This window comes from Lampetra fluviatilis, chromosome 65, assembly GCF_964198595.1.
Source record: "Lampetra fluviatilis chromosome 65, kcLamFluv1.1, whole genome shotgun sequence".
NCBI classification, from domain to species: Eukaryota; Metazoa; Chordata; class Hyperoartia; order Petromyzontiformes; family Petromyzontidae; genus Lampetra; species Lampetra fluviatilis.
Window position 1 is genome coordinate 5,708,369 of NC_136339.1, and position 63,829 is coordinate 5,772,197.

General features: G+C 46.3%; 2 long non-coding RNA genes across 2 annotated transcripts; both read left to right on the plus strand.

The window, feature by feature from the left end:
* Window positions 1-18,192: 18,192 nt before the first annotated feature.
* On the plus strand, window positions 18,193-26,516 carry LOC144952087 (uncharacterized). The gene is made up of 3 exons (XR_013640573.1): window positions 18,193-18,335; window positions 22,232-22,579; window positions 26,487-26,516. It is a non-coding gene; the product is annotated as an uncharacterized LOC144952087 (long non-coding RNA).
* Window positions 26,517-33,928: 7,412 nt separating this feature from the next.
* LOC144952090 (uncharacterized) lies at window positions 33,929-45,798 on the plus strand. Its single transcript, XR_013640574.1, has 5 exons — window positions 33,929-33,993; window positions 34,644-34,692; window positions 40,542-40,675; window positions 44,379-44,414; window positions 45,222-45,798. It is a non-coding gene; the product is annotated as an uncharacterized LOC144952090 (long non-coding RNA).
* The last annotated feature ends 18,031 nt before the right edge of the window (window positions 45,799-63,829 follow it).

Genomic DNA, 63,829 nt, shown 5'->3' on the forward strand with positions numbered 1-63,829 from the left:
CTGTTCGTATCATAGGCCTTGACCAGGTCAATAAAGCAGAGATGTAGGTCTTGTTGGAATTCCCTACACCTCTGCTGTAGCAGACGGACAGAAAATATGGCATCTGTGCAGGACTGCCTTTTTTATAATCACATTGGGCCTCTGCAAGCCTCTCCTCAGCGTGCCTGGCAAGGCGATGTTGAATAACCTTGTCAATAATTTTTCTGGTACACTGAGGAGTGAGATGCCCCTGTAGTTGTTACAGTCTGTGCGGTCCCCTTCTTAAAGAGGGGGACCACCAGATTGTTAGTATGATGTCATGTAGGACAGCGTGCGCACAAACGCCACCCTCCCTCAGCATTTGGCCTGAGAGATCATCTCAACCCGGTGCTTTATCTGGCATCAGACTCTGGATCGTCTTCTATACTTCCAAAAGAAATAGCACCTCAACCAGCCACTCACAGGGGGCGACTACTTCAATATTTGAGGCACCGCAGCCTCAGCAGGGTCATCCCCACTTTGCCCCATGATGTATTCCAGGCTGAGGGATTTCCCCTCCCCCAAGACCTCAGAAATGCTCATCAAATTTGCAAACCTGTTCCTGGGGGTAGGAAATTAGATAACCGTTCTTTCCCCTAATAGTAGTGATAGGTGTGGCGATACAAGTTACTGTTTTGATGGAGTTACAGAGTGATTTGTGATCACGAGCTACTCAGGAAAACTCTCATCTCCTCAGGAACCGCGACCACCACCCATCCTTCCAGCGTCTCACGGCTCTCTGAACCTCCGAGCGAAGGCTGCGGTAAGCCTCCTCATTCTCCGACGTGGGATGCTGTGGCCGATGAGAGTGGGCCTGTCGCTTTTTCTCAGCCAGCCTGAACACCTCCTCTGTCAGCCATGGGTCTCTGGGGAGGTCTGGACCATGTACCCATAGCAGCCATTTCAGCTGCATGAGCCACAGTGCTAAACCTCGCCCATTTACCCTTGGCATCAGGAGGAGTGGGGGACGTTATAACGGTGCGCTCGTTCCGCGTTATAACAGTGTGCGCGTTCCGCGTTATTAACGGTGTGCGCATTGTAATGGTGTACGCGTTCCGCGTTATAACGGTGCGGGCGTTCCACATAACGGCGTGCGCGTTCAGCGTTATAACTGTGTGCGCTTTCCCCGTTATAACAGCGCACGTTCCTCGTCGTGCCAAAAGTGTTTCCTAATGGAAGAACGGCGCGATATAGTGAAGACGCATTGGGAACACGCATGCCTCACACCTAGAAGCCAACCGTGCTCATTGGAGGTGCGGTTATTCTTATCATTACTACATGGTGGGGGGTTATCCGTCTTTGTTCCTTACAGAGAGATTCTGGAGCAGATTCTACCACTGGACTCTCACACCCTGGCCACCGGGCGTCTCTTTGTATCGGTGACTCGACTTCCTGATGGACAGAACCGCATCATATCGGACTTCGACACGAGAGAGGAGCTCATACAGGTACGTAAGTGTGTACGTACATTGGAACTTCTTTCGCACCATACGTACCCAACCGTGCTAATCAGAGGTGCAGGGGGGAAGGTCAACAAACTAAACACAAAAAGCAGTTTTAAAGAAATTAGTTTTCAATCTAGAAAATGTACAAGTGCATAGCTCCAGTGGCTTCCTAATATCGGAAGGAAGAGCATTCCAGACGGCCACAGAAGCGCATCCGAAAGCGCCACACCATGCGGTGACGACAGTCTTTGTTCGATGGCCAGCCAAAAGCCACTGCTGCTGCGAGGATGACTGGAGTTCACGCGATGATGATGGTTTATATTCCTCGACGAGATCAGCGAGGTATTCTGGCTCGGCTATGATGAGCAAACATCATTATCAGCATCACCATATCAGCTGCAGAAAACTACTATAAAAACTATGAACATTTATTTATTTATTTTACCAGGTGTAAGGCCCACTGCTACTGCATGTAGCTCATGTTCAGAATTTACCTGGCCACAATTGATAGCTCAACGAAAGTGGCTTTTCATCATCACGTGGAAATGTATAGCAGCCAAACACTCGAAACTTAAACGCGTGACGTCGATTCTAAATGTGGAGGTAAAAACCGGAGGACCCGGAGAAAATCCACGCGACCATGGGGAGAACATGCAAACTCTAAATATACAGCAAGCGTTCAAGGTCGGGATGGAACACACGACCTCCTCCATACCAGGCAAGGTAGTTAATATCTCCTTGCCACTACTTTAAAAACAAGTTGAAATGTTTTGCACAAGTACGTAAATTCCTGCTGAGGCCCAGTGTGGCTAGGCTAGGCCCCACCGGTGAAAGAGAAAAATAGATGAAACAACTTATATTCGCACATTTATTTTGCTAACTTATGGTGTACAAAATGCACATTGGCGTTTTGCGTATATTGTTAATTTAAAATTTTCTTTAAAGCTTTCGTGACTGCAGGGATTCATCTTCTTGGTTCTTTCGGTAAAGTCACGTAGAATGGAAATAATAAAATAATAATAATAAAACATAATAAAATCATTCTCACGACGTTTCGGCCACAACGCAAGCAGCCGTCCTCAGGTGAAGAACAGGTCTGTCGAGAAGACAAAGTCTGAATGACAACCCCTACTTGTGAAATGCGTAGGGGGTTTGGCGAGGGGTTTAAAGTCATTATGCCCGTGCATTATGCAGGATTAGCAGCATCAAAGGGAGGGAGTAGGGGTAGCATTAATAAAGAGAAGGAATGTTAATAGTATGTATCTGCAGTAACTAAACCACCACGTAAACAACTAAAGTAAAGTTTAATTGTCACACTCGTTAAATGCTCACCTATCAGCACTGCATTTGCATCTGCCCTCCTCCTCCAGGTTCTGCTGGCAAGCTGCCTCTTTCCGTTTTATTCGGGAATCTCTGGGATATGCTATAGAGGAGAGGTAAATGTGATTTCGTTTCTTCCTCGCCCTCTCCCTTGCCCACCGAACACCCCCCAGAAATATTCCCGCTGTGATATTCCACTCAGACAGTCCCAAAAATTAATTGCTAGCTTGGAAACAACGGCCACCTGCTCTTTAATAGTCTTTTTTAAAAACAGATTCGCCTGCGTGCCTTTAAAAGACACGCTTGAAATGTGTGTAAACTCTGGACAGATCGTCAGGACACGGGCCTTAAAATAATAAAATAATACAAATCTTACCAGATCAAATAAATTAAGTCTTTATTTCTATCGCACTATTTCGTGCAAAGGATGCCATTCAAAGAGCTGTATAGATATTAAAAAAACATTATTAATAGACTCAATCACACGAAGAATAAAAGCAAATTCCATACAAAACAAAATTGCATTATAATAAATTACTTTCGAATGCATATTAAAAAAATAACACTATAAAAGTAAAAGGTGAGTTTTTAGATGTAACTTAATACTTCTTAATGATTGTGAAGATCATTTTGCTCGAGAGCTGTGGAAAGAAGTGGGTTCGGAGTAAGACAAATAGTTTGAGGAATTTAAATAATAAAAGCGGGGAACAGAGGGTCACTGATGTTGGCGTCAAACAGAGGTCGCAAACGGGTTTTGATTCCTTACCCGTACCCGTACTCGGCCGCACCAGGGTCGCAAACGGGTACCCGTACCCGGCCGTACCCGTACCCTACCCGTACTCGGCCGGGTACCCGTACCCGGTCGGGTACGGGTAGGGTACGGGTATCGGGTACCTGATTGCGACCTCTGGCCGATGAAGCCATGTTGCAGGCGCGGGTGGGTTGATTCTAGGAACTTGAATTGTGAGAAGAGACAAGACGTTGGGAAATGAGTCACAAACGGTTACTCACCAGTGACTCACGGCCTACCCGTTCCCGTACCCGGCCGCACCAGGGTCGCAAACGGGTACCTGTACCCGTACCCGGCCGGGTACGGGTAGCCGGGTATCGGGTAGGGTACGGGTATCGGGTACCCGGTTGCGACCTCTGGCGTCAAAGCAAAATAAATCGAGCGGGAATGGGAAATGGCAGGATGCGTCCTGGTGGCAAGATGTTACCCACCTCGCCTGGTATACAAGGAGGCGGTGGGTTTTGTTATTGTTTGCCGTTTTAACTTGCTGACCTGCCCCTGCTGGAAAGCTGTGAAAGAGAGCTTCATAGCTCATCCTCCAGTATAAATAAAGATTCTGATTCGGAACATTACAAGTAATTGACGAATATTAAACTAATTTATTTACCAGGTAACACCCACTGAGCTATATGGCTTTTTTTTCCATAAGTGACCTGGCCACAAATGATAGCTAAACAAAGCGGCTTATCTCGTGGAAATATATAGTCACAGCCAAATAATCAAAACACACGTGGCCACGGCGAGAGGAAGAAACACTGCAAACTCCAAATATACAACAGGCATCGTCAGGGTCATAGATCAAACCCCAGACCTCCTACATACCAGGCGAGGGAGATAACATCTGGCGGCCCGTTTCTTCTAACCACTGCTGTTTGCCGTCACCTTCCCAGATGTACTGCGACGGAGGGTTAACCGACAATCAACCCTTCCCCAAGTTGGCCCAGCCCTGCGGAGTCTCCGCCTCGCAAGGCCTCATCAGCGTGTCGCCTTTTGAGGGCACGCAGGCCATCTGTCCGCGCGGCATCTGTCCGACGGACGGGCGCATCCTGCGGTACGCCGGCCTCGATTTCAAGGTGAATATCAGTCACGAGTTATAACTCGTCCATATCTGTATGGGACCTGTTGTTTTTTCTCAGTATCAAAATGATGGGAAAAATAGAAAAAAAAACAAGATCTTAAGACCTGTTTTATTGCCAGAAAGGGTGAAGCCTTTTCTTATACTCATCCATCCATGTTTGTTTTTGGGTTACTTCGTAAGGTGCCGCATGTGGCGAGATGTTAACTACCTCACCTGGTATACAGGAGGTCGTGAGTTCGATCCCGATCCCCACACCTGTTGTATATTTGGAGTCTGCGTGTTTCTCTCTCTCCCCGTGGTTGCGTTCATTTGTCTCCAGGTCCTCCGTTTTTTTCCCCTCCAAATTTAGAATCGACGTTACGCCTTTCGAGTTATTTGGCTGCTGCTATATATTTCCACGTCATGACGACGATAATCTGCCCACTTCATTTAGCTATCATGTGTAATAGTAAGGGTCGCTTCTGAAAAGAAGCGCTACATAGCCTCAGTGCGGGCCTTACCTGGTAAAATAATAAAAACGGGTATCCATTACCAGTTCCGTTTAAAAATGTGTCACGTGATAAAAACGAGTTGCTACAAATCGTCGGGCAGATCGCTGGAGAGTAAGAGTCTGCCTCTACTGTGAGCAACTGGTTGCAGAGACGTCCGTGTATTTCAGTTGCACACAACCAATTGCGGGAACTGATCGCCCAGGTGGTGATCCGATTGAATCTTGCGTTGTTTTGTTGCTGTGTGACTGCGAATGCAGATGGGAATGGCCAACCTGCAGCGCCTTTGGCACGCGCTCTTTCCGCCGTCGCGCGAGAAACTGGAGCTCTACTTCGAGGATGGCTATAGAGATGCGATGGATTTTCTGGAGCAGATCAAGGCTCACTGACACAACGGCTTCACAGTGTGAGTGTGCAGCGATAAAATAAATGTAGATATAGTCCATTTTTGTTGTTGTAATAGTTCTCAAACCCCCCCCTCCCGGAGTCCGCAACCTGCGTGATCAGTTGCTGCAATCGGTTGTGTGCAATCGGTTGAGTGCAACTGAAATGCACGGACGTCTCTGCAACCAGTTGCTCACAGTAGAGACAGACTCTTACTGACCAGCGATCTGCTGGACGATTTGTAGCAACGCGTTTCTTATCACGTGACACATTTGCAAACTACTTAAGTGATCAGGTAACGATCGTTTGTGTTGCGATCTAAACGTTATAGTTTTTTGTAATTGATGATCGTTTGTGTTGTGATCGAAACGTCGTTGTTTTTTGTCTTTTTTTTATCTACATGACTTTACCGAAAGACCCAAAGAATATGAATACCTGCAGTCACGAAAGCTTTAAGTCAAGATTTATATGACTACATTAACCCCCCCCCCCTTCTGGTGTTTGCATATGATTGGCTCACAAGTGATGACATCACATCAATCCCCTCTATTTAAGACCGAACCAGGAAGAGGATTTCTCCACAATTCTCTGGCTGTCACCTGATGAGGCTGCTTGTAGTTACTCGCAAAATGTCGTACTCGAATTGCAAAAGTTCTGGGTTTACTCTCCAACACACCGGTGTGCTGTACTAATAACGAATTGCCATGTTTTTTTTTAAGTGAAAACCTTACTAATTGGCTGTCGAGTGGTGGCGGGTTTAACGTCATTAATATTTGCGCGTTATAACCCAAAATAACCTCTTATAAACAATATTGGTTGCGAAAACCTACTGTGGTTGGTTTAAATTTACCACACATGTACTTTTAGTATCCCCATTGCCTTGTTGCGTCAGTGCATTTGTTGCCTTGTTGCGTCATTGCATGTGTAGTGACATCACGGATGTCACTGTGCAATGCCGGGCTCAGAGAGGCACTGCGTGCGGTGTATTGACATCACGGGCACCACTAGAATGTGGGTGCAGTACCGGCCTTCGAGGGGCTCGGTGAGCGCTGATCTATAGTGCTGGATGGCACCACGCTTGGCGTGCAGTGCCGACCCCTACAGCATAGGGTGTGAGACTGCCGGCCATGGGAATGGGGTTACTATAGGCCGTGGCACTCTGGTTGACCCCAGAAGACACGTGACCGGTTGAGTCTACACAGGGGCCCCAAGTGGGGGCTCGGGATGGTCACGTGTCAGGGTCGAGATCCTGCTCGAGGATTCTAGAAGGTGGTCGTGGTCAAGGGCGGATCCAGCCACACCACAGAGGATATAAGCCGGGTCCCCCAGAGGGACTAGCTGCTGTTGTTCATCCTGAATAAATCTACGTTCTACGTCCTACAGAGTCTCCAACACGTGGACCTGGACCCAAGCTGTGGTCCGGTCCATTGTAGTTAGTTACGGTGTAATTAGTGCAGTTATCCTGGTGGTCCACCACCATAGGTTGTTATTCTGTTAAGGGGCAGTTACCCCGTCTGTTGGTATTAATAAATGTGTTGCCTCCAAAGAGTACGTCTGCGAGTCAGTTGAACTCACTACACATTTACTCAATTTACTCATGGTGACAAGACAAGATGACCAAAATTTTTAACTTCTTTTGCACGACCATACATAGCCAAACACGGAGGAAGGACAACAAACTAAAGGCAAAAAACTTCTAAAAACATGAGTTTGTCAATCTAGATGATTTAAAAGTGCATAGCTCCCAGTAGCTTCCTAATATTGGAAGGTAGCACAGTTCCAGACAGCCGCAGAAGCGCATTTGAAAGCGCCACGCCAAGTGGTGACCATCTTTGTTCGAGGGCTTAGCCAAAAGCCGACACTGCAAGGATGACCTTAGTTCGCGTGATGATGGTGGCTTATGCTCCTTGGCGAGATCAGCGAGCTAAGTGGTTCAATGCAGTTCTTCAGGAACTGGTGGATTGGCAAAATTCTTCAAGCCGAGGGATTTTTGTTGTCATTGCAATTGGTTTATCTCGCCATTTACAGATTCGAATTATGACCTTGCCGCCATTCCGTCAGCATTCTCATCCGTCAGCCATTTTTCTCTGTGGCCACAAAACTTCCTGTGGCCACAAAACCTCCTGCTTGTTCTGATGAAGGGCCATTGCCCAAGACGTCGCCTTTTAAAATGTATTTCCTTTTAAGTCCATGCATTGTTATTGACAAATGTGTTGAATTTGCCGTTGTTAATTACGCACCACGGTAGCGAGATGTTCACCGTGACCCTCGCTTCAGGTGTGTTGCGTTGTGTGGGGTTGCAGCTGCACAGGGATTTGTCGACCACACCAGACGGCCTATTCGCAGAACTACGTACCTTAACTACTTACCTACGTAGTTGTCTAGCTACCTACCGAATCACTTGTGTGCCTGCCTCAGAGGTCGCAACCGGGTACCCGATACCCGTACTCTACCCGATACCCGGCTACCCGTACCCGGTCGGGTACCCGTTTGCGACCCTGGTGCGGCCGGGTACGGGTAGGCCGTGAGTCACTGGTGAGTAACCGTTTGTCACTCATTTCCCAACGTCTTGTCTCTTCTCACAATTCAAGTTCCTAGAATCAACCCACCCGCGCCTGCAACATGGCTTCATCCCAGAGGTCGCAATCAGGTACCCGATACCCGTACCCTACCCGTACCCCGTCGGGTACGGGTAGGGTACGGGCTATCTATGGGCCTTAACTGGTAAAATAAAAAATAGTTCAGTTTTTTTCATAGTATCTTTGAGTTTTGGCTTGTAAAGTATATCGATCAAATGTATAATTAACAATTAACCTTCTTTCCTCAAAGATGAAATGATCGGTCCAGACATGCTTGGACACATTTTTTTCAGTGTGCAGTTGTTTAATGATTTTTGAGGCGCATCAGTGTCTGTGGTGTTGATTTGTGTTATTTATGGGTGTGCCTTTCATGGAAACTTACAGTCTCACGTGGAACGCTTTGCTTGGTAACAGAAAATAGTTCACAGTTTTCGTTCATTGCCAATGCTGCAGCAGCAGTAGTGGCATCACCGTAAAATGTCATATTTCTGTCTAAGTCCATGGGAAGTTACAAATTTACGATGTCGCCGTCGCTCAGAAATCTATGCGTTGCCACAATGACGTTCTTCCTGCACGTTAGCCTGATTTCCTATCGCACCAATCTGTGTGCTGGTCATTCTCTCGAGGGCACAATCAATCAATCTCTCTCTTTTTCTCTTTAGCTGTCCATTCCACCACTGACTCGTCCTCCACCATCATCTTGATTCTTCCAGCCAGACGTCCCCTACGCATGATGTGCAGTCACATACCATCGAACATTGTATATTCGTCAAGGTGGTGTCTTAGATTGTATGAGTTCCCCCTCTATTGCATGGTTCCTCTTTCCGTTCGTAGCAATTTAAAGCTTCCCCTAATTTTTTTTATTGGGTTTGTTCCTAATTTGTTTTTCAGCGTAATGTCGTTTAAAATGTAACAACAAAAAATAGTTGTTATTTTACTTTGGCTCGCAAAAGCAACGTGTAATAGAGCTTATAGAAAGTAATCATGTATGTACAGTGTAGGTGTACCCTCCTCCCACGCCCCCCGGTATACGTAAATTCGATTTACAATGATTCTTTGGTACGTTCCTCTTTTAAAAAATCAGTTCACGCCTTGTTTGTTTTTGTTGTTATATTAAAAAATATAAATTACAAAAATTTTGGTGGGAAAAACAGTGTCACGTCGTTTGTCCGCGCATGCATTTCGTCACCTAACCCACTCGTTGACATGCCAATTCAAACGACTGTACATTTACCCCAGTATGGGCTTAATGTAATAAATCGCACACGTATAATTGTGAATGGAGATAATGTTGACCATGGATGTGACCCATAGACTCGTGTGACGACGCAGTCGGCCACGTCCACCAGTGGAGTAATCAATTCAGGGTACAGGGCTCCTATTCAGATTCGAGTGGACACTGCAGTGGAGGGATTGAGCAGTGAGGTGCTTGTGTAACGTGGAGTCGATTGGTGTTGCATCTGGTCGTAATTACAGATGCACGAATGCTCCTCAGAAGAACACTTTAAAATAAAGAGTTCCCGTTCAACAACCCTCCGGTGTTCCTCGGTGGTATGGGATCACTCGATCCTCAAGAGGGCAGAACACAACACAGATTATTCACTCATTGCGTGCGAACTCGTCTAGGATTTAACACGTAGTAGGCTTTCACGACCAATATCCATATACACCAGTGTGCTGCAATAGTAATGAATTGTTATGTTCTGTTTATGTGACAACCCTTACTAATTGGCTGTGTCGAGTGGTGGCGGGTTTAACGGCATTTATATTTGCGCGTTATAACCCAAAATAACCTCTTATAAATAATATTTGTTGCGAAAGCCTACGTGTTAAACTGTGGTTGGTTGTTTAAATTAACCACACATGTACTTTTAGTCTCCCTGTTGCCTTGTTGCGTCATTGCATGTGTAGTGACATAGCGGATGTCACTGTGTAATGCCGGGCCCGGAGAGGCACGGCGTGCGGTGTATTGACATCACGGGCACCACTAGAATGTGGGTGCAGTACCGGCCCTAGAGGGGCTCAGTGAGCGTTGATCGATAGCGCTGGATGGCACCACGCTTGGCGTGCAGTGCCGACCCATACAGGATAGGGTGTGAGAGTGCCGGCTATTGGAATGGGGTTACTAAAGGCCGTGGCACTGGTTGACCCCAGAGGACACGTGACCAGTTGAGTCTACACAGGGGCCCCAAGTGGGGGCTAGGGGTGGTCACGTGTCAGGGTCGAGATCCTGCTCGAGGATTCTATAAGGTGGTCGTGGCCAAGGGTAGAGTCAGCCAAGCCGCAGAGGATATAAGCCGGGTCCCCCAGAGGGACTGGCTGCTTTTGTTCATCCTGAAGAAATCTACGAAATACTGTACGCCCCAACACGCTTTGGACTGTACATATTGTACAGCCCACCACGCTTTGGGCTGTGCATATTGTACGGCCCAACACGATTTGGACTGTACATACTGTACGGCCCACTAAGATTTGGACTGTACATACTGTACGGCCCACCACGCTTTGGACTGTACATACTGTATGGTCCAACACGCGTTGGACTGTACATACAGTACACGCCACCACATGGGAAGGCAGATGCTCCTACTGTCCCTCACCCTCCCAGTCACCCCTCACCGCCTCACATGGTGTCCCTCACCCTCCCAGTTTAGTAAGTTAGAGTGTACGTTATATATATTAAATTACCTGTCTAGTAAAAATGTGCATATTTACATGTCAAATATATCTTATTTGTGTTGAGAAGCGTTATTTTAATAGGTTTAGGGTGAGAATATATATTAGGAACGTATCTTCTAGGATATATAATCCGACCTTTTGGGAGAATGTTTCGATTCATGATGTTGCAATTAACGTTCAAGTTTTCTAGAATGCAACCCATATATATTGAGGCATTACTGGGAATACACGCGATAGTTATTATAAGATGTGTATTAAAACACAAACGCCTCTTAAGAGTTCAGATACAAAAACAGGTACGGAAAAGGTTATTGATTTATGTTCAAGACTCATTCATATTTATGGGATTCATAATGGTCATGTCAGAGACTCTGAGCCAAGCCTTACAGACTTTCTGTTTTCGAACCCCACATCCTTCCATGTATTAATGTTGAACTTCTTTCGCACCGTACGTAGAAAACCACACTAATCGGACGGACGGACGGGGGAAGGACAACAAACTAAACAGAAAAAGCTGTTATCAAGAAATTAGTTTTCAATCTTGATGATTTAAAAGTGCTTAGCTCCAGTGGCTTCCTAATATCAGAAGGAAGAGCGTTCCAGACGGCCGCGGAAGCGCATCTGGAAGCGCCGCACGATGCGGTGACCCTCTTTGTTCGATGGCCATCCTAAAGCCGCCAGTTCACGTGATGGTTTCCCATGGTGCCGAACGGCAAATATGAATCAAAACAAAAACAGTGTACAGTGTTCCCGTGTTATTCACGAACCTGCCATGCGCGATTGTGGCTATCCGCGAAATGTATCCGGAACCCTACCCGACTGCATCAAGAGAGAGAAAGTGATGAGAGATAAAGTAATAAGATTAAGTGATGAGAGAGAACGTGACGAGATAAAGTGACAAGAGATCAAGTGATGAGAGATTGCATAAAGCTTTTAGTAGGCCAATATGATTATCCACGACATTTTCCAGTCACGAGCATCTCCGGAATATATATCTTGTCACAAATCACGAGGGAAGACCTCTCAACAAAATACAGAAGTACATGGAGAAATCACATTCGGGCGGCCAACCCCGTGTATAGCAGTAAGTATTGGGACCTTTTGGCTGCAAAGAAGACGTCAAAGCCCATGGACCAGATCCGTAACGATCTCCACTATTAACTACCGCCCACGCTCGCGTGAAAATGTCAGAACAATTTCCCCAATGCAAGTGACCTCAAACCCGAGAGATCGCACAATGATGGGGCGCGTTGTGAAACCGGAGCGAAGGAAGCGCACGTGCCTGACCGAACAAACATCCTCTTCTTCGAATTTTGACTTCAAACTTTAGTTACTGCAGGAATTCATATTCTTGGTTCTTTCGGTTAAAGCCACGTAGATATAAAAAATAAAAGTAAATAATTTTGTTTGATTATTTTTCCTTTTATTTTTTCTATCTACGTGACTTTACCAAAAGAACCAAGAATATCCTACCGTTCGGCACACTGCGCGAATGCGGTTCCCAGCCAAAAACAACGTTTTATTTTTTACATTTTCATCATGCAACATTTTGGCACCAAACATCCCCCTTGGTAGGCAGCCCTCGCAGGTGGTGAGAGAGGGCGACACGAGTCGTGAGCCGTCGGAGTGGACTCAACCGCGGTAAACGAGATGACGACGAAGTACAACAATCTGAACAAAACCTCTCTCGCCTACTTCAGCATTTTTTATTGCTGTGGTTGTTCCACCTGATGAAGATTGCTTGTGTTGCGATCGAAACGTCATGATTCGTTTTATTTTATTTCGACCTACGTGACTTTACCGAAAGAACCAAAGAGTATGGATTCCTGCAGTCACAAAAGCTTCAAATCAAGATTAAAACCTCTGGAGTTGGTTCTCACAAGGCTGATGAATTTGTAGCCAGAGGCACGAGGTTTGATGAATTTCGTTTCAACCGAGTAACCGACATCCCCCTTCCCTTTGCCTGACCCAACATGGTTCTGAGAAATAAATGTTACGAACGATGAACATCGATATTTTAATAGACCAATTGTCCGTTTTGTGAGGAATATCCCTAACTGGCGGGTAACTTGCAAGCGAATACAAAAACAAAGTTAAACGGACAACTATGCATGCGTGAGGTCATTTTTTTAATTCTAGGTAACCGCATTGTTATAACCGTAATCGCATCATCACCATTAACATCAACATTATTATCATCACTACCATTCCTGTCACTATTAGAGGAACAGAAAATCATTATTTCCTCCCCGTTACGTATATATATAGCTATATCGGCTTCACTTTTCATTACCCCTGCATAGAAAGTGTGTGGCAGAGGCGAGTGTCTTCTGTGTGCTGGCTATAGCATTAGAGAGATATACAAAAACGTACGTGCAAGCATGGAAACATTCTGCTTTGTACAGCGCGTGATGATTGGCATTCATCTGTTGCTTCTGTCTAAAGCTCAAGGTGAGTAAAGTCGGTTCAACAAATGGCTTATACCTCCTCTCTCTTAAGGTTTGCTTTGGGGTTGTAGCTGTGAAGGTGTATGAGTATCTATAACCCACACTAAGCAATTGATTCACTTGTCCGCATACTTATCTACCTGCCTACGCATTATCACTCATTCACCTCGAGTACCTTCCAACTCACCTACCTATTCACTGGCCAACACCCCATCCCTTTGTCAGGGGTTAATAATGGTCATGATAGATACACTGAGTCAGCACAACTGAGGTTCTGGGTTAAATTCTTTGGTCTGAGCATCTCTGAATTTCTTACAAGGAATGTATAATGGCTGTGTGAGGGAAGTAATCAATCTTTAAGACTTGGTTTCAAGTCAGCAATCCGGAATGACCATACCACTCTCCTAATGCGCCATGCTTTCCTTCGTAGGCGCTCGCTCACTCACAACACTTAACCAAAACAATTCACTAAGTCTACGCGCTGGATCTCTGTCTTTGTCTCTTTGCCGATACAGGTGTCCAGAATATTAAATCGGAGATCGACCATAACAGTGAAGCATCCGGTCGGGTAGGAGGAGATGTTAGACTGGGCTGCGTCTACAAGGGAAGTGCGACCGTCTCCCAGATAATATGGGCAAAGGAAACAAACCATGGGCTTGTGAACTTAGCTACTCGCCAGAATGATGATACTAGTTTTGTCTTTGATGGTGAGTTCAAACAGCGTGTGACTTTCGTTGGCTACGGAATTAAAGATGGCTCCATCACAATCAATAATCTGAGCACCTCCGACAGCAGTACCTACATCTGCAGATTCATGACGACGTCAGGGAATAAGGAGGTGAAGATCAACCTCATCGTGCGCGGTGAGTTTAATAAATAAGCAGTGTTCATTTCCTTAATGAGGCTAATACAATTATTCATCAATGAAGTGGTTTATTTTATTTTCGTCGGAGATAGCTTGAATATCCATTGAGCGTGAATGACCACCAGAGACTGCGACGAGACGACACATGACCAGGTCTGTATGAAGATGCACACTGAGACAATTCAGTCACGTCATGAGATGCTGCGGAGCACTGAGGCAGACCAGAGATTACTAAGTCAAAGCAATCTCCTTCTGCTCAAATGAGCATTGAGAGGTGATGCACATTTCCTAGTTACAGCCTTTGAGAGCCAGTGGTCAAAATGACAGATTCCTATTGCAGGGGTGAATCTATGGGACAATCTCTGTTTGTCTTCTTGGTTCTTTCGGTAAAGTCACGTGAGGACGGCTGCTTGTGTTATGGCCGAAACGTCGTGAGAATTGTATTTTATGTTTAATTTTTATTATTTTATTATTTCCCTTCTACGTGACTTTACCGAAAGAACCAAGAAGATGAATCCCTGCAGTCACGAAAGCTTTAAATCGAAATTTAATCTCTGTTTGGTTACTTTAATGTCTGAGTGGGTCATGACGCTGGCCCTTGGGCTGGAGTGATTGGAAAGCATGGGCCATATCAGCTCAGTAAGAATGGTAGAAGGCTGCTAGATTTCTGTGCAGCCCATGGGCTTGTAATTACTAATTACTAATCCACGCTTCCACAACACATCATGGATCTACGCCAGATGCAAGAAAGAACATCTGCTGGACTACATAGTGACGGACCAGCAGATGCGAGCCCATGTTCTTGACACCAGGACCTACCGTGGAGCTGATCTGCTCTCTGACCATCGACTAGTCATCTGTAAGAAGCTGCTGCCATTCTTCCACTCCGGTGGTGGGTGTACACCCAGGACCCCATTCCAACCTAAAGTGGCCTGGTCTCAGTTAGCTGATGAAAGTTGCAAGCGAGAATTTCATCATCGCTTGCGGCTGGGGTTGGCATCGTCCCCCACTCCTCCTGATTTCGAGGGTAAATGGGCGAGGTATAGGACTGTGACTCATGCAGCTGCAATGGCTGCTTTGGGTACGCGGTCCAGACCTCCCCAGAGACCCTGGCTGACAGACGAGGTGTTCAGGATAGTTGAGAAAAAGCGACAGGCCCACTCTCATCGGCTACAGTATCCCATGTCAGAGAATAAGGAGGCTTACCGCAGCCTTCGCTCGGAGGTTCGGAGAGCCGTAAGGCGCTGCAAGGATGGGTGGTGGTCTCGGGTTGCTGAGGAGATGGAGTCTGCCTCAGTGGCCCGCGATCACAAACCACTATTTAACTCCATCAAAAAAGTAACCTGCAGCGCCACACCTATTACCATAATTAGGGGAAAAACGGTGATCCAATCTCCGACCCCCAGGAACAGGTTTGCAGATTTGCTGAGCATTTCTGTGAGGTCATGGGGGAGGGGAAATATCTCAGCCAGGAAAACATCACGGCACAAAGTGGGTATGACCCTGCTGAGGCTGCGGTGCCTCAAATATTGGAAGAAGTCACCCCCTGTGAGTGGCTGGCTGAGGTGCCATCTGTTGAGGAAGTACTGAAGGCGATCCAGAGTCTGAGACCGGGAAAGGCACCGGGCAGAGATGATCTCCCAAGCAAAATGCTGAGGGAGGGTGGCGTTTGTGCACAGACTGCCCTATATGACATCATAACAACAGTCTGGACGACTGGACGGGTTCCGCAGGATTGGAAGGATGCCCTGGTGGCTCCCCTCTTGAAGAAGGGGGACCTCACAGACTATAATAACTACAGGGGCATCTCACTCCTCAGTGTGCCGGGAAAGGTCCTGGCAAGGATTATTCAACATCGCCTTGCTAGGCACGCTGAGGAGAGGCTTGCGGAGCCCCAATGCAGTTTCAGGAAAGGGCGTTCTTGCACAGATGCCATATTTTCTGTCCGCCTGCTACAGCAGAGGTGTAGGGAATCCCAACAAGACCTACATCTCTGCTTTATTGAACTGGTCAAGGCATATGATACCATCAGTAGGCCTGGGCTCTGAGTTGTTCTTCATGCTTTCGGAGTACCTGACCCTCTGCTCACAATCATTAAGGACCTTCATGATGGTGAGAGGGCCCGGGTAAAACTACGTGGCCGGGAGTCAGAGCCATTCCCTGTACACCTTGGAGTGCGACAGGGATGTCCTCTGGCTCCCACATTATTGAACATCTATTTTGACCTCGTAGTTCGTGAAGCCTTCAATAGCTGTACCGGGAGAATTTCCACTTGGTACAGATAAAATGGGAGGCTGTTCGATGCCCGGGTACGATCAAGGGATGGCTCCCTATTAGTCAACCACGTTATGTATGCCGATAATTTGGTAATAGCTGCTCATTCAGAGAAGGAGTTGGAGACGCTGCTGCTGCTGCTGAGACTGGTGCGTGCCACTAAGAGGTGGGGCCTAACCATCAGCTGCACCAAAACTAAGCACCTGCCTGGGTATTTTGTACCATCGGATACTCCACCCCCACAACTCCCAATCGGTGATGGGGCAGTTGTGGATAGAGTGGAGAGTTTCCCATACCTGGTCTGTGTGCTTATGACCGGCTCCTGTTTAACAGCAGAGGTCTTACTCCGAATCAGTCGAGCGGCAATATCTTTCATTGGTTGCGTAATGCTGTGTGGAAGCTAACTGGTCTGTCGCTCCGCACGAAGCTTCACGTCTTCTCGGCCACAGTCATTTCCTCCCGTCTCTACGCTTGCGAAACGTGGACCCCCCTAATGGAGCATCTTCGCCGGTTAGAAACATTTAGGCTGGCCTGTCTACGATCCATCCTGGGTTTAACCAGGCTGGATTGTGTGAGGAGCTCACAAATCATTGAAAGATCTGGGCAAAGTCCCATCGGTGAGCTCCTCCGGCAGGCAAGGCTGCGTTGGCTGGGTCATGTAGCCCGCATGCCCAGCCACCGCATGCCTAAAGAGCTTTTGTCCGACCGGATCGAGGGGGCTAAACGGGCACAGTACCAGCTAGAGAAGAGATGGAGTGATGTGGTACAGGAGGACGTGGAGCTACAGTAAGTGGACTTGCCGATGACTGGTACCAGCGGTGTCAAGACCGGCCTCTGTGGAGGAGGCTCGTGAAAGACGCTACTGGGCAGTTCAAGGCAGTCGCCCTCCAACAACAACGGAGGGCGGAGGAGCGACGCTCACAACAACGAGCAGAGCGCCGGGTGGCTAAAGCACAGCAAGTTGGCACAGTAGGGGGCACAGGTGGTGCATTAGCCAGTCATCTCGGTCATCTCAGTCAGTCGACCCGTGGCACCTGGGTCTGCCCAGTGACCTCCTGCCAGCGGGCATTTGACACTTCACGTGGCCTCAAGGTGCACATGGCCTGGCACAAGCGTCGTGGTGATGTCCCTGCCACTTAGTGGCGAATGGCGGTTGTTGTAGGTGAGATGGCGAGGGGTGGAGGGGTAACTAGGTGGGTTTGGTTTGCTGCAGATTGAGGAATGGGAGTTGTCGGGATCCAAGGACTGGCTTGGAATTGAACTCAGGTTGCTGGATTTATAGCACAGCATACTAACCACGATACCACTACCACCCCATCCCTTTGTAAGGGGTTAATAATGGCCATGGTAGATACACTGAGTCAGCACAGATGAGGTTCTGGGTTCAATTCTTTGGTTTGAGCATCTCTGAATTTCTTACAAGGAATTTATAATGGATGTGTCAGGGCAGTAATCAATATTTAAGCCTTGATTTTCAAGTCAGCAATCCGGAATGACCATACCACTCTCCTAATGCGCCATGCTGTCCTTCGTAGGCGCTCGCTCACTCACAACACTTAACCAAAACAATTCACTAAGTCTACGCGTTGGATCTCTGTCTTTGTCTCTTTGCCGATACAGGTGTCCAGAATATTAAATCGGAGATCGACCATAACAGTGAAGCATCCGGTCGGGTAGGAGGAGACGTTAGACTGGGCTGCGTCTACAAGGGAAGTGCGACCGTCTCCCAGATAATATGGGCAAAGGAAACAAACCATGGGCTTGTGAACTTAGCTACTCGCCAGAATGATGATACTAGTTTTGTCTTTGATGGTGAGTTCAAACAGCGTGTGACTTTCGTTGGCTATGGAATTAAAGATGGCTCCATCACAATCAATAATCTGAGCACCTCCGACAGCGGTACCTACATCTGCAGATTCATGACGACGTCAGGGAATAAGGAGGTGAAGATCAACCTCATTGTGCGCGGTGAGTTTAATAAATAAGCGGTGTTCATTTCCTTAATGAGGCTAATACAATTATTCATCAATGAAGTGGTTTATTTTATTTTCGTCGGAGATAGCTTGAATATCCATTGAGCGTGAATGACCACCAGAGACTGCGACGAGACGACACATGACCAGGTCTGTATGAAGATGCACACTGAGACAATTCAGTCACGTCATGAGATGCTGCGGAGCACTGAGGCAGACCAGAGATTACTAAGTCAAAGCGATCTCCTTCTGCTCAAATGAGCATTGAGAGGTGATGCACATTTCCTAGTTACAGCCTTTGAGAGCCAGTGGTCAAAATGACAGATTCCTATTGCAGGGGTGAATCTATAGGACAATCTCTGTTTGTCTTCTTGGTTCTTTCGGTAAAGTCACGTGAGGATGGCTGCTTGTGTTATGGCCGAAACGTCGTGAGAATTGTATTTTATGTTGAATTTTTATTATTTTATTATTTCCCTTCTACGTGACTTTACCGAAAGAACCAAGAAGATGAATCCCTGCAGTCACGAAAGCTTTAAATTCGAAATTTAATCTCTGTTTGGTTACTTTAATGTCTGAGTGAGTCATGACGATGGCCCTTGGGCTGGAGTGATTGGAAAGCATGGGCCATATCAGCTCAGTAACAATGGTAGAAGGCTGCTAGATTTCTGTGCAGCCCATGTGCTTGTAATTACTAATTACTAATCCACGCTTCCACAACACATCATGGATCTACGCCAGATGCAAGAAAGAACATCTGCTGGACTACATAGTGACGGACCAGCAGATGCGAGCCCATGTTCTTGACACCAGGACCTACCGTAGAGCTGATCTGCTCTCTGACCATCGACTAGTCATCTGTAAGATGCTGCTGCCATTCTTCCACTCCGGTGGTGGGTGTACACCCAGGACCCCATTCCAACCTAAAGTGGCCTGGTCTCAGTTAGCTGATGAAAGTTGCAAGCGAGAATTTCATCATCGCTTGCGGCTGGGGTTGGCATCGTCCCCCACTCCTCCTGATTTCGAGGGTAAATGGGCGAGGTATAGGACTGTGACTCATGCAGCTGCAATGGCTGCTTTGGGTACGCGGTCCAGACCTCCCCAGAGACCCTGGCTGACAGACGAGGTGTTCAGGATAGTTGAGAAAAGCGACAGGCCCACTCTCATCGGCTACAGTATCCCATGTCAGAGAATAAGGAGGCTTACCGCAGCCTTCGCTCGGAGGTTCGGAGAGCCGTAAGGCGCTGCAAGGATGGGTGGTGGTCTCGGGTTGCTGAGGAGATGGAGTCTGCCTCAGTGGCCCGCGATCACAAACCACTATTTAACTCCATCAAAAAAGTAACCTGCAGCGCCACACCTATTACCATAATTAGGGGAAAAACGGTGATCCAATCTCCGACCCCCAGGAACAGGTTTGCAGATTTGCTGAGCATTTCTGTGAGGTCATGGGGGAGGGGAAATATCTCAGCCAGGAAAACATCACGGCACAAAGTGGGTATGACCCTGCTGAGGCTGCGGTGCCTCAAATATTGGAAGAAGTCACCCCCTGTGAGTGGCTGGCTGAGGTGCCATCTGTTGAGGAAGTACTGAAGGCGATCCAGAGTCTGAGACCGGGAAAGGCACCGGGCAGAGATGATCTCCCAAGCGAAATGCTGAGGGAGGGTGGCGTTTGTGCACAGACTGCCCTATATGACATCATAACAACAGTCTGGACGACTGGACGGGTTCCGCAGGATTGGAAGGATGCCCTGGTGGCTCTCCTCTTGAAGAAGGGGGACCTCACAGACTATAATAACTACAGGGGCATCTCACTCCTCAGTGTGCCGGGAAAGGTCCTGGCAAGGATTATTCAACATCGCCTTGCTAGGCACGCTGAGGAGAGGCTTGCGGAGCCCCAATGCAGTTTCAGGAAAGGGCGTTCTTGCACAGATGCCATATTTTCTGTCCGCCTGCTACAGCAGAGGTGTAGGGAATCCCAACAAGACCTACATCTCTGCTTTATTGAACTGGTCAAGGCCTATGATACCATCAGTAGGCCTGGGCTCTGAGTTGTTCTTCATGCTTTCGGAGTCCCTGACCCTCTGCTCACAATCATTAAGGACCTTCATGATGGTGAGCGGGCCCGGGTAAAACTACGTGGCCGGGAGTCAGATCCATTCCCTGTACACCTTGGAGTGCGACAGGGATGTCCTCTGGCTCCCACATTATTGAACATCTATTTTGACCTCGTAGTTCGTGAAGCCTTCAATAGCTGTACCGGGGGAATTTCCACTTGGTACACATAAAATGGGAGGCTGTTCGATGCCCGGGTACGATCAAGGGATGGCTCCCTATTAGTCAACCAAGTTATGTATGCCGATAATTTGGTAATAGCTGCTCATTCAGAGAAGGAGTTGGAGACGCTGCTGCTGCTGCTGAGACTGGTGCGTGCCACTAAGAGGTGGGGCCTAACCATCAGCTGCACCAAAACTAAGCACCTGCCTGGGTATTTTGTACCATCGGATACTCCACCCCCACAACTCCCAATCGGTGATGGGGCAGTTGTGGATAGAGTGGAGAGTTTCCCATACCTGGTCTGTGTGCTTATGACCGGCTCCTGTTTAACAGCAGAGGTCTTACTCCGAATCAGTCGAGCGGCAATATCTTTCATTGGTTGCGTAATGCTGTGTAGAAGCTAACTGGTCTGTCGCTCCGCACGAAGCTTCACGTCTTCTCGGCCACAGTCATTTCCTCCCGTCTCTACGCTTGCGAAACGTGGACCCCCCTAATGGCGCATCTTCGCCGGTTAGAAACATTTAGGCTGGCCTGCCTACGATCCATCCTGGGTTTAACCAGGCTGGATTGTGTGAGGAGCTCACAAATCATTGAAAGATCTGGGCAAAGTCCCATCGGTGAGCTCCTCCGGCAGGCAAGGCTGCGTTGGCTGGGTCATGTAGCCCGCATGCCCAGCCACCGCATGCCTAAAGAGCTTTTGTCCGACCGGATCGAGGGGGCTAAACGGGCACAGTACCAGCTAGAGAAGAGATGGAGTGATGTGGTACAGGAGGACGTGGAGCTACAGTAAGTGGACTTGCCGATGACTGGTACCAGCGGTGTCAAGACCGGCCTCTGTGGAGGAGGCTCGTGAAAGACGCTACTGGGCAGTTCAAGGCAGTCGCCCTCCAACAACAACGGAGGGCGGAGGAGCGACGCTCACAACAACGAGCAGAGCGCCGGGTGGCTAAAGCACAGCAAGTTGGCACAGTAGGGGGCACAGGTGGTGCATTAGCCAGTCATCTCGGTCATCTCAGTCAGTCGACCCGTGGCACCTGGGTCTGCCCAGTGACCTCCTGCCAGCGGGCATTTGACACTTCACGTGGCCTCAAGGTGCACATGGCCTGGCACAAGCGTCGTGGTGATGTCCCTGCCACTTAGTGGCGAATGGCGGTTGTTGTAGGTGAGATGGTGAGGGGTGGAGGGGTAACTAGGTGGGTTTGGTTTGCTGCAGATTGAGGAATGGGAGTTGTCGGGATCCAAGGACTGGCTTGGAATTGAACTCAGGTTGCTGGATTTATAGCACAGCATACTAACCACGATACCACTACCACCCCATCCCTTTGTAAGGGGTTAATAATGGCCATGGTAGATACACTGAGTCAGCACAGATGAGGTTCTGGGTTCAATTCTTTGGTTTGAGCATCTCTGAATTTCTTACAAGGAATTTATAATGGATGTGTCAGGGCAGTAATCAATATTTAAGCCTTGATTTTCAAGTCAGCAATCCGGAATGACCATACCACTCTCCTAATGCGCCATGCTGCCCTTCGTAGGCGCTCGCTCACTCACAACACTTAACCAAAACAATTCACTAAGTCTACGCGTTGGATCTCTGTCTTTGTCTCTTTGCTGATACAGGTATCCAGAATATTAAATCGGAGATCGACCATAACAGTGAAGCATCCGGTCGGGTAGGAGGAGACGTTAGACTGGGCTGCGTCTACAAGGGAAGTGCGACCGTCTCCCAGATAATATGGGCAAAGGAAACAAACCATGGGCTTGTGAACTTAGCTACTCGCCAGAATGATGATACTAGTTTTGTCTTTGATGGTGAGTTCAAACAGCGTGTGACTTTCGTTGGCTACGGAATTAAAGATGGCTCCATCACAATCAATAATCTGAGCACCTCCGACAGCGGTACCTACATCTGCAGATTCATGACGACGTCAGGGAATAAGGAGGTGAAGATCAACCTCATTGTGCGCGGTGAGTTTAATAAATAAGCGGTGTTCATTTCCTTAATGAGGCTAATACAATTATTCATCAATGAAGTGGTTTATTTTATTTTCGTCGGAGATAGCTTGAATATCCATTGAGCGTGAATGACCACCAGAGACTGCGACGAGACGACACATGACCAGGTCTGTAATGAAGATGCACACTGAGACAATTCAGTCACGTCATGAGATGCTGCGGAGCACTGAGGCAGACCAGAGATTACTAAGTCAAAGCGGTCTCCTTCTGCTCAAATGAGCATTGAGAGGTGATGCACATTTCCTAGTTACAGCCTTTGAGAGCCAGTGGTCAAAATGACAGATTCCTATTGCAGGGGTGAATCTATAGGACAATCTCTGTTTGTCTTCTTGGTTCTTTCGGTAAAGTCACGTGAGGACGGCTGCTTGTGTTATGGCCGAAACGTCGTGAGAATTGTATTTTATGTTGAATTTTTATTATTTTATTATTTCCCTTCTAGGTGACTTTACCGACAGAACCAAGAAGATGAATCCCTGCAGTCACGAAAGCTTTAAATTCGAAATTTAATCTCTGTTTGGTTACTTTAATGTCTGAGTGGGTCATGACGCTGGCCCTTGGGCTGGAGTGATTGAAAAGCATGGGCCATATCAGCTCAGTAACAATGGTAGAAGGCTGCTAGATTTCTGTGCAGCCCATGTGCTTGTAATTACTAATTACTAATCCACGCTTCCACAACACATCATGGATCTACGCCAGATGCAAGAAAGAACATCTGCTGGACTACATAGTGACGGATCAGCAGATGCGAGCCCATGTCCTTGACACCAGGACCTACCGTGGAGTTGATCTGCTCTCTGACCATCGAAAAGTCATCTGTAAGATGCGGCTGCCATTCTTCCACTCCGGTGGTGGGTGTACACCCAGGACCCCATTCCAACCTAAAGTGGCCTGGTCTCAGTTAGCTGATGAAAGTTGCAAGCGAGAATTTCATCATCGCTTGCGGCTGGGGTTGGCATCGTCCCCCACTCCTCCTGATTTCGAGGGTAAATGGGCAAGGTATAGGACTGTGACTCATGCGGCTGCAATGGCTGCTTTGGGTACGCGGTCCAGACCTCCCCAGAGACTCTGGCTGACAGACGAGGTGTTCAGGATAGTTGAGAAAAAGCGACAGGCCCACTCTCATCGGCTACAGTATCCCATGTCAGAGAATAAGGAGGCTTACCGCAGCCTTCGCTCGGAGGTTCGGAGAGCCGTAAGGCGCTGCAAGGATGGGTGGTGGTCGCGGGTTGCTGAGGAGATGGAGTCTGCCTCAGTGGCCCGCGATCACAAACCACTATTTATCTCCATCAAAAAAGTAACCTGCAACGCCACACCTATTACCATAATTAGGGGAAAAACGGTGATCCAATCTCCGACCCCCAGGAACAGGTTTGCAGATTTGCTGAGCATTTCTGTGAGGTCATGGGGGAGGGGAAATATCTCAGCCAGGAAAACATCACGGCACAAAGTGGGTATGACCCTGCTGAGGCTGCGGTGCCTCAAATATTGGAAGAAGTCACCCCCTGTGAGTGGCTGGCTGAGGTGCCATCTGTTGAGGAAGTACTGAAGGCGATCCAGAGTCTGAGACCGGGAAAGGCACCGGGCAGAGATGATCTCCCAAGCGAAATGCTGAGGGAGGGTGGTGTTTGTGCACAGACTGCCCTATATGACATCATAACAACAGTCTGGACGACTGGACGGGTTCCGCAGGATTGGAAGGATGCCCTGGTGGCTCCCCTCTTGAAGAAGGGGGACCTCACAGACTATAATAACTACAGGGGCATCTCACTCCTCAGTGTGCCGGGAAAGGTCCTGGCAAGGATTATTCAACATCGCCTTGCTAGGCACGTTGAGGAGAGGCTTGCGGAGCCCCAATGCAGTTTCAGGAAAGGGCGTTCTTGCACAGATGCCATTTTTTCTGTCCGCCTGCTACAGCAGAGGTGTAGGGAATCCCAACAAGACCTACATCTCTGCTTTATTGACCTGGTCAAGGCCTATGATACCATCAGTAGGCCTGGGCTCTGAGTTGTTCTTCATGCTTTCGGAGTCCGTGACCCTCTGCTCACAATCATTAAGGACCTTCATGATGGTGAGCAGGCCCGGGTAAAACTACGTGGCCGGGAGTCAGAGCCATTCCCTGTACACCTTGGAGTGCGACAGGGATGTCCTCTGGTTCCCACATTATTGAACCTCTATTTTGACCTCGTAGTTCGTGAAGCCTTCAATAGCTGTACCGGGGGAATTTCCACTTGGTACAGATAAAATGGGAGGCTGTTCGATGCCCGGGTACGATCAAGGGATGGCTCCCTATTAGTCAACCACGTTATGTATGCCGATAATTTGGTAATAGCTGCTCATTCAGAGAAGGAGTTGGAGACGCTGCTGCTGCTGCTGCTGCTGCTGAGACTGGAGCGTGCCACTAAGAGGTGGGGCCTAACCATCAGCTGCACCAAAACTAAGCACCTGCCTGGGTATTTTGTACCATCGGATACTCCACCCCCACAACTCCTAATCGGTGATGGGGCAGTTGTGGATAGAGTGGAGAGTTTCCCATACCTGGTCTGTGTGCTTATGACCGGCTCCTGTTTAACAGCAGAGGTCTCACTCCGAATCAGTCGAGCGGCAATATCTTTCATTGGTTGCGTAATGCTGTGTGGAAGCTAACTGGTCTGTCGCTCCACATGAAGCTTCACGTCTTCTCGGCAACAGTCATTTCCTCCCGTCTCTACGCTTGTGAAACGTGGACCCCCCTAATGGAGCATCTTCGCCGGTTAGAAACATTTAGGCTGGCCTGCCTACGAACCATCCTGGGTTTAACCAGGCTGGATTGTGTGAGGAGCTCACAAATCATTGAAAGATCTGGGCAAAGTCCCATCGGTGAGCTCCTCCGGCAGGCAAGGCTGCGTTGGCTGGGTCATGTAGCCCGCATGCCCAGCCACCGCATGCCTAAAGAGCTTTTGTCCGACCGGATCGAGGGGGCTAAACGGGCACAGTACCAGCTAGAGAAGAGATGGAGTGATGTGGTACAGGAGGACGTGGAGCTACAGTAAGTGGACTTGCCGATGACTGGTACCAGCGGTGTCAAGACCGGCCTCTGTGGAGGAGGCTCGTGAAAGACGCTACTGGGCAGTTCAAGGCAGTCGCCCTCCAACAACAACGGAGGGCGGAGGAGCGACGCTCACAACAACGAGCAGAGCGCCGGGTGGCTAAAGCACAGCAAGTTGGCACAGTAGGGGGCACAGGTGGTGCATTAGCCAGTCATCTCGGTCATCTCAGTCAGTCGACCCGTGGCACCTGGGTCTGCCCAGTGACCTCCTGCCAGCGGGCATTTGACACTTCACGTGGCCTCAAGGTGCACATGGCCTGGCACAAGCGTCGTGGTGATGTCCCTGCCACTTAGTGGCGAATGGCGGTTGTTGTAGGTGAGATGGTGAGGGGTGGAGGGGTAACTAGGTGGGTTTGGTTTGCTGCAGATTGAGGAATGGGAGTTGTCGGGATCCAAGGACTGGCTTGGAATTGAACTCAGGTTGCTGGATTTATAGCCCAGCATACTAACCACGATACCACTACCACCCCATCCCTTTGTAAGGGGTTAATAATGGCCATGGTAGATACACTGAGTCAGCACAGATGAGGTTCTGGGTTCAATTCTTTGGTTTGAGCATCTCTGAATTTCTTACAAGGAATGTATAATGGATGTGTGAGGGCAGTAATCAATATTTAAGCCTTGATTTTTAAGTCAGCAATCCGGAATGACCATACCACTCTCCTAATGCGCCATGCTGTCCTTCGTAGGCGCTCGCTCACTCACAACACTTAACCAAAACAATTCACTAAGTCTACGCGCTGGATCTCTGTCTTTGTCTCTTTGCCGATACAGGTGTCCAGAATATTAAATCGGAGATCGACCATAACAGTGAAGCATCCGGTCGGGGTGGAGGAGACGTTAGACTGGGCTGCGTCTACAAGGGAAGTGCGAACGTCTCCCAGATATTATGGGCAAAGGAAACAAACCATGGGCTTATGAACTTAGCAACTCGCCAGAATGATGATACTAGTTTTCACTTTGATAGTGAGTTCTCATGGCGACTGACTTTCGTTCGATACGGAATTAAAGATGCCTCCATTACAATCAGTAAATTGAGCACCTCCGACAGCGGTACCTACATCTGCAGATTCATGACAACGTCAGGGAATAAGGAGGTGAAGATCAACCTCATCGTGCTCGGTGAGTTTAATAAATAAGCAGTGTTCATTTCCTTAATGAGGCTAATACAATTATTCATCAATGAAGTGGTTCATTTTATTTTCATCGGAGATAGCTTGAATATCCATTGAGCGTGAATGACCACCAGAGACTGCGACGAGACGACACATGACCAGGTCTGTATGAAGATGCACACTGAGACTATTCAGTCACGTCATGAGATGCTGCGGTGCACTGAGGCAGACCAGAGATTACCAAGTCAAAGCGATCTCCTGCTGCTTAAATTAGCATTGAGAGGCGATGCGCATTTCCTAGTTACAGCCTTTGAGAGCCAGTGGTCGAAATGACAGATTCCTATAGCAGGGGTAAATCTATAGGACAATCTCTGTTTGGTTACTTTAATGTCTGAGTGGATCATGACGCTGGCCCTTGGGTTGGAGTGATTGGAAAGCATGGGCCATATCAGCTCAGTAACAATGGTAGAAGGCAGCTAGATTTCTGTGCAGCCCATGTGCTTGTAATTACTTATTACTAATCCACGCTTCCACAACACATCATGGATCTACGCCAGATGCAAGAAAGAACATCTGCTGGACTACATAGTGACGGATCAGCAGATGCGAGCCCATGTCCTTGACACCAGGACCTACCGTGGAGTTGATTTGCCCACTGACCATCAGCTTGTTATCTAAACTCTTTGGTTTTTTCGGTAAAGTAACGTAGTTAAAAAATAAAATACAAATAAATGAAAAAACAACTAAATTAAATCACGACGTTTCAAAGGCAACACAAGCTTCCATCTTCAGGTGGAACCGTTACAGCAAAATTACTATATCAAGTGAAGAGAGCTCTAAGAGACACGAGATTATATATAGGTGAAGAGGGGAGGGAGGAGCCAGGATGGGTCGTGGGGGGGGGATAAGCTGCGGACATAATTTTTTATGATGCAGGAGATGGCCAGTGAGTTAAAACAGGGGCGGAATTTAAGCTAAACAAAAGGGAAGCTAAGTTAAGCCGCCTTTTGTTGTGCTGCAGGGAATTAGGAGGATTAGGAGGAGGTTAAGGGAGGAGGTTAAGCTGGGGGAGGAGTTTAGGTTTTGGTTAATAACATCCTCCCAATGATTGCTCAATTTGAATCCATCCTCTCGGTTGAAGTTAAGTCTATGTTTGTGTATCTCTACACTCCACTATACAATACACTACCCTACTATAGACTACTATACATTACACTATCATACGCTACACAATACCCTACAACACTCTACACTACAGCAGCCTTGTAGTTTACTGCAGTATACTGCAAGGCAACCAGTTTATTAGCTTAACTCTCTACGTCAGCTTTGATGTGGTCTCTCTGTTCACCAAGGATCCAGTGCCTGACACCATAACAATAATTGAAGACTTAGTCCAACATGGACTGAACTCTGATGTCCCTGCACTGGTATGGCAAATGCCACACCAACACGTACTCCACCTGGAATGGTACCTTCTACAAACAAAATTAGGGCACCCCTATGGGTTCCCCCTTATCACCAGTGATAGCTAATGTTTTCATGGAGAAACAGACGCCATCCAGATATCCACTCTGCGTCCTTCCCTGTGGAAGAGATACGTGGATGATACTTTCGTCATTTGGCCACATGGCCTCCCAGCATTTAACCAATTTCTAGACCACATCAACTCCATACACCCATCCATCAAATTCACCATGGAAGTGGAGAAGGATGGCAAGCTACCATTCCTGGATGTTCTGTTTGAGAGGAGGCCCAATGGCTATTTGGGACATGCTGTCTACAGGAAGGCCACCCACACAAATTCTTACCTGAAGCCTGATTCCTAACACCATCCGGCACAAAATAATCCCCTCATCAAAACACTATACCATAGCGCCCACTGCATCTCTGACACACACCACCTGGCCAGTGAATTGGAACATGTACATCTGGCCCTCAAGATGAACGGATACTCGGACCGTGCTATCCGCCAAGCTGTTTCTCCCAACGTGGAGAAACAACCCCTTGAGACTCCGATCAAAATCATTACATTGCCATACATAGCAGGCGTCACCAAAAAGATTTCCAAAATTCTGAACAAACACAAGATTCAGGTCCGATTCAGTACAGTACACAAGATCCGTGATCTGATCCCATCCGTAAAGGATGTCATTCCTGATTTACAGTACCTTGGTGTCTACAAACTGAGTTGCACCTGTGGGGATTGTTATATTGGGGAAACGAAACGACATATTTCTGATCGCATTCGCGAGCAAGTCAGATTTGAAACATGGCAGGACGAATTATTTGGCCATGGCTGACCACTGTTATAATACTGCTGGTTCTCATGACATTGTGTTCTCCGATACCAAGGTACTCTGCAAGCCTCGTGGATACTACCAAAGATTTGTCCATAAAGCCATCCAGATATACAAACATAGACATAACTTTAACCGAGAGGATGGATTCAAAAATGAGCAATCATTGGAAGGATGTCATTAACCAAGTTAAACTTTAGCTGCCTTGCACCTGAAGATGGAAGCTTGTATTGCCTCTGAAACGTCGTGATTTAATTTAGTTGTTTTTAAATTTATTTTTAATTTATTTTTACCTACGTGACTTTACCGAAAAAACCAAAGAGTATGAATCCTTGCAGTCACGAAAACTTCAAATCTAGAATTAAAGCTTGTCATCTGTAAGATGCGCCTGCCATTCTTAGACTCCGGTGGTGGGTGTCCATCTAGGACCCCATTCAATCTAACAGTGGCATGATCTCAGCTAGCTGATGAATGTTGAAAGCAAGAATTTCATCATCGGTTGCAACTCGGGTTGGCAACGTCCCCCCCTCCTCCTGATGCTGAGGAGAAATGGGTGAGGTTTAGGACTGTGGCTCGTGCAGCTGCAATGGCTGTTTTGGGTGGTTGGTCCAAACCTACCCAGATACCTAGGCTGATGGAGGAGATTGCTCCAGCTGGCTGAGAAAGAGCAACAGACCCACTCCAACCGTCTACAGCATCCCACGTTGTAGAATGAGGAGGCTTACCACAGCCTTCATTCGGAGGTTCTGAGAGCTCTGTGGTGCTGCAAGGTTGAGTGGTGATCACGGGCTGCTAAGGAGATGGAATGTGTCTTTGTAGCCCGCGATCACAAATCACTCTTTAATTCCATCTAAAAATGAACTTGCAACGCCACACCTATCACCATCCTTAGGAAAAAGAAAGGTGATACGATCTGCGACCCTCAGGATCAGGTTTGCAGGTTTGTTCAGCATTTCTGTGAGATCTTGGTGGAGGGGAAATCCCTCAGCCCAGAAAACACCATAGAACAAAGTGGGGATGACCCTGCTGAGGCTCCGGTGTCTCAAAAATTATAAGTAGTCACCTGCTGTGAATGGCTGGCTGAAGTGCCATTTGTTGAAAAACTAGGGAAAGTGATCCAGAGTCTGAGACCAGGAAAAGCACCGGGTACACATGATCTCCCAAGTGAATTGCTGAGGGAGGGTCGTGTTTGTGCGTAGACTGACCTATATGACACGATAATAACAGTCTGGATCACTGGATGGGTTCGGCAGGATTGAAAGGATGCCCTCGTGGTCCCCCTTTGTAAGAAGCGGAGCCGAACAGACTGTAACAACTATAGAGGAATCTCCATCCCTAGTGTGTCGGGAAGAGTCCTGGCAAGGATTATTCCACGTTGCCTTGCCAGGCACGCTGAGGAGAGGCTTGCAGAGCTCCAATATGGTTTCAGGCCAGGGCGGTCCAACACAGATGCCATATTTTCTATATGTCTACTATACGAGAGGTGTAGGGAATTCCAAAAGGACCTACATCTCTGCTTTATTGACATAGTCTAGGCCAGGGGTCTGCAACCTTTAAGACATAAAGAGCCACTTGGACCCGTTTCCGAAGGAAAAAATAAACTGGGAGCCGCAAAACCATTGCAACATTTAAAACAAATATAACACTGCATATATTGTTTCATACCTTATTGCTATATACAGGATCGTGCAGTCAGCTGTCAATCTGAATAAAAAAAAGACTTTTTCACTTAACAATGTAAAATATATTTTTGCAAATTAATAGCTAAATTACCTGGTTAATGGGATTTTTGCTCCTGAACCTCAGTGCACAGTGTCTGCACATCAGGGCTGTAAGACGTCACCTTCATTTTCACACAGGCTTGCAAGCTGTCATCTGTGAGGCGTGATCGATGTTTGTTTTTAATATAGTTCATGTTGGAGAAGACCTGCTCACATACATATGTGGAGCCGAAGATCGACAGGACTCCAAATGCATACTTTTTCATGTTTATATAAGTGTTGGGGATGGCATTCCATGTTTCGAATACAAGTTTGTCCTGTTTGGGAAGGTTTTCAATATCACTCCATTTATGATTCTGAGCCAGAATGGCCTTCTGACGGGCAACATCCTCAAGAGTAGCGGTCAAGCATTTGAACTTGGACACCCATATATCTTTGTCGGCTATATCGGCCAGTTCCATCTCAAGATCAGGTTGACTTACACCTGCAAATGCAGTCATATTCAATAGGGATGGATCGATCGCCAGGGGAGTGACAGGGAAGGATAATGTCGTTTTTTCCTCTCTGAACTCACAGAATCGTTTCCCAAACGAAATTTGCATTGTGGTGATTGCAGACTTGAAATATTCCAAATTTACCGTATCATGACTTTGTTTGAACTCTCTCAAAGAGGGAAAGTGAGACAGTGTACCTCTCTGTAAATCTTTGACAAACACTGTCAACTTGCGCTCGAATGCCAAAACCTCCTCCAGCATGTGCAGGGCTGTGCCTCCTTTCCCCTGAAGGGTTGTATTTAGCGTGTTTAGATGTGCTGTCATGTCTACCATAAAATGTAATTTTTCCAGCCACTCTGGCTGTTCCAGCTCAGCAAAGGTGAGCTCTTTGCTGCCCAGGAAGGTTTTTACTTCTTCCAAACATGTGACAAAGCAACGGCAACGTTATTGCCTGTCACCGGGCGGGCAGTGTGGAGCGGAGCGGCGACCTGTCAGCAGCGGCAACGCCAGAGCAGGTGTCACAGTGCGCCTCCTCCCCTCGCTAGCATCCGCCCCGGAGCCGCGGTCAAGGTTCAAAAGAGCCGCATGCGGCTCCGGAGCCGCAGGTTGCCGACCCCTGGTCTAGGCCTATGATACCATGAATAGGCCTGGACTCTGAGTTGTTCTTCGTGCTTTCAGAATCCCTGCCTCCCCGCTCACAATCGTTATGGACCTTCATATTATAAAATAATTATTTTATTTCTATTATTTGAATTATTTATTTGTATTATTTATTTTTACCTACGTGACTTTACCGAAAAAACCAAAGAGTATGACACGTGACCAGGTCTGCATGAAAGACGCACACTCAGACAATTCGGTCGCGTCGATAGATGCTGCGGTGCGCTGAGGCACCACAGCAGACCAGAGATGACCAAGTCCGAGTGATCTCCTGCTGCTCAAATGAGCATTGAGAAATGGTGGGCATCTCCTAGTTACAGCCTTGCAGAGCCCGTGGTTGAATTTACACATTCCTATAGCAGGGGTGCCATGCATTTAACATGGCACAAGTGCCGTGATGATGAACGCCGGTTGTTGTTGTCTTTCAGGTGGTGGTGATTGTGATGGTGGTGATGGTGGTGTTGAACCCTGGGTCATAGCTATTGCCACCATAGTGCCACTGACGGCGTTGGTGGCCGCGGTGGGAGCCGTTTACTGCTTCTGGTTCCGCAAGAAAGCGAGTCCTGTCACGTGAGTTCCTAGCTTCAAAATGTTTGTAGATACGGAAACAATTCAGGAGGAATGTGACTGATAATTCTTGAAAGAAGTTTCAGCACAGTCTGTCAGTGTGACGCCATTCTAAATCTGTTTCTCAGTTAAATACGCTTCATGATGTTACCAATAACCACTGCCGTCTAATTCCCCATTGGCTATCCCATCAGCAGCAGCTGCACCCTCATTCATTAGAATTATGGGCAAACAAAATTTCGCAATTAAGTAAAAATATTAACTTCCTCGTTCCAGAATGTATTATCATTGCTTTTTTTCTTGTGCGCGCATGTGACTGCAACCCCCATCTGAATTCAATTACCACAACCCCACGTGGTTCTCCTGAACGGGAAGATGGCAAAAAAATGCAAACGCCCCGGATTCGCCCGTTGACAATGTCGCAATAATGCGGTTAGCCGTCGATAGCGCTTATATTTAGATTATTTTGGTGCTTATAAATGACCAAATGATATTCTTAGGTTTTTTCGGTAAAGTCACGTAGGTAAAACATCAAAATTAATGAAAATAAAATAAAACAAAAATCACGACGTTTCGGAGGCAACACAAGTCTCCGTTGCCTCCGAAACGTCGTGATTTTTGTTTTATTTTGTTTTCATTAATTTTGATGTTTTACCTACGTGACTTTACCGAAAAACCTAAGAATATGAATCCTTGCAGTCACGAAAGCTTCAAATCTAGAATTATTGACCAAATGATGAGGCAAATTGGTTGAGCTATCATTTGTGGTGGTCATGTCGCTTCTGAAAAACAAGTTAATACCTCAGTGGGCTTTGCCTGGTAGGATGGAGATGGTTTAGTGTTGTTTGTGTTTGTGTGTTGGGTGATTTGTTTACCTTTCTTGTACGTTACGCTACTATCGTGTTTTATACTATTTGTTGTTTTAACATTCTTATTCCGTGCCCCTACTGTACATCTGTGAAAAAGAGCTTCATAGTTCATCGGATTCCCTCCAGTATAAATAAATATTCTCATGATGATTCTGACTTGACAACGCAGTGACACGTGGCATAGGCATCAAATAATATACAACCCACACATAGACTCGTGTGATCATATCAAGGGAAGAATATAAAATATGACCCAACTTTAATCTGTTCGATAGGACTCTTCTGTGAAGAATCATTTAAAAAGCACTGAACCATGTATCTCTTTTTCAGAAGCGACGTGGCTATCACAAATGATAGCTCAATGGAGTGGGCTTATCGTATGGATTTTATAGCAGCCAAATAACTCTAAACGCATGTTGATTCTAAATGTTCTGGGAATAACCAGAGGACCCAGAGAACAATCCACGCGACCATGGGGAGAGAGACACACAAACTCCAGGTTAACAGCAGGCGTCATGGCCGGGATCGGGATCGAACCCACGACCTCCTGCATACCAGGCGAGGGAGTTAACATCTTGCCACTGTGGCACCATCTCCCCATCGGCACCAAGTGCCGATCACCCACTAAATTTATTAATTTAATCTTTCAGAGCCGACCATGTCCACGACTATGTTTGGATTCGAAAAAAATTCCCACAGCAATAGGATAAAGCATAAGCCTCTTTCTGTATATATGCACTTGGTTATATGATAATTATTATTATTGCTTGACATTGATAAAAGTAAAATGTATACAGTAAACACATTCCTGCGGAGAGAGCTGGTAGGAACGTTGGGTTGCTCGGTCAATGGCCAGGGTCAATGGCGGCGTGGTGTATTCCGCAAATATGCCCGACTGAGGGCGGGCACAAGCCGGCGTGAGTAGGTTAAACGTTGAGTTTTATAAGGGCACCACGGGGTGACCAGTCCCTCCCCACCCAGCCCCACCCCTCCCACCCCCCACCCAGCCCCACCCTCCCCACCCAGCCCCTCCCCACCCTCCCCTCTCCACCCAGCCCCTCCCTCCCCACCCAGCCCCTCCATCCACGACGGACGGACGGAGACAATAATCCCCTGTGGGCTGGTGTAACCAGGAGGTTCCTACCAGTATAAAATAGGAAACTGTGTCTACAAGGCGGTGACATCACACGATTCAAACTTTGTTGCAGGCGAACGGGGCAAGGTGAACATTCCCCGCAAAACGCTCCACGAGGAACTGTAAGTTTCCGTGAAAGGGACACGCATAAGTGACACGATTCTACACCAGAAACACTTCTGCACCTCAAAAAACAATTGAATTTGCGCACTGCAAAATGTGTCCAAGCATGTCTGGACCTATCCTTCAATCTTTGAGGAAACAAGGTGCATGGGACATTTAATCGGTTTCCTTTACAAGCCAAACGCAAAGATACTATAAACAAAACTATAAACTATTTTTTATATTACCAGGTAAGAACCACTGAGCTATATAGCCATTTTTATAAGCGACCTGGCCACAAATGATAGCTTAACTAATTGGCTAATCGCGTGGAAATGTATAGCAGCGAAGTACTCTAAACACGTGACGTTGATTCGAAATGTGGACGGAAAAATCGGAGAATCCGGAGAAAAATCCCAATGAACACGGGGAAAGAGACACCGCAAACTCCAAATATACAGGCGTCAGGGTTGGGATTGAATCCATTACCTCTTTCATACTAGGCGAGGGAGTTAACATCTCCCCACCGTGGCGCCCCTTACACCACCACAATCATCATCATCGAACTTCCTTATAAAAGATACAGCTATGGTAGGTTTACATTTCTTATCAACTCCATTCCAAAACAGAGGAAGAGAAACAAAATTAAATGCTAGGCAGAAGCCATCCGAAGCAACCCTGGAACTGGGGCTTAGTGTAGGGCAAATAAATATGCACATTTGCTGTTTTGTGGCTACGCAGGATGAGTTCTGGGCTGTCCAACACGAGTTCGAAATTAGTTCGAAAATGTATGGGAATCGTGAATCCACGAATGTTGCTATTTTCAATGAAGTGAGCGCCCGACGACCATTGCACCTCGCGTGGAAAACAAGCAGGATGAACTCGGACATCATGCTTATGTTACTTTTATTTCCTGTTTTGTTTGGTAGGCATTATTCCCCTTCCTTGCCCCTCTTTCATTTTGTATGTATATAAATTGAACTTCTTTTGCACCCTACGTAGTCAGCCGTGCTAATCGGGAGGTGATTTACCATCGTCATTGTCGTTTCTTGTTGCGAGGTGTGCGCTGGTGTCATGCTTGTCGGAAGGGGCGTAATGAGTCCCCACAATTGCAAAGCACATGAGTGGGTGGGTGGCCAGCACCACGCCCGGCCGCCTTTGTCTCCCTAGTGGTGATGTTTACTACACACCGTACCAGGTACTCATTAGAGGCTGAGTCCACCTAGGGGAGGCCCAGGATCAGTTCAGATAATCGTCACCGGTATTCGCCATGAGCGGGAATCGATCTCGGGTCTCTGCCGGGTTCATAGACACAGCACGCTAACCGCTAGACTAATGCTCCCCACAACAACCGCCATTCACCACTAAGTGGCGGGGATGTCACCACGGCGCTTGTGCCAGGCTATGTGCATATTAATGCCGCGTGAAGTGTCAAAGTCCGCTGGCAGGAGGTCACAAGGCCGACACAGGTGCCATGGGTTGTCTGAGTTGACTGGCGGATGCACCACCTGTGCCCCCTACTGTGCCAACTTGCTGTGTTCTAGCCACCCGGTGCTCTGCTTGTTGTTGTGAGCATCGCTCCTCTGACCTCCGTTGTTGCTGGAGGGCAACTGCCTCCAACTGCCCAGGAGCCTCCTCCAATCTTGACACCGCTGGTACCAGTCATTAGCAAGTCCACTCAGCTCCACATGTTCTTGTACCACATCACTCCATCTGTTTTTTAGCCTGTGCCGTGCCCATTTAGCCCCGTCTATCCAGCCGAGCAAAAGCTGTTTAGGCATGCGATGGCTGGGCATGCGGGCTAAATGACCCAGCCAACACAGCCTTGCCTGCTGGAGGAGCTCACCGATGGGACTTTGTCCAGATATTTCAAGGATTTCTGAGCTCCTCACACAATCCAGATTGGTTAAACCCAGCATGGATCGTAGGCAGGCCAGCCTAAATGTTTCTAACCAAGTGTACAGAAGGCACCCCAGCCAGCCACTTACAGGGGGTGACTACTTCTTCCAATATTTGAGGCACGGCAGCCTCAGCAGGATCATCCCCACTTTGCCCCATGATGTTTACCAGGCTGAGGGATTTCCCCTCCCACAAAACCTCACAGACATGATCAGCAAATCTGGAAACCTGTTGCTGGGGGTCGGAGATTGGGTCACATTTGTTTCCCCTACTTATGGTGATAGGTGTGGCATTGCAAGTAACTTTTTTGATGGAGTTAAAGAGTGATGTGATCGCGGGCCACTGAGGCAGATTCAATATTCTCAGCAACACGCGACCACCACCCATCCTTGCAGCGCCTCACGGCTCTCAGAACCTCAAACTCATCGGCCTTGCCTGCATCCCTCCACTGATGTTCATCTTCAGTGGGGGCATAAGTAACCATGACCACCACTCATCACCTCTGGTTGATGGGAAGGCGAGCCCAAAGTAGCCTGGGGCTTATAGCTTCCCACACCTTACTGCCACGCTCCAAAGCCTCCTTCATTATTTTGTTCAGAAGAAGAGCCACTCCCTGTTGTTTGGCAGTCTGCTGCCCCGAATAGAGGACTGTCCACCCCTCATGGTGGCAGGAGCCAGAGCCGGTCCATCAGACGACCTGAATATCGAAGAGATCCAGGCGGTACCGGTTCAGCTCCCGACAGAGGAGTGGCAGCCTCTCCTCCGCAGTGAGCATTCAAAGATTTCACGTGGCCACCCGCAGTGGCTTTTTGCTGTTTCTGGAGGAACTCGAGGGTAAGGATTCAGTCTTCTGGCTCCGCCAAATGGGGTTTGGCCAGAAGACGTCATAGACGCCTGTCCGTCCGGGTCCACCGGCACAAACTTAGCTGGATTTTATTTTGTGGTTTAGTGGTAATTAATTGAAGATGAAGGGGCTATCAGCCCCACGCACCATCCAGAGCCCCCTTTGGCCGCTGTGGTGGCTACAAATGTCATGAGGGGAATGGCCAATCTAAATTGGCCGTTCCCCCATGGCACTGCTCACCACAGCGTTCCCATCCAGCACCAACGAGGAGGTAGGGGGTTGTTTTTCCGGACCGCTCCCCACACACGCAGACACACACCAACGACAAAGATCCCACGCCCCCCCCTCCCCCGTATAGCCTTAACAAACTGTTGGGGCAAGTGCTCTTCTTTCCCCTTTCTTCGTTAATCTACTGCAGTAAGGGACAGTGAGTCCAAAGGCCTCCAGATGTGTAATGTTCTTGAAGGAGACGGAGACTTCTTAGAGGCAACACGCTTTTATTCACCAATACTTACTACACCTAACACAAGGGGTATACGGTCCCCTTACCCACAACCTAGGGAGGTACAGCCTCCAGGCTATCCTAACCACACTCCCTACTTAAACCCTCCGGCTCTTCAGCCTAGGGGAGGCTAACCCACCGCTGGCACCCCGCTCAGCCCCGGCCTGTCGAAGGACATCGGCGGCTTGGGGTCCAGGGTCTTCGGGCGGCTTCTTGCTTCAGCTTGAGATGGACTAAGTCCCGCTCTCTGGGAGCCGTCTTATATACTCTCTCTCTCTGAGGGGCGGGGTTCTGGGGGCCCCAGCTCCTGCCAGCCCCCTCCCCTCAGAGCGGTTCCAACCGCCTTTTGCCCGACTGGTTCAGACCGGTTCAAACCGGTACCTACCCCTCCCCTAGGTTGTGGCGCGTGTGTCAATCCTGACCACCACAGATGGAACCCACTTCCCCCCTCCCCCCCATTTGAGGGTGTATTGTTCCGGGTTTCGACACACGTTTTTGTCATTTGTATCTCCCTATTTTGAAGTCCGTGTTCTGGATTGTTGAATAAAAAAAAATCAACTCACATTCTAACCACACCCATTCACGAGAGCCCCATAAGCAGATCGGTGGTAGCGGGGTGAATGGATTCACTTGTTTGGCATCGTATGCGCGAAAGAAGTTCAACATACACACAACCACACAGATCTACAGACACCGAGCCCATCGATACCCAGAGACCCATAAAGACACCCACAGACCCACAGAGCCACCCATAGAGACCTACAGATGAGCACGGTTGGCTATCAAAGAAGTTCAACATAAATATACACATCAGGGCCATAGGATCCAGGGGACAGGACAGGCTGGACCCCACGAACCTCTTCTCTTGCCTGTCAATATGTTGCACACTCGAAATGAAGGACCTGGGCAGGTGCTCGAAATCGGGGGCAAGCACATTTATTGTGGTTAATAGCAATCTTGTGAAGAACAGCACCGTCACTCTGTAAAATGCACCAGCACGTGTCACACAGCAATTATTTCGAGTCGCCATTAACCATGTGGCTGGTGTATCCGCGCGGTCATTCAATAACCCTGCCAGCCACCTACAGGCCCAACTCAGTCATCACATGCTGCTGTACACACACGCATTGATGCACTGCACAGCACATCAGGACTTTCGCAGAACCACACTTTACTCCCTTGCTGCACAAGGACATAATTAAAAGAGTGATCCATTCCTAATGTGCCACAACTACCGTCACTATTTTCGGTCCCAGGAGCTTTGAGTACTTGATTGGACCTCTAGTGATTTTGGTCCACTTCTTTTCATCCAGTGTCACAAAGTGAATAATATGATGATGTCTAAGCAGTGTGCACATGTGTACTTCTATGTTAACAGTGGGATACAATAATTGTTAGTTTCCAGTAGATTCTCAATTATCCGCGTGCGGTTTATCTGATTTGCGGATTAACAGCGCACCTGAGATTTTGACATTCATTAATAACTCATGGAATTTCCCTAAATCCCAAATTAATAACATAAAAACAGTTGTACATTGTTATTATTAGAAATAGTTATTACAAGTAACGTGCTTAACCCGAACAAATATGTACTCCAGTTAATCCGAAATTCACGTGATCACCTCTACAGTACAGTAGTTGCATATCTTTATAAGTGGGTAAAGTTGTATTGATTTTGATTGGCGTGGCTCTGCTGTTCACTTAGTGGGCTGATTATTCTGCTGTAAAGTGTTATGACTGAGCACACACATCGATCGGTCGATCATTAGTATTTGTTCTAAATCGAAAGAGTAACAGTCAAAATTGTCAGTTGTGCTGCACTTTGAGTGATTTTTCCGATCATTTATCGAGTTTAAATTTATTAAACTTTCCCACAATTTTTTTGTTCATTATCAAACTACTTTTTCTTAACTTAAACACAACGTATACCTATATTAATGGTTGTTGGCATAGAGATCAGCGGAAAATGGTAATTTTTTGATTATCCACAATTTTGAATTCTCAGCGGCCATCCTCCCCATCATTAGCGCGGATAATCGAGTATCTATTGTAGAGAGACTCCTATCCTTACGAATGAGTTAGGTTCCAGAGGTCTGATCATAAGTCGATTTGTTCATAAGTCCAACTTTACTCCTGTCGATTCCAAACATGTTGTACGGCATGTATACTAAACATGGGGAATGGCTCTAAAAGTTGCACAATCTCCTGTAGATGTAGATGCCACTGGTTCTTCATGTTCTGCAGATGTAGATACCATCACCGCCATCTATTGGGCAGCAGTTAAACTTACGACTATCTGAACAGGCAACTGGACAAACGGACAGGTTTGTTCTTATTTCTGAAAGTTCGTAAGTCGAATGTTCGTAAGATGAGGAGTCCCTATACGTACATCCGTGACCCCAGAAACATAACGAAACATGCGCATGCCATGGCACGTGTCCACACCACCCTGCATCATGGGGCGCCTGGTGTTTGAGGCGTGAATGCAACAATCCAAATTATTTACACAAGCAGATTGTATCTGTCATATTACCACAAATCAATATTGTCATGAAAGTGGATGTCTTTTAAAAAAGATGAACTGGTTTCATGCTCACACTTCTCTCCGCTTGCCATTCATACAGCAGCAGCAGCGGCGGCACAACGACCGGACATCCCTACCCCGGACTACGGAGTTACAACTGGATCATCTTCCTTATGGCAGTGGCACAGAAACGTTTGAATACTACAATATGCCTCAAGAATTATCTTCTCATCGGTATGTGCAAAAGGGTGATAGCCAGTTTTATGTAGACTGTAATTGATAGCCTGTTAAAGGTGCATGCACATTATTACGTTAAATAACTGTGAATAACCCAACCAATAATAGAGATCCATTTTAATTTATATGAATACATTAACCCCCCCCCCCTCTTCTCTTTGCATATGATTGGATCGCAAATGACATCAAATTTATCCCCCCTCTATTTAAGTACCAAAAGAGCAGGAGGATTTCTCCACAACTTTGGCTGTCTCCTGATGATGCCGGTCATAATCACCGGTGAAACGCCACGGTAGTCGAATGGTAACCATTGTGGGTTTATTCTCCAACACCGGCGTGCTGAACGATTAACGAATTGGCATGCTTTGTCGAAGTACAAACCTTACTAATTGGTTGTCGGGAGGTGGCAGGTTTAACGGCACATTTATATTTACGTGCTCTAACCAAAAAACCTCTCATTATGGAGCTTTTCAATGGTTTGGACTTTTGAGAGCTCATCAATATGGACGTACGTTGAACTTCTTTGACCCGCGTACGTAGCCAACCATGCTAATAGGAGGTGCGTTAGTGGGGACAACAAGTTAAACACAACAAGCAGTTATTTTAGACAATTAGTTTTCAATTTAAATGTTGTTCTCACAATTAGTTGTGTCCTAATTGACTCAGGGAGGCTTAAATTACCAATATATATGGACACGTAATGTACCGAGAGGTTTGTCGAAGTGGCTTGTAGGTCAGAGCACTATTAATCTTGCACCGCAAAGATCCAAGGTTTGAAACCAGGCCTGTGACTAAATTCGATTCTCAAGTGCACCGAGAAATTATGGTCTTTCAGCCTGACCTAACAAATATCACGCAAAAAAAGAATATACTTGAATTTTCTTGACTTCGTAGAAATAAATTTACAATGTCTCAACGGTGTTTGGATAATCATTCAATTCGACTAATGTTTTAATCTTTGTTGGCGATGACAGGTGATACAATGACAAAACAACGTTTGTCAAGAACTTGACAGGGGTTATTTGCCTAAATAAATTACAGAAGATCATCGATTATCTGGCGGTTTCGGGGGGAGGGGCGACGAATAATAAATAAAAAACACCGGATAATCACTAAATCCTCATTTTAAATATCTTATTTTTGCACATTCTTGCATGACATGTTTTTAGGTGTTGCTATGTTTTTTTAGTGTTGTAAATGTTTTACCATATGAAATTTGCATGAATAAACAAATGGACAAATATAAATATCCAACCTGAAAAAGTTACCGTATTTTGTGTACCGTACATACCACTCCAATCTCGAAGATTCTGCATGGGATGATGTATACGTGCAATATAACACTTAGGCTTTCGCGACCAATATTATTCATAATCAACGTTTTTTGGGTTAGATCGCGTTATTTATAAATGTGTCGTAACCCTCCACCACCCAACACGGCCAATCAGCAAAAAAGTGTCACGTTGACAAAAGACAAATAGTTCACTACTTTAGCCCACCGGTGTGTTGAAGAGTGAATCCACAACATTTGCAGTTTTTGAGTACGACGTTTCGCTGGTAATTGCATCCAGCATCATCGGGCAAATCGCCAGAATGGCGATTACCAGCGAAACGTCGTACTCAACACACCGGTGGGCTAAAGTAGTGAACTATTTGTCTTTTGTCAACGTGACACTTTTTTGCTGTTTGGCCGTGTCGGGTGGTGGAGGGTTACGACACATTTATAAATAACGCGATCTAACCCAAAAACGTTGATTATGAATACGTGCAGTATTTTCACTGTTTAAGTTGTATGCAGTGTATAATGTACTCTCTATAATATTTGACACTGAATCAAGCATAGCTACTGTTTTTGTCAGGAACATGGTGCTGATTGCTGGACAGGAGCGATTTTGCCAGTCTTGCCGGATCGGTCCGGGACCATCGGATAATGTTGGAAGCAGCCGGATAATCGATGATCAACTGTATGCCTCCCCACTGTGGAAGACATAAACATGATCCACTCGTACAGTTGATGTTCCTACATAACTATTCAAATGACTCATGGATTTTACTATTTTAATTCATTATTTTAAAAAAAACTTCACTCTTTTTAGAAACCGCATGCAACATCTGGATGAGAGAATAATGAATTCTTCTGAAACGGTGGGTGAATTCAATCTGAAATGATAAAATTAGAAGAGGGTTTACCCTTCCCGGGAATAAAACAGGTGTAAAGATGTTCAAACACCAAATAGATACCTCTGCAAGGCATCAAATCTACACTAACCACACATAACTTGTGGTAAAACATGCAAACAAATATGCTCTGATGATACGAGCCTTATCTTTTAATCTGATTGGCCTACACCAGAGACAGCCTTCTTTGTGGCCTTCTCTCACAACCAGTGTTCGACCAGAAAACGCCAAAAGCAAAACGTACAAAGACAATACAAGTATCAGCATACTTATAGCTCGGGGTCGAGCAGTTATATCGATATTGATATATTAAGAAATGTCTAATGCCCATTAGCTCGTACCTGGTTACACATTGAACAAAGCTTCATTGCAGCCCGTGTCTCATACTAAAGACCTCATTAATTATAATGCGTTTCTCTATTCATTGTGACAAGTGTTCAGGCTTTTGAGTTTGAGTGCAGTGCATAACATACTGGGAATTTCACGATAGGATCGGATAAGCAAGTTGTAAATTTATATTGGGGAGAAATAAGTGTTTTATACAATCAAGGGGGTTGCGATCGGTGGGGGCGCGTGTGCAGGATGGAGGGGGCAGTTTATTGAGATGAGCAATGCAGGGGGTGAGAAACCAAGGGGAAGATTCCAAAGCCGGATAGATGCCAATACGCAGTAAGGGCAGACCTTGCAGGTTAAGTGTGCACTGCGCAACAGCTGATATATTTGGCGGCGAGAGAGAATCAATGGCAGAGAAGTGGCATCAATGTTAACTTCTGTATGTTTTAGAGCCGGGGTGGGGAACGTCCGGCCCGCGGGCCGTATGAGACCCGCGAAATCATTTAGTCTAGCCATGCCACGGCAACCGCAGGCAGGACTCGAAATTCAATAAATCTAGGAGCAAACCTAGAAAAGCAGTTGTGAGTAGCAATATCATCAATACCAGCTAACATCACACGCCTCGCCAAAGAGAAGCAGTTCCAGCCCAGCACATTAGGGGTGAGTTAATTAAATGTTTGACCAAATATAACAGGCTAATTTTTAAGTTGATAATTTTGTATGGCCCGCGAATGATGTTATAAATATCCAAATGGCCCTTGGCAAAAAAAGTTTCCCACCCCTGTTTTAGAGGAGCGTGACCTTTTAACCTTGATAGACCAATCTCCAATCAGCTGGCATAGACTAACAGCAAAAGTTATGCGAGCACCTGCGAAGGTCGATAAGATGGAGTGGCCAATGCTGATACCTTTGTCTCCCGAATTGTTTAATCAGGAACTATTATTTAAGTCTGATTTGAACCAGGGGAGGCCCAGGATAAGTGCACTTACGATATTTTGCATAGATGGGGTTTTAATCAAGGCAAGCTAGGATTGCTGTGCATTGTGGACTATTGCACCACTGTAACGACACTCAGAATAATGCTCATTGCGTTAATAACATTTTATTTTAAAGTTACTTCTGCTCCAAAGAACATTGCAGTAGAAATCAACACATAATCGTGTGCTTTCCATGACTTCTCCCATTGCAGAGCCCAACGAACCAAGAGGCCAGAAGGCACTACGAGGTAAGCTTGACACACCAAGTGAAATGTTAACTAAGCTTGACTTTAAATAGGTAATATAATTATATCCTATGGACTGTTGAAATAAACAGAATGCCAAAGCCAAATGTCAAAGCGTCTCCCTGCTCATAGAAAGCATGGCTTTGTGCGCATGTCCATTAGGGGCTCTGAGTCAAATGGTACCAATTCCACATTGCTATGGCAGGACCAAAGAAACCTCCGCCTGTTGGTCGATGAGAGTCGATGAGGTCTGTTTCTACTATCCAAAACTTCTCCACGTGGGCATTTAATCACAAACGTGACCTCTGTAGCATCGGGCTCAGTGGCCCCACCAATCAAGACCAGTCGCCACCCCCACACGCACATTTCACTTGCTATCATTGCAAATTGTACATATTCTAAATGAGAATGCACGTAATAATATGGTCTTCCCCCTTTTTCTGGCAACAAAACTGAAACCTTTTTACAAGGATTCATGTCTGCATTAACCACAATACTTGCAGTCAAAATGCTGACAAAAAACATACTATGATAATATATGCATTGTTCTTGAAACTGATGGGTACAATAATATATGCATTGTCCTTGAAACTGATTGGTCCAATCAGTTTCAAGGACAATGCATATATTATCATAGTATATTTTTTGTTTGCATTTTGAATGCAAGTATTGTGGTTAATGCAGACATGAATCCTTGTAAAAAGGTTTCAGTTTTGTTGCCAAAAAAAGGGGAAAAACTCTATTATTATATTTTGGTACTGGCAAAGGAGGTCTAATGATGGAGAATGCACGTGTTGGTTTATTTTGCAGCCTCTGAAGCCGCCTGCGGAGAACGCCTATGACAAGTTAAACCACCCCACGTACACGAATGCCTAAAACAGAGTACCTCGGGAACCACACGCATGCACTTAACGACACCACGCAGCACTCGCATGGAATTCAAACTCAAGAGCACGGGGTTCAGTCGGAGGTTTGATTTATTCGGTGTTGTATATATGCTTTTTCCAAAAATGAATACTAAGTGTGATATTGCCTGATTTTAATGTAATAGCTCCTCGTAGACATATCTGTGGATTCAGTGTATTCCGAGCTTAAAAAACAAAACGAGGAGCCAAAACGAATTAGCATTCGAATGACAATTTGACAAACAAAAATTATCTTTAAACAAATGGGCCCACAAAATAAAATGAACAAAGAGGTCAGAAAGGGCTATAGGGAGGCCAAACGAGCGCACCCCTGTTGTATAAGCTGACCATGGCAAAAAAAAACTCGAGACCCGAGCTATTAACTTTGTACAAGTGTTGGCGTTTGGAAAGTTGAAACATTCAAATTTGCAATCAACGTATGTGATATTCTTAAACATCATGGTATGAAACGTTAACTTTGGTAAAATTACGTACTGTGTTATAACAACCTAGGCCCAGAATGTTTTAATGTGACTATTTTACGTGACCTTATTAACAATTACTGTTATGACATACAGTCTTAAGACGGGTTAAGAATGTGCAACTTAATGAAAGTGAAATTATGGAAGCTCGGGTTGAAGAGATGAACCTAAGGATCATTCAGAACAATTGGTATTTTTAGATATATTCAAATTGTCAAATCTACACGACCAAATTGTCAAATCTACACAACAAGCCATGCCTGACCGCCTTTGTCTCTCCAGTGGCTATCATTGCATGCTGCAGCAGGTATTCATATTTAGGATGAGTCAACCTAAGTGGGGAATCATAACCTGAGCAGATAACTGCAACTTTATTGATTGAGGAGGAATCGAACTCGGTGAAGCAGCCTCAATAGAAGGGGCAAAGAAACAAAATCCACACACACACACCCAGCGGTTAGCTTCTACGAGTCAAAAGACATCACCAGGGGCAACCAAGTACATCAGGATTCTCATTATCTTGGGATGACCTCTGGGGGAAAGGGGGAAGAAGGGCAGAACTGATAACTTTGGCTCTAGGATGTCCAGGGAGCCAGAACAAAAGGTGAACTAGGATTGACCGAATGAATAAAAGGGTGTAAAAGTGTTCACACAAACCAGTCTGGCAGAGGCAAACTCTGGGGTCTGGCCCTCGTAATCAGCCATACGTTGGAGCTTTTCAGAGGCAAAGGCTCCGAGTCGCTAAGAGGAGCCAAGTGGTGTTCCATATTTTTATTTACATTTTGAGTCACTTGCAGAGTCAAGGACTTCGAGAAATTGTGCTGTACTTAGTTAAGAGTTGTGATAAGCATAGAGTTGTGATAAGCGTTGTGCGAAGGGATTTTCATATAATGCTGTGTTAAGCTAAGACGTGTGAGAAGTTAAGTGAAGATATGAGTCATACACCAAAATCGAGGGTGCATTAAGTATTGTCCAAGCTATAGGCTGGAAAAGTTTTTATTGGTCGTGCCCAGCGACTGACCATTATTGAAGGGGCTGAGAATGTGTTAAGAGTGTGTGTGGACACGTGCAGACTGCTGCACAGGGGGTGATCTGCTGAGGGTGAGCAACAACGGGCGCTCACGAACCAAGCCATTCCAAAAACGGCTGACAGGCAGTGTGCTGGGCCAGGAGCGCAGCGCCACATTAAATTCGCACTGCAATGACAATAGTTTAAAGCGATTTGAAGCATGTTTTTTTTTGGGGGGGGGGCAGAGCTTTGTGACGTCGTCTCTGGTGTGGACCAATCAGTTTCAAGGACAATGCATACATTATCAGTGTTTTTTTTGCATTTTGACCACAAGTATTGTGGTTGATGTAAACATGAATCCTTGTAAAAAGGTTTCAGTTTTGTTGCCAGAAAAAAGGGGAAAACCCCTATTATTATATTTTGGTACTGGCAAAGGAGGTCTAATAATGACGTATGCATTGTCGCGTTACCATGATACATTAGCCGGATTGCTTTCTGTTAACCACGTGATCGTGAGATCCGATCGTTGATGCTTTCTAACCATTTTATAATCATGTACCAGCACACATTCCGTGTGAAAATTGCCATTTTGAGGTATTTGCCTATTCTCGTTTAATCACGTAATCGTAAGATTCGACCATTTTCTTTTAAATAATTCAGTACGGATTGATGAGTACGTATATTTGTATGAGTGCTGTTGTTGCTATTCTGATTATGTGTTTTGGATGTTAGAGTAAGTTGATATTAAAGTTGCTGAGATAAAACAATGGTCTGAGTGCTTCTTTCCTAACACGTGCATCATTGTCTTATTTAAGGGAACTGTATCCTGGGACAAGATCTGAATCCTGAGACCTGCATAATGACAGGGTCTGGAATGCTATTGCCAAGAAACTGCAACTTGAATCACTACCTATGAAATCTCACTCAAAACTGCTCTAGAGGATCTTCTTGGTTCTTTCGGTAAAGTCACGTAGAAGGGAAGTAATAAAATAATAAAAATAAAACATAATAAAACAATTCTCACGACGTTTCGGCCACAACACAAACAATTCTCACGACGTTTCGGCCACAACGCAAGCAGCGTTGTGGCCGAAACGTCGTGAGAATTGTTTTATTATGTTTTATTTTTATTATTTTATTACTTCCCTTCTACGTGACTTTACCGAAAGAACCAAGAAGATGAATCCCTGCAGTCACGAAAGCTTTAAATGCTCTAGAGGAGTTGTACACCCCTAGTTGCACTGCAATTCAGTGGCCTAAAATACAATGTTTCGCTCCGGATGATCGCTGCAAAGTATGATCTGTTTTGATTTAGTGTGCTGATCTTAAAGGTGCATTGGAAAATGTTGATACTCCGACTGATGCTCCTGCTGTTGTGGAGTGACTCATGCAGACAGCTATGGCTGCAGGGTTTGGTGGTACATGTTGTTTACGTCGTTTATTGTGAAAATTCGGTCACAGTTCCTATGATCACTGTTACATTGCTTCTATGGCTTCATTTTGGTGATTTCGAAACGTTTTTTGGTTTGGCCATGTTTGTTTGTTGTAGTACAGAGTTAGACTGATGGCCTTAATCTAAGTTGTCTTGTGGTTTTTTAACATTTTTAAAATTATCTTATTTTTAATCATCACAATATATACAACACCGGACAAGGCGTCACAAAGACAAAGATCCCCCGTATAGCCTGAACAAACTGTTGGGGAAAGTCCTGTTCGCGAGCACCTATGAAGGTCGGCACGACACGGCACACGAGGGGGTGGATGGCCTTTGTCTCCCAGTGGTGATGTTTACACACACCATGTACTCATTTAAGGCTGAGTATACCTAGGGGAGGCCCATGACTGGTTCAGATCATCGCAATCATTGTTGTTGGCTGTGAGCGGGAATCGAACTCGTGTCGCCAGGTTCCTAGTGCAGCAGCGTGCTAACCGCTTCACTGGCACGCCCCACACACACACACGCATACCTGTAATCAGCACGTGGATATATTTCTTTGATCACATTGGGATCTTGTTGTGAGCCTTTCAAGTATTAGGACAACTGCTAAATTGCCGGCATATAACAGTACAGCAAATAGGTTGCGGATATATGTGTGTGTGTAAAGTTTGAGCATTGTGTCCTTGGATGTGTGATGGGTTTGATCTCGGCACTCCGGTTTTCTCCCATGCTATGCAAACAATAATTTTGGTAAACAAAAACACGTTTTTCAATGCACACACTTTTATTTGCACTGAAAAGTAGACAATAAATAGTTTTGACCCCAAAATTAATCAAATTTGATGTGCGGAATAAAAGTGGGTGGCTTGCATATAGACAATTCAACATAACGAAAGTGCAAATACAAGTGTGTGCATTGAAAAAGTGTTTTTTTTACGAAACATTTTTAACTATGTAAATTATATTTCATTTTACCAAGTAAGGTTCACGAGAGCTATGTAGCTCACTTTCAGAAGCAACCTGGCCACAAATGATAGGCCGATGAAGTGGCTTATCACGTGCAAATTCATAGCAGCCAAATACTCGAAGCATGTTTCTAAATGTGGAAGGAAAAACCGGTGGACCTGGAGAAAAATCCACGTGACCACGGGGAGAACATGCAAACTCCAAATATATAGGTGTGAGGGTCAGGATCGAACCCACGACCTCCTGTATACCAGGCGAGGTAGAACAACAACACTATCACCCTCAAAGCCTATAAACAAATCACCGGATTTGGAATGCGCCAGATCTGGTCGGACCTCAAAAGCCAAGCAGATCCGAGCTTGGAGGGTATCTGTATGGGTGCCCACTATGCACAAGCAGGTTGTCATAGGGCTGCAGGGACACGCTGTGTTTATATCCAGTTGTACTGTACCAATCTGCACTGCTCAACCAAAGTGAAGTATGGTCAAACGACCTCCACAACCAGCAGGGCATGGGGAGGCCCTCATCCAGCAGTGAATTGATAAAAGGTCTCCATGCGCCTAGAGGCATTGTGTAGTGCTCATCTCTACCAGTAGAAATTACACATTCGCATGGCAGGGACCATCTTTCACAACCACAAACGACTTTTTCACTTAGTGGTATCTCTTTTACGACCCTGTAGAGGTGACAATGATGGCTTGCCTATGTCAACCCTTGACCCTACCATGAAAGGCATGCGCATTGCTATACAAGTCTATGTAATGAAAGGGTGATAGCACGCAGAACGGCTCTAACAATTAGAATGATCACCCCGATTACAAAGTGGTAAAACAATATTTAGAATACGACACGTATAATGCGTTTGTCATATTTGTGATCATTAAGTTCTGTAATATATGAAATCGGAAACAATGCGCGCATATGTACACCAGTCCACGAGCACAGATTTAACACTGTAATGTAAAACAGTTAAATCAAAATGAATAATTATAACATTTTGCCAATTAAAATGGGGATAACATTCTGGCATTTAATCGTAAAACATGATCACGGTTCTCACCTGGTCGCTCAACTTGACCAGTGCGTCGGCACGAGCGTGACAAAGCAAACGATGACGCAATTCATGACGATTATAACTATGTAATTATTTTAACAATAGCAGTCGTAGTAATCGTTATTATTGTAATTGTTGGTCTCGCGCTAAAAAGAAACCACAGCGGCCGCTCCGGCGCCATGACGAGCGGCGATGTAAGCACGCCTCTCATTGGTCCGAGGGAGCTGCCCAAAAACAGCCGCTCTGATTGGATGAGACGTTTGCCCTCGTGACTAGGCGCGACCATTCGAGATTTGTAATGGCGAGAGGGGGGGAATTATAACACTGGTTAACACACTTTTTCTGGCATAAGGTATTCCAACGGTTTCAATGTAATTTTGGAGTGCTGATTCCAAATCTGGCATCGGGTTTTGTCTTATCACATCAGGTTTTTGAGATATCAAATATTGCATTTTCAATAAAAACTGCGGAAGAAAAATATTAAATAAATGTGGATATCTATATAAAATGATATTATAAACACACTATCCTAAAAATACAGCACCATATTTTAACATGAAGCAGTCACTGACTCGCAACAACTTGCAATCATAAGTGACAGAGTTAATTTCGGGTAAAATCAATGAAAATGGGGTATACCGATAGCAAAAAAATGAGATGTGATAGAGCAAATCTGAGATCAGATTTGGAATCAGCACCCTGAAATTAGTCTAAAACAGCTACAAAAGTCCAGGCCAGATTTTTTTTGTTGACCAGTGTAATCAATCCTCATTAATTATAATAACTATTACGATTAAGTCATGAACACGAATAAGCGCAGGATCGGCGGGACAATGGACCGTTGTTTTTTTAAATTAAATCTTGAATCGTCACGCAAAGCCAGCCTGTGTAAAAAAAATGTTCAACACGTTACGCTTCAATCTAGACTTAAAGCTTTCGTGACTGCAGGATTTCACAAAATTAATAATAGTTTTCTTAACTTGAACCTATCTCTTTAGGCTTCGTAGATCCGAAGATATTGAGCGTCAAAGATTTGAAAGAATATAAACGTAGGTATAAAATGTTCAATAAAGGGGCGTAAGTGAAAGCAACTTGGACAAACGTCTCCAGATAGAGAGTGATGATTTAAGTAAGATCATGCCCCCTGGTGGTTACATTGGTGCGAGGTGCCTGAAGCCGGATCAATTACTTCACAAAACTGTACCGGAGACTCTCCGTGAATATCGCGGGTTTATCGTTCACGGCAGAGGTCGAAACCGGGTACCCGATACCCGTACCCTACCCGATACCCGGCTACCCGTACCCGGCCAGGTACGGGTACCGGTTTGCGACCCTGGTGCGGCCGGGTACGGGTACTGTAGGCCGTGAGTCACTGGTGAGTAACTGTTTGTCACTCATTTCGGGTAGGGTACGGGTAGGGAACAGCTACTCGTACCCAGCCGGGTACGGGTAGCAATTTGCGACCCTGGTGCGGCCGGGTACGGGTACGGGTAAGGAATCAAAACCCGTTTGCGACCTCTGGTTCACGGTTTCGACCTACTGCGGACAACCTCTCTGTACACCAATTTAGCTGTCGCAGGGGTACGTTTCGACCTTTCGAGGGTATACTGCGCCCGAAAGCGCCGTATCATTTGCTGATACCGTGGTGCATGGTGGGGCAGGCGAGGGACGCGAGACGGTGGGCACCTCAACCTTTGCCGTGCAAGCATCTGGCGGACAAAGATAGAGATCCATAATAGAGGGTTTTTTTCGGGTTAGATCGCGTAAAAATATAAATGTGTCGTTAAAACCCGCCACAACCCGACACAGCCAACTAGTAAGGGTTGTCACACAAACAGAACATGTCAATTCGTCACTAGTACAGCACACTGATGTGTTGGAGAGCCAAGCCACAACATTTACAATCTGAGTACCATGAGGTTTCACCAGTAATTACAATTAACTTAATCAGCCTACGTGTTAAAAAGACAGATATATCCCCTATATAGCCTATTAACAGACTGTTGGGGCAAACGCTGTCTGAGAGCAACTATGAAGGCCGACACAGCACACGAGGGGGTGGGTGGCCCGCACCATGCCCGGCCGCCTTGTTTTTTTCACCTGATGACGATTGCTTGTGTTGCAATCGAAACGTCGTGATATTTGTATTTTTAAAAATAAATTTTCTTCTATCTACGTGGCTTTACCGAAAGACCCAAAGAGCTTGAAATATGTTGTCTTAAATATGCCCATGTTTCCTGATTCGTGTGTTTCCTCTTTCTCTGTCTCGACTGTGTTCCCTTAATTCCTTTTTCAGCGTATATTAACATTTACAAAATAAAAAAAATATTAAATTGAGCTCGTGATGCAGTTTTCAATGAAGCTTTAGTATGTAAATAATGTACATACAACAAACACGCGGTTTAAAAAAATATATATATTAAAAAACAACACCCATTTGCAAGAATTTTGCCAGCAGTAACATTGAGAAGTGAGATCTCACGGCAATGGTTGCAATTGGGATGGGCACCCTTCTTCTTGTATATTGAGTTAATCTGATCATCTTTAAAGTGCCGTGGGATTATTTTGGTGTCCCATGTGTTATTGAGAGGTGAACATAGTTTATGTATCAGGGTATGCGGCCGCGGTGGTGAGATGTTAACTCCCTCGCCTGGTATCTAGGTGGTCGTGGGTTCGATCCCGATCCCGACCCTGACGCCTGCTGTATATTTGGAGTTTGCGTGTCTCTCTCCCCGTGGTCGAGTGTTTGGCTGCTATACATTTTGTCATGATGATAAGCCACTTCGTTGACCTATCATTTGTAATATCCCAGTCGCTTCTGAAAAAGAGCGACATAGCTCAATGGAGCCTTACCTGCAGGTAAAATAAAAACACATTCCTGCGGAGGGAACTGGTAGGAACGTTGGGTTGATCGGTCAATGGCCTGCAGGGTCAACGGCGGCGTGGTGTATTCCGCAAATATGGCCGACTGTGTGGGCGGGCACAAGCCGGCGTGAGTAGGTTAAACGTTGAGTTTTATAAGGGCACCACGGGGTGACCAGCCCCTCCCCACCCAGCCCCTCCCCACCCTCCCCACCCAGCCCCTCCACACCCTCCCCTATCCACCCAGCCCCACCCCTCCCATTTTGGGATGCACGACCGACGGACACAATAATCTTCTGTGGGCTGGTGGAACCAGGTGGTTCCTACCAGTATAAAAACTCAGTCTTCGTTTATTGCCAATGCAGCAGCAATAGCAAGTTTTCGGAAGTCGACATGGAAGTCACAAATGTACAATGTCGCCATCGCTTAAAAAGCCCTGCATTGTTACGACTCGGTTATCCGTGCACGTTATCCCGATTTCCCATCGCACCACCTCCGCGGTAGTCATTCTCTCGAGGGCACAATTCATCTTTCTCCTTTGCTTGTCTTTCCACAACTAACTAACTCAACTATATATTTTTCATTTCATCAGGTAAGGCCCCACTGAGCAATGTAGCTGTTTTTTTTAAAGAAGCGACCTGCCTAAACGCAAATGATAGCTCAACGAAGTGGCTTAGCATCGTGTGAAAATTTATAGCAGCCAAATAAACGCGTAACGTTCCTTTTAAATGTGGAGGGAAACCCCAGGGGACCTGGAGAAAAATCCACGTGACCAAGGAGAGCGAGGCACTACAAATTCCGAATATACAGGCGTAAGAATCGAACCTACGACCTCCTGCATACCGGGCGAGGTAGTTAACATCTCCTAGCCACTGTGGCAGCCCCACGGTGGCGAGATGAGACCGGTTTTGTCCATCATCATGATTCTTCTTCTAGCGAGACGCATGGTCACGCGTCATCTAAATGTTCGAACAAGAAATATGTTATCTTAAATGTGCCCATGTTCCCTGATTCATGTGGTTCCTCTTTCTCTGTTTCGATTTGGTTCCCTTAAATTATTTTTCAGCGTATATTATCATTTACAAAATAAAAAAATATTAACTTCGGTTCGCGATGCAGTGTTCAATAAAGCTGTTGAATATAAATAATATACATATAACAAACACGCGATATTTATAAGATGTATATTAAAACATGACAGCCACTTGCCATCATTTTGCGTGGAGATATTGAGAAGTGAGATGCCACGGCAATTGTTGCAATTGGAATGATGACCCTCGTGTATACAGTTAATACTGGTAGGAACCACCTGGTTCCACCAACCCACAGAAGATTATTGTGTCCGTCCGTCTGTCGTGCATCCAAAAATGGGAGGGGTGGGGCTGGGTGGAGAGGGGAGGGTGGGGAGGGGCTGGGTGGGGAGGGGAGAGTGGGGAGGGGCTGGGTGGGGAGGGTGGGGCTGGGTTGGGGGTGAGAGGGGTGGGGCTGGGTGGGGAGGGGCTGGTCACCCCGTGGTGCCCTTATAAAACTCAACGTTTAACCTACTCACGCTGGCTTGTGCCCGACTTTACAGTCGGCCATATTTGCAGAATACACCACGCCGCCGTTGACACTGGCCATTGACCGAGCAACCCAACGTTCCTACCAGCTCCCTCCGCAGGAATGTGTTCTGAGTATCTGTCAAGCCCCGTGTGAGGATGTTGGTGTTCCATATATGATTCAAAGGTGAAGAAAGCATATGTATCAGAGTATGCTGCTGTGGTGATGAGATGTTAACTCCCTCGCCTGGGATACAGGAGGTCGTGGGTTCGATCCCGACCCTGACTGCCTGTTGTATATTTGGAGTTTGCGTCTCTCTCATCATCACGGTGGCTTGGAGATGTTAACTACCTCACGTGGTCTACAGGAGGTCGTGGGTTCGATCCCGACCCTGACGTCTGCTGCTGTACATTTGGAGTTTGTGGTGTCTCTCTCTCATCATCATCACGGTGGCTAGGAGATGTTAACTACCTCGCCAGGGATACAGGAGGTCGTGGGTTCGATCCCGACCCTGACGTCTGCTGCTGTACATTTGGAGTTTGTGGTGTCTCTCTCTCATCATCATCACGGTGGCTAGGAGATGTTAACTACCTCGCCAGGGATACAGGAGGTCGTGGGTTCGATCCCGACCCTGACGTCTGCTGCTGTACATTTGGAGTTTGTGGTGTCTCTCTCTCATCATCATCACGGTGGCTAGGAGATGTTAACTACCTCGCCAGGGATAGAGGTGGTCGTGGGTTCGATCCCGACCCTGACTGCCCGTTGTATATTTGGAGTTTGCGCTTCTCTCTCCCCGAGGTCGTGTGGATTTTTCTCCGGGTCCTCTGGTTATTTCCACCACTTGTAGAATCAACATCACGTGTTGAGAATGTTTGACTTACTGCTATACATTTCCACACGATGATAAGCCACTTCGTTGAGCTATAATTTGTAATAGTCTGGTCGCTTCTGATCAAAGAGCTTCATAGCTCAGTTGGTCTGACCTGGTAAAAAAAAGTGTTTGTTTAGTTTTAGATATGTTGTAGATTTCAACAGGTGGGATTTTGTCTGAGTCCACGTGCCTTTCCAGGTTGTATTTTGACGCATCGCTTTATTGACCTTGGCCAGATCAAGGGTGGAGGTCCATCTCACTCGATGATGACGATAGTAGCTTGTGGCAGGCCGTCGATAAACACTGGGCGCTACCAAAGAGGGACAGTTCAGCAGCGAGTTTAAAAGTGTTCACGCCAACGTTGGGTCGACGGCCGTTTACCAATCGTAGATCTTCCATGGAGACAATGTCGCTGATCGTGCGACATACATGGCTTTAGTATATATGGCTTTAGTAGGACCGGTAGGGGTTGAACAGTTGAACAGTTAACAGGGATAGGGCTGGTAGGGGTACACAGACAGGGATCTCTGGATTTAGTCCATGTCTTAACTTCTGCATTTGAAGGTTATTTTTTTTTAAATAAACTGAAATTTACTGGTTTGAAGTTCGTCTACAGGATTTTTATTTTTCTTCCTCGGGACGGAAAATGCCGAAAGATGATGGCTTGCGTTTCATATATTATTTGGCGGGTGATGATGCTGCTATGTTGTACAAGCAGACATTTCCTTATTTCGATTAAAATGAAGGCAAAACTATTCGTTTTGGATTTCATCAGTTGTTGGTTTTTTTGGTTTATAGAAGGAAATGTGTCGACAGTTTACTTTGGTTAACAGTGGTTAGTTGGGCAACTTGTTCCTGATTCAAAGCCTTAATTGGCAAAATTTCTACTCGTGTGGACACCTCAGTATTTAACACGGAGTGCACGCACCGTTACAACGTGGAACGTGTGCACCGTTATAACATGTAACATGCCCCGTTTTAACACGGAACGCACACACCGTTATAACGTGGTTCCTGAATCACCGGTGAAAAGTCCACACTGCTACCGTCGGGGGTTAGCATACAGTACAAATAAGCCAAGCACTGTTGTTTGCCCAATTATGAATAACATAAATAAATCCAAGATAAAAGCATATTTGGCCAATGTAATTACATCATTGGGATGTGCACGTGTGTGGTATGTGACATCAACCCACAACGTGAGGTCATGTGCCACGTGCCACCATCTTGTGCCGCTCGGAAGACAACGTCATTCATCAGCGGAAGGACATGGATAGATCACATTCCAGCGGCCAACCCCATGTAGTAGCATTATTGGGACTTTTTTGCTGCAAAGAAGAAGTCAAACCACCGAAGGACCAGATCCGTACCACTGTTGTTTGCCCAATTACGAATAAAATTAATAAATAAAAAATCCAAGAGAAAAGCGTATTTGGGGCCGTCCATAAATGACGTCACGCGATTTTGGACGATTTTTGACCCCCCCCTCGTCACACGGCGTCACAAAAAGTCAGACCTCCCCTCAAATATGACGTCAGAAAGCTCTGCCCCCCCCCCAAAACCATATTTCCATTTTGAAAATAAAACATGCTTCAAATCGCTTTAAACTATTGTCATTGTAGTGCGTATTTAATGTGGCGCTGCACTCTGATGTTGTAGGAGTGTTGTTATAACAATTAGTGTTGTTATAACAATTCTATATTTATTAAAAGTTGCGCATTTTTTATGTGACGTCACATTTCTAAACGCCCCCCCCCCTCGTCACACACCGTCACAAATGTTTGACCCCCCTCCCTCCCCTAGGTGCGTGACGTCATTTATGGACAGCCCCATGAAATCAGAAATTCAACAAAGGTCTCCGATTGGTGCAGGGAGGCCTCAAAGACGATTGGCCAGGAGACGAGATTCAAATAAATTGGAGGGGAGTTTCGAACGCGAAAGATGAGAGGCAAGGGTTGACGGGAGGGACAACGGTTGACAATCGTTGGAGGAGGACGAGGATTGGATGAAGGGAGTGGGTTGAGCGAGGCTCCCAGAAAGGGTGGCTGGGGGATGTATGAAAGGGGACAGCACAAGAGCGAGCCTGGGCTGACACGTAGAGAGGCCGGTGTCTGAAATAAAGGCTAAGTAATGACGTGTCGGAGTCATTATAGGCAGCTATCACATCTGCCTCAGTGAGGACACGCCCCCTCTGTGTGTAAATCTGGCTCTGATACCAGCCAGTGCTGCCCCAGCCATTGACCTCACTGCCTGAGGACGGACGCTTGTGTTGCGATCGAAACGTCGTGATTTATTTTATTTTATAGCTACGTGACTTTGCCGAAAGAACCAAACAGTATGGATTCCTGCAGTCACGAAAGCTTCAAATCAAGATTAAAAGAAGAAGTCAAACACCCGAAGGACCACATCCGTAACGATCTCCACTAGCAACCACCGCTCACACTCACACGAAAATCCCATCACCATTTCTTGGGCAGTGGCTGAGCACGCACACCGCGATGATTCGATGTGAAAACGGAATGGAGGAATTCACAGACAACCGATCAACAATAACGCATTTCAGCACTCCAACCGCACCGAACCCCCTTTCTGAGTTCTCGTTTAACCCCCCCACGCAGAACTGTGCGACCACTGTGATATGCGCTCATCTCCTGTCCACAAAACCGAATGTGAGAGGCACGTAGTCTCCAACGGCAGCTGTGCTCCGAGTAGAACAAACTTCAGCACACGGGGTCATCTGCTGCACTTCGAGAGAGACTCCATCATTGAATGGCGGCGGGACCAAAAGCACTTTTTTTAAGTACAGTATTGTTTAATCTTGATTTGAAGCTTTCGTGACTGCAGGAATCCATACTCTCTAGTTCTTCGGTAAAGTCACGTAGATAGAAAAAAATCATGAAAGAAAACACGACGTTTCGGTCGCAAAACAAGCGGCCGCTTGCCCATAGACTCAACACTGCCCACAGACTCAACACTGCCCATAGACTCAACACTGTCCACAGACTCAACACTGCCCCAGAGGCGTAGCTAGGGGGGGGCAGGGGGGTACATATGTCCCCGGGCGCCAAGGTAAAGGGGCGCCAAAATGAGGCTTACAACGTTACATTATAACTTATTGCGGCGGGCGCGGCAGCCTGAAACTACTGCACAAATCTACACCTCAACCTAAAAGTGTATGTATCCCGCCACACACAGCCTACATGTCATGTAATTACATTTTGGCACGCGCGCCTATTAAGAACTTACATGGAAGAACGTCCCAAACAACAGACAGGCGCAGTCTTTCAGCCTTAGTCATTGGCCTGTTTTTTGGTGGCGGAAACTACGACGGCCTGAAACACACTGGAGTGCACTATCAGAAGCTGTTAAAGCTATCTATGAATGACTGGATGAACTAGTAGGGCTGCTAGACAAATTATCGGAGGACGTAACTATGACGCCTGAAACCAGAAGTGATGCAGAACAGTTACAGGCATGCGTATTAAATTTTTACTTCATAGTTTTATTACATTTCTGGAATGTCATTCTTGGAAAAATGTATCGTATTCAGAAGCGCTTACAGGATCCTACAATGAATTTCAAGGAAGCAGAAACTGATCTTGAATCTTTGGGGCATGAATTTGTCAAGCTTCGTGATGATTTGAGCCAATTTGCTGTAGAAAACGCCAAAACAAGATGCACAGCCTGGGAGATCGATGTGGACAGAAGAATTAGGCGACGTCGGAAGATGCCAGGAGAACTGGCAAGAGATGCAGGACTTTCAGCAGAAGAAGAAATTGTGCGCGTTATGAAGAGTGTATTTTATCGACTTCAACAGGAGATGTCAACACGGTTTTTACGACTAAAAGACCTGAACACAAAATTTGGATTTCTGCTGGACGTCAAAACTCTTCTATCCGACACAGATGTCGATGCAATTCGTCGAAATTGCACAGATTTTGGAAATTTCTATGACACCGACATGAATGGCCACGAACTTTTCACAGAAATTGTAGATTGCAAAATGCTGCTCAGTAACCGGAATGAAGTTCTACCAGAAACTCCTTTGGATCTTCTTGGTTTGATTGTGTTTTATGGAGACGACATATTTCCGAAATTGCGAATTTCACTGCAAATTGTATTAACAATAGCAGTTTCAATTGCAAGCTGTGAGCGGTCGTTCAGCAAATTGAAACTTATTTAGTCGTATTTGCGTGCTTCAATGGGACAAGATCGTCTCAGCGATCTTGCTCTTCTTAGCGTTGAAAGATAAACATTGGAAAAAACAGATTTTGATTACGTGATTGACCAGTTTGCGACAGTGAAATCAAGAAAAATGTATCTTTTGTAGACTATGTCAACCAGTCTACGACAGTGACTGAGTGAGCCATGTAATATAATTTCTATAAATTAGCTTTTTTAAATACAATGTTTCATTAAAATTTAAATTATTCCTTATTCGATGTAATAAGAAAATGTGATTAAACGGGGGGGGGGCGCCAATGTTATAGTTCGTCCCCGGGTGCAAAATATCCTAGCTACGCCTCTGCACTGCCCACAGACTCAACACTGCCCATAGACTCAACACTGTCCACAGACTCAACACTGCCCATAGACTCAACACCAACACTGTCCACAGACTCAACACTGCCCATAGACTCAACACCACCCATAGACTCAACACTGTCCACAGACTCAACACTGCCCATAGACTCAACACCACCCATAGACTCAACACTGCCCATAGACTCAACACCACCCACAGACTCAACACTGCCCACAGACTCAACACTGCCCATAGACTCAACACCACCCACATACTCAACACTGCCCACAGACTCAACACTGCCCATAGACTCAACACTGTCCACAGACTCAACACTGCCCATAGACTCAACACCACCCATATACTCAACACTGCCCATAGACTCAACACTGCCCACAGACTCAACACTGCCCATAGACTCAACACTGTCCACAGACTCAACACTGCCCATAGACTCAACACTGCCCATAGACTCAACACTGTCCACAGACTCAACACTGCCCATAGACTCAACACCACCCATAGACTCAACACTGCCCATAGACTCAACACTGCCCACAGACTCAACACTGCCCATAGACTCAACACTGTCCACAGACTCAACACTGCCCATAGACTCAACACCACCCATAGACTCAACACTGTCCACAGACTCAACACTGCCCATAGACTCAACACCACCCATAGACTCAACACTGCCCATAGACTCAACACCACCCACAGACTCAACACTGCCCACAGACTCAACACTGCCCATAGACTCAACACCACCCACATACTCAACACTGCCCACAGACTCAACACTGCCCATAGACTCAACACTGTCCACAGACTCAACACTGCCCATAGACGCAACACCGCCCATAGACTCAACACTGCCCACAGACTCAACACTGCCCACAGACTCAACACTGCCCATAGACTCAACACTGCCCACAGACTCAACACTGCCCACAGACTCAACACTGCCCACAGACTCAACACTGCCCATAGACTCAACACTGTCCACAGACTCAACACTGCCCATAGACTCAACACCACCCATAGACTCAACACTGTCCACAGACTCAACACTGCCCATAGACTCAACACTGCTCACAGACTCAACACTGCCCACAGACTCAACACTGCCCATAGACTCAACACTGTCCACAGACTCAACACCGCCCATAGACTCAACACCACCCATAGACTCAACACGGCTCATAGACTCAACACTGCCCATAGACTTAACACTGCCCACAGACTCAACACTGCCCACAGACTCAACACTGCCCATAGACTCAACACTGCCCACAGACTCAACACTGCCCATAGATTCAGCACTGCCCACAGACTCAACACTGCCCATAGACTCAACACTGCCCATAGACTCAACACTGCCCACAGACTCAACACTGCCCACAGACTCAACACTGCCCACAGACTCAGCACTGCCCACAGACTCAACACTGCCCACAGACTCAATACTGCCCATAGACTCAATACTGCCCATAGACTCAATACTGCCCACAGACTCAACACTGCCCATAGACTCAACACTGTCCACAGACTCAACACTGCCCACAGACTCAACACTGCCCACAGACTCAATACTGCCCACAGACTCAACACTGCCCACAGACTCAACACTGCCCACAGACTCAACACCGCCCACAGACTCAACACCGCCCACAGACTCAACACCGCCCATAGACTGCTTTTTGTGTTTAGTTTGTCGTCCTTCCCCCGCACCTCTGATTAGTAGAGTTGGCTACTTACGGTGGGAAAGAAGTTCAACATACACACAGACAATTGCTTGCTTCCTTTTGCTGGCCAAAGCTCATGGAAGGGTTTCCACGAGAGAGGGTATTTGGTATACTCTTTCACGCTGATCGGACTTTGCTTCACACCACACGTGGCCTGCCGAGTTGACTATCTGTGGTAAAGCAAACTTCTACTGAGTGGCCTCGACAGAGGTGGGCGAGGCTATTTAAGAAACTTGAAATGACGTTGCGTTATTGAGGGGCATTGTGGGTGGAAAATTATCAGACGAGAACCCGGGGTTCTGTGTCTCCGGCGGGTAATATTCCACAGCGTATGGGGTGTGAACTCTGCATACGTGGGCACCTCGGTGGCTGGGAGATGTTAATTACCCCGTATGGTATACAGGAGGTCGTGGGTTCGATCCCGACCCCGACGCTTGCTATATATATATTTTTCTCGTAGGCTTTCGCGACCAATATTATTCATAATCAACGTTTTTGGGTTTAGATCGCGTTATTTATAAATGTGTCGTAACCCATCACACTTCAACACACCGGTGGGCTAAAGCAGTTAACTATTTGTCTTTTGTCAACGTGACACATTTTTTTATAATTGGCCGTGTCGGGTGGTGGAGGGTTACGACACATTTATAAATAACGCGATCTAAACCCAAAAACGTTGATTATTAATATTTTTTTCTGTTTGCGCATAATCACTTTAAGATGTTTTCTTGTTCATGTTTTTTTTTGCGGTTGCACCCGATTCAAGAGCCGAATGGCTCACAGGGCTATACCTAATAAATGATACTGAAAAACTGAAAAAATGTCTCTCTCTCCCCGTGGTTGCGTAGATTTGTCTCCGGGTCCTCCGGGTTTTCCCTCCACATTTAGAAACCCGTGTTTAGAGTTATTGGGATGCTATGAACTCTCATCTCACTGGGATATCATGTGTAGCGAGGTCGCTTCTGAAAAAGAGCTATATAGCTCAGTTGAGGCTCATAAAATGAAAATAGTATAGTGTGGTGTGGCACCTCACGGCCATTTAACTATTTACTATTTACCAATATGTTTTATTTACCAGGTGTAAGGCCCGACTGAGTTGCTATATAGCTATTTTCCCAATGCGACCTGGTAATCACAAATGATAGCCCAACGAAGTGGCTTATCACGTGGACATTTATAGCAAACGAGTAACTCTCAAACGCGTGGTGTTGATTCCAAAGGTGGAGGGAAAAGTCCACGCGGCCACGAGGAGAAAGAGAGACACGAAAACTTTGAATATACAGCAGCAGGCGTCAGGGTCGGGATCGAACCCACGACCTCCTGTAGACCAGGCGAGGTAATTAACATCTCCTAACCACCGTGATGATGATTAGAGAGACAGACACGCAAACTCCAAATATACAGCAGGCGTCAGGATCGGGATCGAACCCACGACCTCCTGTATACCAGGCGAGGTAGTTAACATCTTGCCACCAGATAGTAGTAGTGCGGGAAATAATTAAAGCGGAACTTGGAGGTATCGTATCAATTGTGCAACAGTTGTAAGGATATGCCAAAAGGAAGAAACAGTCATTTGATAACAAAGGTAATCTCCTTTGCTAACATCTTCTTTGACACCAACATAATCACCCACATCGTCACCATTAACATCAACCAATCATCACCACTACCCACCACCATCACTGCCACTCACATTAACATTAATCACCATCACTACCATCATTATCAGCACCATCACCATTGACATCAACATTAATCACCATCACTATCATCATCATCAGCACCATCACCACTCACATCAACATTAATCACCATCACTACCATCACCATCAGCACCATCACCACAGACATCAACATTAATCACCATCACTACCATCATCATCAGCACCATCACCACTCACATCAACATTAATCACCATCACTAACATGATCGTCATCAGCACCATCACCACTGACATCAACATTAATCACCATCACTACCATCATCATCAGCACCATCACCACTGACATCAACATTCA